Source organism: Schistocerca americana, chromosome 10 (assembly GCF_021461395.2).
Source record: "Schistocerca americana isolate TAMUIC-IGC-003095 chromosome 10, iqSchAmer2.1, whole genome shotgun sequence".
Lineage (NCBI taxonomy): Eukaryota > Metazoa > Arthropoda > Insecta > Orthoptera > Acrididae > Schistocerca > Schistocerca americana.
In genome coordinates, this window is record NC_060128.1 from 76,652,660 (window position 1) to 76,724,748 (window position 72,089).

Here is a 72,089-nt window from a genome sequence, read left to right on the forward strand (position 1 = left end):
CTTACTAATCGACTATGTACACCTGAGGTATGGGCACTATGGTGCAAAGAAGTGCATTGCAAAATTACAAGAGAAGGTTGTGTTTGACAACATGTACCGCCGTGTGGCCAAGCGTCTAGCATCGTGTGTAGTGTGCCAGAAAGTCCGTGCTGCCAACACCAGAATACAAGGGGATATGCATTCAGTAGAGCCAACTGAAACCCTAGAATTACTGGCTTGTGATTTGTTTGGCCCTCTTCCTGTTTCGAGAGGTGGTTGTACCCATGTTTTTGTTGTGGTGGATGGATTCAGTAAATATGTTAAGCTATACCCAATTAAAAGAGCAAATGCTAAAACAATGGTTGAAAAGTTGGAAAAAGATTTCTTCGTGAACGTGGGTGTTCCGAAGAATTTGCTGTCAGACAATGGGCCTCAATTTACTTCTGATAGATTTAAGGAATGTCTAGATAAGGCCGGCGTGAAACATCTGAAAATATCTGCGTATTTCCCCCAAGGAAATATGAGTGAACGTATTATGAGGGAATTGAATAGGCTTTGCAGAACTTATTGTGCTCGGAAACACTCAAGTTGGGCAGAGCACATTAAGTATTTTGAGAATGTAATTAACAACTTAAGACATGATGCAACTGGTTTTGCACCTTGCGAATTGATGTTTGGCCAAGAACCGCACAATGTGATTGCAGATATGGTAGAATTCCCTATTCTAACGCAAATATCCACAGACGAGAAGAAACTAAAGGCTAGGGCTAATATGAGAAAAAGAGCGTTGGAAAGGAAGAAGCGTCATGACGCAAAAGCTGTACCTACTAGCTTTGAAATAGGTCAATTAGTCCTTGTCAAAACCAAAGAAAAATCAAAGAAAGTAAATGCAGAAACAAAGAAATTCATGTTCGTATACCAAGGACCTTTCAGGATCATAGGAAAACCACATGCCAATGCATATAGGCTAGAATACCCTAAAAGTAAGAAGCTATTAGGTCTCAGGAACGTGATCGACCTAAAGAAATTCATAGGTAGTGAATGAATGCTGTAGGGAGGAGGTTGTTCTGTAACCTCTACACAGTGTGGCAGCTGTGCAGTCCCAGCTGTGTGAGATCTTCTTTCCCATTTCAGATGTCACTCATTCTTCCTCTTTCCTGTCCTCAAAAATTTCGACCTCTTCTTTCCAGACATGAAAATTTTCTGTCATGGCTATCAAGCCATGAGTTATGTAACCATTCTATCTACCGATTAGTGAAGAAAAATACCTAATGTGACAAACCTAATAGTGACAAACAATAGAAAAGTACGGCGTAATTAAGATATAAAATGTATTTGAGTAACAAGTATGTATAGAACCCAGGTAATATAGTAACTACAGAGTGTTGTTTTATTGGGAATGGTCCACCAACAGTAACTTAAAAAGATGTATGAATTCATGTACAAGCAGGATCTGAAGTGGTAGTGAAACCTAGTGTATGCTGTAAAGCTAACTAATTAATAATAAAAGAGATTGCTTAGTGTTATGAAAAATATGCAGATAAGTTGTAAGGATAAACTCACCTGGTGTAGCAAGGAAAGGCAGTGTAATAGAATTGAGCAGTGTTTGTGGTTGAGTCGTGAAGGACACGTCCCTGAAGTATTTATAAGGTTGGAGCTGGCCATTAATTTAGTGTAGTGTGTGACAGGATACACCTACACGTATTGAGGTTATGAGTTGGAGGCGTGAATGCGACCATAGGTACCCTTATGTTAGATGAGACAGAGCAGCTCATGGTGTCCTATAGGTTTAAGGAATTTAGCATTACGCTCGTCCATAATTACTTGATGCACTTTAGTGGTAGGTCTGAGAGAGACTACCTGAGGTTTCAGCGTCCGATCAAATGGAAATGGATTGCCACGTGAGCAAACTAATCAGCTGCAGTACACTATGAATATGAAATAAATGTGCTATCCTATGCTTTAAATATTAATAGAGTGAGTGTTAAATAAGTACATACACTAGCAAAATAAATAAATAACATACTGACAGACGTGAAACATTATTTTAGCTCAGCATAAATACACTTCAAAGTAAGTAAGTACCTAATTCCAGATGTGGAACTGACAACAGCAGAAGACCAATAAGTGGATTTATTAGTCAACTAAACGTAGTGTGTTTTGAACACTCACAACTGTACTATTACCAAAAGTTACTCACATGTACAAAGAAGCTGAGAAAACAACCACTAATCATACTCATACTATCTCTAAGAATAAGGTAATCAAAGATGAGTCAGTTAAGTGCTTAAAATACAAATGTATCAGGAATGTACCGAGCATTGGTTCAGTGTTCCGGCCCAGAAATAATAAATTCAGATTAAATATGATTTATGATTGTATGCCTTAGGAGCATACATTTTCTCTAGTACGTGACTAAAGGCGTTTTGAGCCATTTGTTTAACGATTTTATGACAGTTAAGTAACCGCGAGAGTAATACTGAAAAAGCTCTGTTAACTTTGTTCCAGCAAAATATTGAAGGCTAAAATGTATATATCCCCATTTCATTGTGACCCACCCTTAGATATTAAGTGAACAGAGTCTGAGGCACTCTTTTTGTTTGTTCTACAGGACAAACCAGATAATGGCAGCCTGGTAGCTGCGTGAAAGCGTGGAGTGACTTGGACACAACTCACAGTGACCCCTCCCCTTTCTCCCATGTAATTTAGAGAGAACGTGAAGGACGCACACGATAGCAACTTCCCCTCCTCTACCCTTGTGAATGGAAGTGTAGGACGCCAGCCAAAGCGGCTACAACCACGTGTGTAAAAATTATTTGTGAACTTTTCTTTCAGGTTTAGAAAAGACTGCTAAGAGATAATCATCTGTTTATGTATCATGTTATTTTCTTTGAATTTGTGTATGTAAAAATATATTTAATGTATTTAATGGATGTAAGATTTTCATAATTTTTCAATTTGTATGTGTTTGTTTGTCTAAGGCAATATGTATGCCAAAATATTTCATTGACTTTGCTTAAAATTTTGAGTAATGACATTGTTTAAAAAGGCAGTGAACATGCCTACAATTTAAATAATTGATGTAGGTAATCAGTTTTCGTTAATGTTTGTACAGGTTTATATTTCAATTTTGATTTTCATAGTGAGTTAAACTGTACTCTTGCTTCCCTTTTTGTAATTAAATTTTTTTTTCATTTATTAACATTCATAAACAAAAAAATTTAAGTAGAGGGTGATGTAGGGAAGCAGCCTACTCACGCTGTAGTAAATTCACATCAGTTTCCATTGTGTGCCAGCCAGTCTGCTGTAACTAGCTCTGACATCATAAATGTTGCACAATACCTTAAAAATCAAGCAAATGACCTCAAACTTCTCTAGCATGTCAAAAGTAATACTAAATTAATGTGTGTTAAATATCAGTTTGATAACTTCAGCCATTTTCTAAATTTGGACGTTTTTCTGAAAAAATCATTGGCGCAACAGAAAAGAGCTAGAGACTTCCAAATTTATATTTAGCTTCATCTTTCATAATGATTTAATAAAAACAGTACTTTGGATTTCACAAATTAAGATTTTAGTGGAAATTCATGATTTTGTGGTTTTCGTCTCAAAACTGAAGGAAGCAATATAGATTAAGTAGGCTAATAAATAAGGCTAGGATGTTTAGATTTAAATAGGTTGGAGGTCTGCTATGACTATGAAGATGTGTAAAGTTTCTTTTAATACCTTTAAAATTATAGCGATAGCGGATCTCAAAAGGGCCAGTTCAAAGCTCATCTACTGCGTGCAGTGTAATTTAATTAATTCTCTCGCCAAAATATTTAACTTAGCCACGTCAAAATTTTATTATCAATACTTACCTGCGTGCTGAATGCACATTTAAATTAAGAGCTTCTTCGACTATCAGCAAAAGAAGCTATAAATTATTATGTAACTTGAAGTGGTGCGTTACTAGCCCAGCGGCTAGTCGGGAGAGCCGAAAAGATCAGGCGTTCCCTTAGCCGTCCGCACCGCAGCTTTATATATAAGAACGCTGCGCGAGGAAGCAAGGCCCCAGTTCTCTCCAGACGCTGAATGACACGCCTTCTGAGTCGGGAGCCGCGTCGCATCAGTGTCACTGCTACAAACAGCCTCGGGTGCCGTATTAAGTAACTAGAGATACGCGGAACCATGAAAACATTTCATGTGAAGTGTTAATTCTGGAATGATTTTCATTAACTAGCTTCAGTTTGCGTATTGTCGCGTTTTCACGCGCCGTCGCGGGACAGACATTCTACCAAACATTTAGCGTGGCGTTTGATGAAATATTTTCATCAAATTATGGCGAGCATTCTTTTTAACATTTAATTCGGACATTTATAGTTGCATCAGCGCATTAGACTCTGAACTGCTCTGTTAGTTAGGTTGTAGGGATACTTGTGTTTTTTATCAGTGAACTTCAGAATATACTCAACTATTTTGGAAAACCGTTTTTGATTAGAAATCCCGGAAAATCTCCTAATTCCTCAGAGCTATAAGCTGCAACTATAATAACATTCTCAGATAAAGTGGGCACTAGGATCTCTAATAACTGGTTCCATGTTTTATTAAATCACTTTCTGGGTGCCAAAAAGTAAATAGAGAGCCAGTGTTAAGAACGCCGAAAGACAGCATTAACAACATTCTAAAAGCCAGAAACTGATTCAACATGCAAGCATTTATACAGCAATTTAATTTGATTTTTACAAACTTATCCGCCGCACCACACTTGGACCATCTTATTGACGATGAAACACAGAAATAGCATCGGAATTAAATACAAAAGGCACAATGCCGACTAAAGTACAAGAGGACTGACTCTTCTTACATTCTGTGATTAAAGCCTTTCCTGTGAGACCAGTTTTAGATTCCGATTCTTCACATCAAGTTAACTGTATCAGTTGGACCTTCTTATTGACGATGAAACACAGAAATTGCATCGGAATGAAATACAAAAGGCACAAAGCCGACTTATGTACAAGAGGACTGACTCTTCTTACTTTCTATGTTTTGAAACTTACCTGTGAGACCAGTTTTAGATTCCAATGCTTCACGTCAGGTTTACTGTATCCCTTTCGACCATCTTATTGACGACGAAACACAGAAATTGCATCGGAATTAAATACAAAAGGCACAATGCCGACGTAAGTACAAGAATACTGACTCTTGTTACTGTCTATGATTTGAGCCTTTCCTGTGAGACCAGTTTTAGATTCCGATGCTTCACTTCAGATTTGCTGTATCCCTTGGACCATCTTATTGACGAAAAAACCCAGAAATTGCATCGGAATTAACTACAAAAGGAACAATACCGACTTAAGTACAATAGGACTAACTCTTCTTACATTCTATGATGTGAACCTTTCCTGTGAGACCAGAATTAGATATCGATGCTTCACTTGAGGTTCACTATATATCTTGGACCATCTTATTAACGATGAAACACAGAAATTGCATCTGAATTAAATACAAAAGGCACAATGCCGACTTAAGTACAAGAACACGGAGTCTTCTTACTGTCTATGTTTTGAACCTTTCCTGTGAGACCAGTTTTAGATACCGATGCTTCACTTCAGGTTTACTGTATCCCTTGGACCTTCTTATTGACGATGAACACAGAAATTGCATCGGAATTAAATAAAAAAGGCACAATGGTGACTTAAGTACAAGAAGACTGACTCTCCTTACTGTCTATGTCTTGAACCTTTCCTGTGAGACCAGTTCAAGATTCCGATGCTTCACTTCAGGACTACTGCATCCCTTGGACCTTCTTATTGACGATGAAACACAAAAATTGCATCGGAATTAGATACAAAAGGCACAATGCCGACTTAAGTACAAGAGGACAGACTCATCTTACATTCTATGATTAAAGCCTTTCCTGTGAGAACAGTTCTACATTCCGACGCTTCACATCAGATTAACTGCATCCCTTGGACCTTCTTATTGATGATGAAACACAGTAATTGCATCGGAATTAAATACAAAAGGCACAAAGCCGACTTAAGTACAAGAAGACTGACTCTTCTCACATTCCATGATTTTAACGTTTCCTGTGAGACCAGTATCAGATTCCGATAATTTACTTTAGGTTTACTGTATCCCTTGGACCTTCTTATTGACGATGAAACATAGAAATTGCATCGGAAATAAATACAAAGGGCACAATGCCGACTTAAGTACAGGAAGACTGACTCTTCCTACATTCAATGATATGAGCCTTTCCTGTGAGGCCAGTTTTAGATTCCAATGCTTCACTTCAGGTTTACTGTATCCCTTGGACCTTCTTACTGACCACGAAACACAGAAATTGCATCGGAATTAAAAACAAAAGGCAGAATGCCGACTTAAGTACAAGAAGACTGATTCTTCTTACTGTCTACGATTTGAACCTTTCCTGTGAGACCAGTTTTACATTCCGATGTTTCACTTCAGGTTTACTGTATCCATTGGACCTTTATATTGTCGATGAAACACAGAAATTGCATCGGAAATAAACACAAAATGCACAATGCCGACGTAAGTACAAGAAGACTGAGTCTGCTTCCAGTATATGTTTTGAACCTCAATTGTGTCACCAGTTTTAGATTATGATGCTTCACTTCAGGTGTACTGTATCTTTCCGACCTTCTTATAGACGATGAAACACAGAAATGGCTTCGGAATTAAATACAGAACGCACAATGCCGACTTAAGTACAAGAAGACTGACTGTTCTTACTGTCTATGTTTTTGGGCTTTCCTATGAGACCAGTTTTAGATTCTGATGCTTCACTTCAGGTTTACTGTATTCCTTGGACTTTCTTATTGACGATTAAACACAGAAACTGCATCGGAATTAATTACGAAATGCACGTGGCCGACTTAAGTACAAGAGGACTGACTCTTCTTACTGTCTATGTTTTAAACCTTTCCTGTGTGAACAGTTTTAGATTCCGATGCTTGACTTCAGGGTTACTGAATCCCTTGGACCTTCTTATTGACGATGAATCACAGAAATTGCATCGGCATTAAATACAAAAGGCACAATGCCGACTTAGGTACAAGAGGACTGACTCATCTTACATTCTATGATTTGAGCCTCTCCTGTGAGACCAGTTTTAGATATCGATGCTACACTTCAGGTTTACTGTATCCCTAAAACCTTTATATTGACGACGAATCACATAAATTGCATCGGAATTAAAGAGAAAACGCACAAAGTCGACTTAAGTACAAGAAGACTGGCCCTTCTTACTGTATATGTTCTGAGCCATTCCTGTGAGACCAGTTTTAGATTCCGATGCTACACTTCAGGTTTACTGTATCCCTTGGACCTGCATATTTACGATGAAACACAGAAATTGCATCGGATTTAAATACAGAAGGCACAATCCCGATTTAAGTACAAGTCGACTTCTCCTCTTACTATCTATGATTTGAACCTTTCCTGTAAGACCAGTTTTAGATTCCGATGCTTAACGTCAGGTTTACTGTTTCCCTTGGGCTTTCTTATAGACGCTGAAACACAGAAATTGCATCGGAATTAAATATAAAAGGCACAATGCCGACTTCAGTACAAGAAGACTGACTGTTCTCACATTCCATGATTTTAACGTTTCCTGTGAGACCAGTATCAGATTCCGATAATTTACTTCAGGTTTACTGTATCACTTGGACCTTCTTATTGACGATGAAACATAGAAATTGCATCGGAAATAAATACAAAAAGCACAATGCCGACTTAAGTACAGGAAGACTGACTCTTCCTACATCCAATGATATGAGCCTTTGCTGTGAGGCCAGTTTTAGATTCCAATGCTTCACTTCAGGTTTACTGTATCCCTTGGACCTTCTTACTGACCACGAAACACAGAAATTGCATCGGAATTAAATACAAAAGGCAGAATGCCGACTTAAGTACAAGAAGACTGATTCTTCTTACTGTCTACGATTTGAACCTTTCCTGTGAGACCAGTTTTACATTCCGATGTTTCACTTCAGGTTTACTGTATCCCTTGGACCTTCTTGTTGACGATGAAACACAGAAATTGCATCGGAATTAAATACAAAAGGCACAATGCCGACTTAAGTACAAGAAGACTGAGTCTTCTTACTGTCTATGCCTTGATCCTTTCCTGTGAAAACAGTTTTAGATTCCGATGCTTCACTTCATGTTTACTGTATTCCTTGGACCTTCTTAGTGACGATGAAACACAGAAACTGCATCGGAATTAAATACAAAATGCACAATGCCGACTTAAGTACAAGAGGACTGACTCTTTTTACTGTCTATGTTTTAAACCATTCCTGTGTGAACAGTTTTAGATTCCGATGCTTGACTTCAGGTTTACTGTATCCCTTGGACCTTCTTATTGACGATGAATCACAGAAATTGCATCGGCATTAAATACAAAAGGCACAATGCCGACGTAGGTACCAGAGGGCTGACTCATCTTACATTCTATGATTTGAGCCTTTAATGTGAGACCAGTTTTAGATATCGATTCTACACTTCAGGTTTACTGTATCCCTAAGACCTTCATATTAACGACGAATCACATAAATTGCATCGGAATTAAATAGAAAACGCACAATGTCGACTTAAGTACAAGAAGACTGGCCCTTCTTACTGTATATGCTTTGAGCCATTCCTGTGAGACCAGTTTTAGATTCCGATTCTTCACTTCAGGTTTACTGTATCCCTTGGACCTTCATATTAACGATGAAACACAGAAATTGTATCGGATTTAAATACAGAAAGCACAATCCCGATTTAAGTACAAGAGGAGTGCTCTTCTTACTATCTATGATTTGAACCTTTCCTGTAAGACCAGTTTTAGATTCCGATGCTTAACGTCAGGTTTACTGTTTCCCTTGGACTTTCTTATTGACGCTGAAACACAGAATTTGCATCGGAATTAAATACAAAAGGCACAATGCCGACTTAAGTACAAGAAGACTGACTCTTCTCACAATCTATGATTTTAACGTTTCCTGTGAGACCAGTTTTAGATTCCGATAATTTACTTCGGGTTTACTGTATCCCTTGGACCTTCCTATTGACGATGAAACATAGAAATTGCATCGGAAATAAATACAAAATGCACAATGCCGACTTAAGTACAAGAAGACTGACTCATCCTACATTCTATTATTAAAGCCTTTCCTGTGAGAACAGTTTTAGATTCCGATGCTTCACTTCAGGTTTACTGTATCCGTTGGACCTTCTTATTGACCATGAAACACAGAAATTGCATCGGAATTAAATACAAAAAGGACAATGCCGACTTAACTACAAGAGGAATGATTCTTCTTACGTTTTATGATTTGAACCTTTCCTGTGAGACCAGTTTTAGAATCCGATGCGTCACTTCCGGTTTACTGTATCCCTTGGACCTTCATATTGACGATGAAACACAGAAATTGCATCGGAATAAAATACAAAAGGCAACATGCCGAGATAAGTGCGAGAAGACTGACTCTTCTTACTATCTATGTTCGAGCACTTACTGTGTTACCAGTTTTAGATTCCGATGCTTCACTTAAGGTTTACTGTATCCCTCAGACCTTCACATTGACGATGAAACACAGAAATTTCATGGGAATTAAATACAAACCGCACAATGACGATATAAGTACAAGAAGACTGGTTCTACTAACTGTCTATGTGTTTAACCTTTCCTGTGTGACCAGTTCTAGATTCCGATGCTTCACTTCAGGTTTACTGTATCCCTCCGACCTTCTTATTGACGATGAAACACAGAAATGGCTTCGGAATTAAATCCAAAACGTACAAAACCGACTTAAGTACAAGAAGACTGACTCTCCTTACTGTCTATGTTTTGAGGCTTTCCTGTGAGACCAGTTTTAGATTCCGATGCTTCACCTCAGGTTTACAGTATCCCTTGGACCTTCTTATTGACAAGGAAACACAGAAATTGCATCGGAATTAAATACAAAAGGCACAATGCCGACTTAGGTACAAGAAGACTAACTTTTCATACTGTCTATACTTTGAACCTTTCGTGTGAGACCAGTTTTAGATTCCGACGCTGCACTTTAGGTTTACTGTTGACCTTGGACCTTCTTATTGACGATGAAACACAGACATTGCATCGGAATTAAATACAAAAGGCACAATGCCGACGTAAGAACAAGAACACTGACTCTTCTTACTGTCTATGTTTTGAACCTTTCCTGTGAGATCAGTTTTAGATACCGATGCTTCATTTCAGGTTTACTGTATTCCTTGGACCTTCTTATTGACGATAAAACACAAAATTTGCATCGGAATTAAATAGAAAAGGCACAATGCCGACTTAAGTACAAGAGGACTGACTCATATTACATTGTATGATTAAAGCCTTTCCTGTGAGAACAGTTTTACATTCCGAGCTTCACATCAGATAAACTGTATCCCTTGGACCTTCTTATTGACGATGAAACACAGAAATTGCATTGGAATTAAATAGAAAAGGCACAATGCCGACTTAATTACAAGTAGACGGACTCTTCTTACTTTCTATGTTTTGAACCGTTCCTGTGAGACCAGTTTTAGATTACGATGCTTCACTTCAGGTGTACTGTATCCCTTGGACCTTCTTATTGACGATGAAACACAGAAATTGCATCGGAATTAAATACAAAAGGCACAATGCCGACTTAAGTACAAGATGATTGACTCTTCTTACTGTCTATGATTTGAACCCTTCCTGTGAGACCAGTTTTAGATTCCGACGCTTCACGTCAGGTTCACTGTATCCCTTTCCACCATCTTATTGACGACGAAACACGGAAATTGCATCGGAATTAAATACAAAAGGCACAATTCCGACTTAAGTACAAGAGGACCGACTCTTATTACATTCTATGATTTGAGCCATTCCTGTGAGACCAGTTTTAGATTCCGATGCTTCACTTCAGGTTTACTGTATCCCTTGGACCTTTTAATTGACAATGAAACACAAAAATTGCATCGGATTTAAATACAAAAGGCACAATGCCGACGTAAGAACAAGAACACTGACTCTCCTTACTGTCTATGTTTTGAACCGTTCCTGTGAGACCAGTTTTAGATACCGATGCTTCACTTCAGGTTTACTGTATTCCTTTCGACCATCTTATTGACGATGAAACATAGAAATTGCATCGGAATTAAATACAAAAGGCACAATGCCGACTTAAGTACAAGAACACTGACTCTTCTTACTGATTATTTTTGAACCTTTGCTGTGAGACCAGTTTTAGTTTCAGATGCTTCACTTCAGGTCTACCGGATCCCTTGGACCTTCTTATTGACGATGAAACATCGAAATTCCATTGGAATTAATACAAAAGGCACAATGCCGACTTAAGTACAAGAGGATTGACTCATCTTACATTCTAGTATTAAAGCCTTTCCTGTGAGAACAGTTTTACATTCCGATGCTTCACATCAGATTAACTGTATCCCTTGAACCTTCTTATTGATGATGAAACACAGTAATTAGATAGGAATTAAATACAAGAGGCACAAAGCCGACTTCAGTACAAGAAGACTGACTGTTCTTACCGTCTATGCTTTGAACCTTTCCTGTGAGACCAGTTTTAGATTCCGATGTTTCACTTCAGGTTTGCTGTATCCCTTGGACCTTCTTATTGACGATGAAACTCAGAAATTGCATCAGAATTAAATACAAAAGGCACAATGCCGACTTAAGCACAAGAAGACTGACTCTTCTTACTGTCTATGTTATGAACCTTTACTGTGAGACCAGTTTTAGATTCCGACGCTTCACTTCAGGGTTACTGTACCCCTTGGACCTTCTTATTGACGATGAAACACAGACATTGCATCGGAATTATATACAAAGGCACAATGCCGACTTAAGTACAAGAACACAGACTCTCCCTACTGTCTATTTTTGAACCTTTTCTGTGAGACCAGCTTTAGATTCCGATGCTTCAGGTTTACCGTATCCCATGGACCTTCTTATTGACGATGAAACATCGAAATTCCATCGGAACTAATTACAAAAGGCACAATGCCGACTTAAGTACAAGAAGACTGACTCTCCTTACTGTCTATGTTTTGAACCTTTCCTGTGAGGCCAGTTTTAGATTCCGATGCTTTACTTCAGGTTTACTGTATCCCTTGGACCATCTAATTGACGATGAAACACAAAAATTGCATCGGATTTAAATACAAAAGGCACAATGCCGACTTAAGTACAAGAGGACCCGACCCTTCTTACATTCTATGATCAAAGCCTTTCCAGTGAGAACAGTTTTAGATTCCGATCGTTCACTTCAGGTTTTCTGCATCCCTTGTACCTTCATATAGACGATGAAACACAGAAATTTCATCGGAATTAAACACAAAACGCAAAATGTAGACTTAAGTACAAAAAGACTGACTCTTCTTACTGTCTATGATTTGAGATTTTCCTGTGTGACCAGTTTTAGATTCTGATGCTTCACTTCAGGTTTCTGTATCCCTTAGACCTTCATATTGCCAATGAAACACATAAATAGCATCGGAGCTAAATACAAGACGCACAATGTCGACTACCGTACAAGAAGACTAGCTCTTCTTTCTGTCTGTGTTTTGAGCCTTTCCTGTGAGACTAGTTTTGGATTCCGATGCTTCACTTCAGGGTTACAGTATCACTTGGACCCTCATAATGACTATGAAACACAGAAATTGCATCGGAATAAAATATAAAATGCACAATGCCGATGTAAGTACAAGAAGACTGAGTCTTCTTCCTGTATATGTTTTGAGCCTTTCCTGTGTGACCAGTTTTAGATTCCAATGCTTCACTTCAGGTTTACTGTATCGCTTAGACCTTCATTTTGACGATGAATCACAGAAATTGCATCGGAATTAAATACAAAACGCTCAATGTCGACTTAAGTACAAGAAGACTGGCTCTTCTTACTGTATATGTTTTGAGCCTTTCCTGTGAGACCAGTTTTAGATTCCGATGCTTCACTTCAGGTTTAGTGTATCCCTTGGTCCTTCATTTTTACGATGAAACACAGAAATTGCATCGGATTTAAATACAGAAGGCACAATCCCGATTTAAGTACAGGAGGACTTCTCTCCTAACTATCTATGATTTGAACCTTTCCTGTAAGACCAGTTTTAGATTCCGATAATTTACTTCAGGTTTACTGTATCCCTTGGACCGTCTTATTGACGATGAAGCATAGAAATTGCATCGGAAATAAATACAAAAGGCACAATGCCCATTTAAGTACAGGAAGGCTGACTCTTCCTACATTCTATGAAATGAGCCTTTCCTGTGAGGCCAGTTTTAGATTCCGATGCTTCACTTCAGGTTTACTGTATCGCTTTGACCTTCTTATTGACGATGAATAGCAGAAATTTATCGGCATTAAATACAAAAGGCAAAATCCCGACTTAAGTAAAAGAGGACTGGCTCATCTTACATTCTATGATTAAAGCCTTTCCTGTGAGACCAGTTTTAGTTTCCGATTCTTCACATCAAGTTAACTGAATCAGTTGTACCTTCTTGTTGACGATGAAACACAGAAATTGCATCGGAATGAAATACTAAAGGCACAAAGCCGATTTTATGTACAAGAAGACTGACTCTTCTTACTTACTATGCTTTGAACCTTTCCTGTGAGACCAGTTTTAGATTCCGATGCTTCACTTCAGGTTTACTGTATCCCTTTCGACCACCTTATTGTCGACAAAACACAGAAATTGCATCGGAATTAAATACAAAAGGCACAATGCCGACTTAAGTACAAGAGGACTGACTCTTATTACATTCTATGATTTGAGCCTTTCCTGTGAGACCAGTTTTAGATATCGATGCTTCACTTCAGGTTTACTGTATCCATTGGACCCTCTTATTAGCGATGAAACACAGAAATTGCATCGGAATTACATACAAAAAGGACAATGCCGACTTAAGTACAAGAGGAGTGAATCTTCTTACATTTTATGATTTGAACCTTTCCTGTGAGACCAGTTTTAGAATCCGATGCGTCACTTCAGGATTACTGTATCCCTTGGACCTTCATATTGACGATGAAACACAGAAATTGCATCGGAATAAAATACAAAAGGCAACATGCCGACGTAAGTGCGAGAAGACTGACTCTTCTTACTATCTATGTTCGAGCACTTCCTGTGTGACCAGTTCTAGATTCCGATGCTTCACTTAAGGTTTACTCTATCCCTCAGACCTTCACATTGACGATGAAACACAGAAATTTCATCGGAATTAAATACAAAACAAAATAGACGAAATAAGTACAAGAAGACTGATTCTACTTACTGTCTATGTGTTTAACCTTTCCTGTGAGACCAGTTTTAGGTTCCGATGCTTCACTTCAGGTTTACTGTATCCGTTGGACCTTTATACTGTGGATGAAACACAGAAATTGCATAGGAATTTAATACAAAATGTACAATGCGGACGTAAGTACAAGAAGACTGAGTCCTCTTCCTGTATATGTTTTGAGCCTCAATTGTGTGACCAGTTTTAGATTCCGATGCTTCACTTCAGGTTTACTGTATCCCTCCGATCTTCTTATTGATGATGAAACACAGAAATGGCTTCGGAATTAAATACAAAACGTACAATGCCGACTTAAGTACAAGAAGACTGACTCTTCTTACTGTCTATGTCTTGAGGCTTTCCTGTGAGACCAGTTTTAGATTCCGATGCTTCACATCAGGTTTACTGTATCCCTTGCACCTTCATTTTTATGATGAAACACAGAAATTGCATCGGATTTAAATACAGAAGGCACAATCCCGGTTTAAGTACTAGAGGTCTTCTCTCCTTACTATCTATGATTTGAACCTTTCCTGTAAGACCAGTTTTAGATTCCGATGCTTAACATCAGGTTTTCTGTTTCCCTTGGACTTTCTTATTGACGCTGAAACACAGAAATTGCATCGGAATTATATACAAAAGGCATTATGCCGACTTAAGTACAAGAAGACTGACTCTTCTTACATTCTATGATTTTAATGTTTCCTGTGAGACCAGTTTTAGATTCCGATAATTTACTTCAGGTTTTCTGTATCCCTTGGACCTTCTTATTAACGATGAAACATAGCAATTGCATCGGAAATAAATACAAAAGGCACAATGTCGACTTAAGTACAGGAAGACTGACCCTTCCTACATTCTATGATATGAGCCTTTCCTGTGACGCCAGTTTTAGATTCCGATGCTTCACTTTAGGTTTACTGTTTCCCTTGGACCTTCTTATTGACCATGAAACACAGAAATTGCATCGGAATTACATACAAAAGTCAGAATGCCGACTTAAGTACAAGAAGACTGATTGTTCTTACTTTCTACGGTTTGAACCTTTCCTGTGAGACCAGTTTTACATTCCGATATTTTACTTCAGGTTTACTGTAGCCCTTGGACCTTCTTGTTGACGATGAAACACAGAAATTGCATCGGAATGAAATACAAAATGCACAATAGCGACTTAAGTACAAGAAGACTGAGTCTTCTTCCTGTATATGTTTTGAGGTTTTCCTGTGTGACCAGTTTTTGATTCCGATGCTTCACTTCAGGTTTACTGTATCGCTTAGACCTTCATTTTGACGATGAATCACAGAAATTGCATCGGAATTAAATACAAAACGCCCAATGTCGACTTAAGTACAAGAAGACTCGCTCTTCTTACTGTATATGTTTTGAGCCTTTCCTGTGAGACCAGTTTTAGATTTCGATGCTTCACTTCAGTTTTACTGTATCCCTTGGAAGTTTTTATTGACGATGAAACACAGAAATTGCATCAGAATTAAAAACAAAAGGTACAATGCCGACTTAAGTACAAGAAGACTGACTCTTCTTACTGTCAATGCTTTGAACCATTCCTGTGAGATCAGTTTTAGATTCCGATGCTTCACTTCAGGTTTACTGTGTCCCTCGGATCTTCTTATTGACAATCAAACACGGAAATTGCATCGGATTTAAATACAAAAGGCACAATTCCGACATAAGTACAAGAGGACTGCCCGCATCTCGTGGTCGTGCGGTAGCGTTCTCGCTTCCCACGCCCGGGTTCCCGGGTTCGATTCCCGGCGGGGTCAGGGCTTTTCTCTGCCTCGTGATGGCTGAGTGTTGTGTGATGTCCTTAGGTTAGTTAGGTTTAAGTAGTTCTAAGTTCTAGGGGACTTATGACCACAGCAGTTGAGTCCCATAGTGCTCAGAGCCATTTGACCATTTTTACAAGAGGACTGACCCTTCTTACATTCTATGATCGAAGCCTTTCCCATGAGAACAGTTTTAGATTCCGATGCTTCACTTCAGGTTTACTGTACACCTTGGACCTTCTTATTGAAGATGAAACACAGAAATTGCATCGGAATCAAATACAAAATGCACAATGCCGACTTAAGTACAAGAGGACAGACTCTTATTACATTCTATGATTTGAGCCTTTCCTGTGAGACCAGTTTTAGTTATCGATGCTTCACTTCAGGTTTACTGTATCCCTTGGACCTTCTTATTGACGATGAAACTCAGAAATTGCATCGGAATTAAATACAAAAGGCACAATGCCGACTTAAGTGCAAGAAGAATGACTCATCTTACTGTCTATGTTTTGAACCTTTCCTGTGAGACCAGTTTTAGATTCCGATGTTTCACTTCAGGTTCGCTGTATCCCTTGGACCTTCTTATTGACGATGAAACACAGAAATTGCATCGGAATTAAATACAAAATGCACAATGCCGATGTAAGTACAAGAAGACTGAGCCTTCTTCCTGTATATGTTTTGAGCCTTTCCTGTGTGACCAGTTTTTGATTCCGATGCTTCACTTCAGGTTTACTGTATCGCTTAGACCTTCATTTTGACGATGAATCACAGAAATTGCATCGGAATTAAATACAAAACGCCCAATGTCGACTTAAGTACAAGAAGACTGGCTCTTCTTACTGTATATGTTTTGAGCCTTTCCTGTGAGACCAGTTTTAGATTCCGATGCTTAACTTCAGGTTTACTGTATCCCTTGGACGTCCATATTGACAGTGAAACACAGGAATTGCATCGGCATTAAATACAAAAGGCACAATGCCGATATAAGTACAAGGGGACTGCCTCATCTTACTGTCTATGTTTAGAACCTTCCATATGAGACCAGTTTTAGATTTTGATGCTTCACTTCAGGTTTACTGTACACCTTGGACCTTCTTATTGAAGATGAAACACAGAAATTGCATCGGAATCAAATACAAAATGCACAATGCCGACTTAAGTACAAGAGGACAGACTCTTATTACATTCTATGATTTGAGCCTTTCCTGTGAGACCAGTTTTAGTTATCGATGCTTCACTTCAGGTTTACTGTATCCCTTGGACCTTCTTACTGACGATGAAACTCAGAAATTGCATCGGAATTAAATACAAAAGGCACAATGCCGACTTAAGTGCAAGAAGAATGACTCATCTTACTGTCTATGTTTTGAACCTTTCCTGTGAGACCAGTTTTAGATTCCGATGTTTCACTTCAGGTTTGCTGTATCCCTTGGACCTTCTTATTGACGATGAAACACAGAAATTGCATCAGAATTAAATACAAAAGGTACAATGTCGACTATCGTACAAGAAGACTGACTCTCCTTACTGTCTATGTTTTGAACCTTTCCTGTGAGGCCAGTTTTAGATTCCGATGCTTCACTTCAGGTTTACTGTATTCTTTGGACCTTCTAATTGACGATGAAACACAAAAATTGCATCGGATTTAAATACAAAAGGCACAATGCCGACTTAAGTACAAGAGGACTGACCCTTCTTACATTCTATGATCGACGCCTTTCCTGTGAGAACAGTTTTAGATTCCGATCGTTCACTTCAGGTTTTCTGTATCCCTTGGACCTTCATATAGACGATGAAACACAGAAATTGCATCGGAATTAAACACAAAACGCAAAATGCCGACTTAAGTACAAAAAGACCGACTCTTCTTACTGTCTATGATTTGACCATTTCCTGTGTGAGAAGTTTTAGATTCCGATGCTTCACTTCAGTTTTACTGTATCCCTTGGAAGTTTTTATTGACGATGAAACACAGAAATTGCTTCAGAATTAAATACAAAAGGTACAATGCCGACTTAAGTACAAGAAGACTGACTCTTCTTACTGTCAATGCTTTGAACCATTCCTGTGAGATCAGTTTTAGATTCCGATGCTTCACTTCAGGTTTACTGTATCCCTCGGATCTTCTTATTGACGATCAAACACGGAAATTGCATCGGATTTAAATACAAAAGGCACAATTCCGACATAAGTACAAGAGGACTGCCCACATCTCGTGGTCGTGCGGTAGCGTTCTCGCTTCCCACGCCCGGGTTCCCGGGTTCGATTCCCGGCGGGGTCAGGGCTTTTCTCTGCCTCGTGATGGCTGGGTGTTGTGTGATGTCCTTAGGTTAGTTAGGATTCAGTAGTTCTAAGTTCTAGGGGACTTATGACCACAGCAGTTGAGTCCCATAGTGCTCAGAGCCATTTGACCATTTTTACAAGAGGACTGACCCTTCTTACATTCTATGATCGAAGCCTTTCCCATGAGAACAGTTTTAGATTCCGATGCTTCACTTCAGGTTTACAGTACCCCTTGGACCTTCTTATTGACGATGAAACACAGAAATTGCATCGGAATCAAATACAAAATGCACAATGCCGACTTAAGTACAAGAGGACAGACTCTTATTACATTCTATGATTTGAGCCTTTCCTGTGAGACCAGTTTTAGGTATCGATGCTTCACTTCAGGTTTACTGTATCCCTTGGTCCTTCTTATTGACGCTGAAACACAGAAATTGCATCGGAATTAGATACAAATGGCACAATGCCGACTTAAGTACAAGAAAACTGACTCTTCTTACTGTCAATGCTTTGAACCATTCCTGTGAGATCAGTTTTAGATTCCGATGCTTCACTTCAGGTTTACTGTATCCCTTGGATCTTCTTATTGACGATCTAACACGGAAATTGCATCGGATTTAAATACAAAATGCACATTGCCGACTTAAGTACAAGAGGACTTACCCTTCTTACACTCTATCATCGACGCATTTCCTGTGAGAACAGTTTTAGATTCCGATGCATCACTTCAGGTTTACTGTACCCCTTGGACCTTCTTATTGACGATGAAACACAGAAATTGCATCGGAATTAAATACAAAATACACAATGCCGACTTAAGTACAAGAAGACTGACTCTTCTTAGTGTCTATGTTTTGAACCTTTCCTGTGAGACCAGTTTAAGATTCCGATCCTTCACTTCAGGTTTTCTGTATCCCTTGGACCTTCATATTGACGATTAAATACAGAAATTGCATTGGAATTAAACAGAAAAGGTATAATGCCGACTTAAGTACAAAAAGACTGACACTTCTTACTGTCTATGATTTGAGCATTTCCTGTGTGACCAGCTTTAGATTCCGATGCTACACTTCAGGTTTACTGTATCCCTTAGACCTTCATATTGCCGATGAAACACATAAATAGCATCGGAATTAAATACAAAACGCACAATGTCGACTATCGTACAAAAAGACTGGTTCTTCTTTCTGCCTGTGTTTTGAGCCATTCCTGTGAGACTAGTTTTGGATTCCGATGCTTCACTACAGGGTTACTGTATCCCTTGGACCCTCATATTGACTATGAAACGCAGAAATTGCATCGGAATTAAATACAAAATGCACAATGCCGATGTAAGTACAAGAAGACTGAGTCTTCTTCCTGTATATGTTTTGAGCCTTTCCTGTGTGACCAGTTTTTGATTCCGATGCTTCACTTCAGGTTTACTGTATCGCTTAGACCTTCATTTTGACGATGAATCACAGAAATTGCATCGGAATTAAATACAAAACGCCCAATGTCGACTTAAGTACAAGAAGACTGGCTCTTCTTACTGTATATGTTTTGAGCCTTTCCTGTGAGACCAGTTTTGGATTCCGATGCTCACTTCAGGTTTACTATATCCCTTGGACCTTCTTCTTGACGATGAAACACAGAAATTGCATCGGAATTAAATACAAAAGGCACAATGCCGACTTAAGTACAAGAAGACTGACTCTCCTTACTGTCTATGTTTTGAACCTTTCCTGTGAGACCAGTCATAGTTTCCGATGCTTCACTTCAGGTTTACTGTATGCCTTGGACCTTCTTATTGACGATGAAACACAGAAATCGCATCGGAATTAAATACAAAACGCACCATGCCTACTTAAGTACAAGAAGACTGACTCTTTTTACTGTCTATGCGTTGAACCTTTCCTGTGAGACCAGCTTTAGGTTCCGATGCTTCACATATGGTTTACTGTATCTTTGGACCTTCTTATTGACGATGAGACACAGAAATTGCATCGGAATAAAATACAAGAGGCACAATGCCGACTTAAGTACAAGAAGACTTACTCTTCTTACTGTCTATGCTTTGAGCCTTTCCTGTGAGACAAGTTTTGGATTCCGATGCTTCACCTCAGGTATACTGTATCCCTTGGACCTTCGTATGGACGATGAAACACAGAAATTGCATCGGAATTAAATACAAATACAAGTATAGGAATCCTGGTCTCACAGGAAAGGTTCAAAACATGGACAGTAAGAAGAGTCAGTTTTCCTGTCGTTAAGTCAGCATTGTGCCTTTTGTATTTAATTTCGATGCAATAACTGTGTTTCATTGTCAATGAAAAGGTCCAAGGGGAACAGTAAACCTGAAGTGAAGTATCTGAATCTACAACAGGTCGCACTCGAGAGGTTCAGCACATAAACAGTAAGAAGAGTCAGTCCTCTTGTACTTAAGACGACATTGTGCGTTCTGTAATGAATTCCGATGCAATTTCTGTTTCATCGTCAATAAGAACGTCCGAGGGATATAGTAAACCTGAAGTGAAACATCGGAATCTAAAACTGGTCTCACAGGAGAGGTTCAAAACATAGACTGTAAGAGGAGTTAGTCTTCTTGTACTTAAGTAGGCATTGTGCCTTTTGTATTTAATTCTGTTGCCATTTCTGTGTTTCATCGTCGATTAGAATGTCCAAGGAATACCGTAAACCTGAAGTGAAGCATCGGAATCGAAACTGGTCTCACAGGAAAGGCTAAAATCAGAGAATGTAAGAAGAGTTAGTCCTCTTGTACTTAAGTCGGCATTGTGCCTTTTTATTTAATTCCGATGCAATTTCTGTGTTTCATAGTCAATAGGAAGGTCCAAGGGACACAGTAAACCTGAAGTGAAGCATCGGAATTAAAACTGGTCTCACAGGAAAGGCTCAAAACATAGACAGTAGGAAGAGTCAGTCTTCTTGTACTTAAGTCGGCATTAACCCTTTTGTATTTAATTCCGATGTAATTTCTGTGTTTCATCGTCAATAAAAAGGTCCTAGGGATACAGTAAAACCGACGTGAAGCACCACAATCCAAAACTTGTCTCACAGGACGGTTCAAATCATAGACAGTAAGAAGAGATAGTCTTCTTTTACTTAAGTCGGCAATGTGCCTTTTGTATTTAATTCCGATGCAATTTCTGTGTTTCATCGTCAATAAGAAGGTCAAGGGATACAGTAAACCTGAAGTGAAGCATCAGAACCTAAAGCTGTTCTCACAGGAAAGGTTTCTAGCATAGACAGTAAGAAGAGTCAGTCTTCTTGTACTTAAGTCGGCATTGAGGGTTTTGTAATTAATTCTGATGCAATTTTTGTGTTTCATCGTCAATCAGAAGGTCCGAGGGATACAGTAAACCTAAAGTGAAGCATCGGAATCTAAAACTGGTCTCACAGGGAAGGTTCAAAACACAGACACTATGAAGGGTCATTCCTCTTGAACTTAGGTCCGCATTGTGCCTTTTGTATATAATTCCGATGCAATTTCTGTGTTTCATCGTCAACTAGAGGGTCAGAGGGATACATTAAAACTGACCAGTTTTAGATTCCGATGCTTCACTTCAGGTTTACTGTATCCCTTGAACCATCTTATTGAAGATGAAACACAGTAATTGCATCGGAACTAAATACAAAAGGCACAATGCCGACTTAAGTACAGGAAGACTGTATCCCTTGGACCCTCATATTGACTATGAAACGCAGAAATTGCATCGGAATTAAATACAAAATGCACAATGCCGATGTAAGTACAAGAAGACTGACTCTTCTTACTGTCTATGTTTTGAACCTTTCCTGTAAGACCAGTTATAGATTCCGATACTTCACTTCAGTTCACTGTACCCCTTGGACCTTCTTATTGAGGACGAAACACACTAATTGCATCGAAATAAATACAAAAGGCAAAATGCCGACTTAAGTATAAGATTACTGACTCTTCTTACATTCTATGATTTGAGCCGTTCCTGTGAGAGCAGTTTAAGACATCGATGCTTCACGTCAGGTTTACTGTATCCCTTTGACCTTCTAGTTGACGATGAAACACAGAATTTGCGTCGGAATTAAATACAATAGGCACAATGCCGACTTACGTACAAGAGGACTAACTCCTCTTACATTCTCTTATTTTGGCCCTTCCTGTGAGACCAGTTTCGATTCCGATGCTTCACTTCAGGTTTACTGTATTCCTTGGACATTCTAATTGACGATGAAACACAGAAATTGCAACAGAATTAAATACAAAAGGCACAATGCCGACTTAAGTACAAGAAGACTGACTCTTCTTACTGTCTATGTTTTGAACCTCTCCTGTGAAACCAGTTTTAGATTCCGATGCTTCACTTCAGGTTTACTGTGCCCCTCGCATCGTCTTATTGACGATGAAAGAGAAATTGCATCGGAATAAATTACAAAACGCACAATGGCGACTTAAGTACAAGAAGACTGACTCTTCTTACTGTCTATGTTTTGAACCTTTCCTGTGAGACACGTATTAGATTTCGATGCTTCACTTCAGGTTTACTGTATCCCTTGGACCTTCATATTCACGATGAAACACAGAAATTGCATCGTAATTAAATACAAATGGCAGGATGGAGACTTAAGTACAAGAAGACTGACTCTTCTTACTGTCTATGTTTTGAACCTTTCCTGTGAGACAAGTTTTGCATTCCGATGCTTCACTTCTGGTATACTGTATCCCTTGGACCTTCTTATTGACGATGAAACACACTAATTGCATCGAATAAATACAAAAGGCAAAATGCCGATTTAAGTAGAAGAGAACTGACTCTTCTTACATCCAATGATTTGAGCCTTTCCCGTGAGACCAGTTTTAGATATCGATGCTTCACGACAGAATTACTGTATCCTTTTGACCTTCTAATTGACGACGAAACACAGATATTGGATGGGAATTAAATACAAAAGGCACAATGCCGACTTTAGTACAAGAAGACTGACTCTTCTTACTGTCTATGTTTGAACCTTTACTGTGAGACCAATTTTAGATTCTGAAGTTTCACTTCAGGTTTACTGTGTCCCTTTGGACCTTCTTATTGACGATGAAACACAGAAATTGCATCGGAATTAAATACAAAAGGCACAATGCCGACTTAATTACAGGAAGATTAACTCTTCTTACTGTCTATCTTTTGATAATTTTCTGTGAGACCAGTTTCAGATTCTGATACTTCAATTCAGGTTCACTGTACCGCTTGGACCATCTCACTGACGATGAAACACAATAATTGCATCGAAATAGATACAAAAGGCAAAATGTCGACTTAAGTACAAGAGGATTGACACTTCTTACATTCTATGACTTGAGCCTTTCCTGTGAGAGCAGTTTAAGACATCGATGCTTCACGTCAGTTTTACTGTTTCCCTTTGACCTTCTAGTTGACGATGAAACACAGAAATTGCAACAGAATTAAATACAAAAGGCACAATGCCGACTTAAGTACAAGAAGACTGACTCATATTACTGTCTATGTTATGAACCTCTCCTGTGGGACCAGTTTTAGATTCCGATGCTTCACTTCAGGTTTACTGTGCCCCTCGCATCGTCTTATTGACGATGAAAGAGAAATTGCATCGGAATAAATTACAAAACGCACAATGGCGACTTAAGTACAAGAAGACTAACTCTTCTTACTGTCAATGTTTTGAACCTTTCCTGTGAGACAGATTTTAGATTTCGATGCTTCACTTCAGGTTTTCTGTATCCCTTGGACCTTCATATTGACGATGAAACACAGAAATTGCATCGTAATTAAATACAAAAGGCAGGATGCCGACTTAAGTACAAGAAGACTGACTCTTGTTACTGTCTATGTTTTGAACCTTTCCTGTGAGACAAGTGTTGCATTCCGATGCTTCACTTCTGGTATACTGTATCCCTTGGACCTTCTTATTGACGATGAACCACACTAATTGCATCGAATAAATACAAAAGGCAAAATGCTGACTAAGTACAAGAGGACTGTCTCTTCTTACATCCAATGATTTGAGCCTTTCCTGTGAGACCAGTTTTGGATATCGATGCTTCACGTCAGATTTACTGTATCCCTTTGACCTTCTAGTTAACGATGAAACACAGAAATTGCATTGGAATTAAATACAAAAGGCACAATGCCGACCTAAGTTCAAGAGGACTGACTCTTCATATTGTCCATGTTTTGTACCTTTCCTGTGAGACCAGTTTTAGATTCCGATGCTTCACTTCAGGTTTACTCTATCCCTTGAACCTTCATATTGACGATGAAACACACTAATTGCATCGAATAAATACAAAAGGCAAAATGCCGACTGAAGTACAAGAGGACTGACTCTTCTTACATCCAATGATTGGAGCCTTTCCTGTGAGACCAGTTTTAGATATCGATTCTTCACGTCAGATTCACTGTATCACTTTGACCTTCTAATTGACGATGAAACACAGAAATTGCATCGGAGTTAAATACAAAAGGCACAATGCCGACCTAAGTTCAAGAGGACTGACTCTTCATATTGTCCATGTTTTGAACCTTTCCTGTGAGACCAGTTTTAGATTCCGATGCTTCACTTCAGGTTTACTCTATCCCTTGGACCTTCTGATTGACGATGAAACACAGAATTTGCGTCGGAATTAAATACAAAAGGCACAATGCCGACTTAAGTACAAGAAGACTTACTCTTGTTACTGTCTATGTTTTGAACCTTTCCTGTGAGACCAGTTTTAGATTCCGATGCTTCACCTCAGGTTTACTGTATACCTCGGACCATCGTATTGACGATGAAACACAGAAATTTCATCGGAATTAAATACAAAAGGCACAATGCCGACTTAAGTACAGGAAGACTGACTCTTCTTACGGTCTATGTTTTGAACCTTTCCTTTGAGACCAGTTTTAGATTCCGATACTTCACTTCAGGTTTACTGTACCCCGTGGACCTTCTTATTGACGATGAAACACAGTAACTGCATCGAAATTAAATACAAAAGGCAAATAACCCGACTTAAGTACAAGAGGACTGACTCTTCTTACATCCTATGATTTGAGCCATTCCTGTGAGAGCAGTTTCGATTCCGATGCTTCACTTCAGGTTTACTGTTTTTCTTGGACCTTCTTATTGACGATAAAACACAGAAATTGCAACAGAATTAAATACAAAAGGCACAATGCCGAATTAAGTACAAGAGGACTGACTCTTCATATTGTCTAGGTTTCGAACCTTTCCTGCGAAACCAGTTTTAGATTCCGATGCTTCACTTCAGGTTTACTCTATCCCTTGGACCTTCTGATTGACGATGAAACACAGAATTTGCGTCGGAATTAAATACAAAAGGCACAATGCCGACTTAAGTACAAGAAGACTTACTCTTGTTACTGTCTATGTTTTGAACCTTTCCTGTGAGACCAGTTTTAGATTCCGATGCTTCACCTCAGGTTTACTGTATACCTTGGACCATCGTATTGACGATGACACAGAAATTGCATCGGAATTAATTACAAAACGCACAATGCCGACTTAAATACAAGAAGACTGGCTCTTCTTACTGTCTAAGATTTGAACCTTTCCTGTGAGACAAGTTTTAGATTCCGATGCTTCACCTCAGGTTTAGTGTATCCCTTGGACCATCTTATTGACGATGAAACACAGAAATTGCATCGGAATTAAAAACAATATGCACAATGCCGACTTAAGTACATGAAGAGTGACTCTTCTTACTGTCTATGGTTTGAACCGCTCCTGTGAGACCAGTTTTAGACTCCGATGCTTCACTTCATGTTTACTGTATCCCATGGACCTTCTTATTGACGATTAAACACAGAAATTGCATCGGAATTAAATACAAAAGGCACAATGCCGACTTAAGTACAAGAAGACTGACTCTTCTTACTGTCTATGTTTTGAACCTTTCCTGTGAGACCAGTTTTACATACCGATGCTTCACTTCTGGTTTACCTGATCACTTGGACCTTCTTATTGACGATGAAACACAGAAATTGCATCGGAATTAAATACAAAGGGCACAATGCCAACTTTAATACAGGAAGACTGTCTCTTCTTACTGTCTATGTTTTGAACCTTTCCTGTGAGACAAGTTTTGCATTCCGATGCTTCACTTCTGGTTTACTGTATCCCTTGGACCTTCTTACTGACGATGAAACACAGAAATCGCATCGGAATTAAATACAAAAGGCAGAATGCTGACTTAAGTACAGGAAAACTGACTCTTCTTACTATCCTAGTTTTGAACATTTCCTGTGAGACCAGTTTTAGATTCCGATACTTCACCTCAGGTTCACTGTACCCTTTGGTCCTTCTTATTGACGATAAAACACACTAATTGCATCGAAATAAATACAAAAGGCAAGATGCCGACTTAAGTACAAAAGGATTGACTCTTCTTACATCCTATGATTTGAGCCTTTCCTGTGAGACCAGTTTTAACTATCGATGCTTCACGTCAGGTGTACTGTGTCCCTTTGACCTTCTAATTGACGATGAAACACAGAAATTGCATCGGAATTACCTACAAAACGTACAATACAGACTTAAGTACAGGGAGACTGACTCTTCTTACTGTATATGTTTGAACCTTTCCTGTGAGACCAGTTTTAGATTCCGATGCTTCACTTCAGGTTTACTAAATGCCATGGACCTTCTAATTGACGATGAAACACAGAAAATGCATCGGAATTAAATACAAATGGCACAATGCCGGCTTAATACAAGAAGACTAACTCTTCTTACTGTCTATGATTTGAACCTTTCCTGTGAGACCAGTTTTCGATTCCGATGCTTCACTTCAGGTTTACTGTATCCATTGGACCTTCTTATTGACGATGAAACACAAAAATTGCATCGGAATTAAATAAAATAGGCACAATGCCGACTAAAGTACAAGAAGACTGAGTCTTCTTACTGTCTATAATTTGAACGTTTCCTGCGATACCAGTTTTAGATTCTGATGCTTCACGTCAGGTTTACTGTATCACTTGGACCTTCTTATTGATGATTAAACACAGATATTGCATCGGAATTAATTACAAAATGCACAATGGCGACTTAAGTTCAAGAGGACTGACTCTTCATACTGTCTATGTTTTGAACCTTTCCTGTGAGACCAGATTTAGATTCCGATGCTTCACTTCAGGTTTACTGTATCCCTTGGACCTTCTTATTGACGATGAAACAATGAAATTTGCATAGGAATTAAATACAAAAATCACAATGCCGACTTAAGTACAAGAAGACTGACTCGTCTTACTGTCTATGTTTTGAACCTATCCTGTGAGACCAGATTTAGATTCCGATGCTTCACTACTGGTTTACTGTATCCTTTGGACCTTCTTATTGACGATGAAACACAGAAATTGCATCGGAATTAAATGCAAAAGGCACAATGCCGACTTAGGTACAAGAAGACTTCTCACTGTCTATGTTTTGAACCTTTCCTGTGAGACCAGTTTTAGATTCCGATGCTTCACTTCAGGTTTACTGTATCCGGTGGACCTTCTGTTTGACGATGAAACACAGAAATTGCATCGGAATTACCTACAAAACGCACAATACCGACTTAAGTACGGGGAGACTGACTCTTCTTACTGTATATGTTTGAACCTTTCCTGTGAGACCAGTTTTAGATTCCGATGCTTCACTTCAGGTTTACTAAATGCCTTGGACCTTCTTATTGACGATGAAACACAGAAAATGCATCGGAATTAAATACAAACGGCACAATGCCGGCTTAATACAAGATGACTAACTCTTCTTACTGTCTATCATTTGAACCTTTCCTGTGAGACCAGTTTGAGATTCTGATGCCTCACTTCTGGTTTACTGTATCCCTTGGACCTTCTTACTGCCGATGAATCACAGAAATTGCATCGGAATTACATACATAAGGCACAATGCCGACTAAAGTGCAAGAAAGCTGACTCTTCGTACTGTCTATGTTTTGAACCTTTCCTGTGAGACAAGTTTTGCATTCCGATGCTTCATTTCTGGTTTACTGTATCCCTTGGACCTTCTCACTGACGATGAAACACATAAATTGCATCGGAATTAAATACAAAGGGCAGAATGCTGACTTAAGTACAGGAAAACTGACTCTTCTTACTGTCCTTGTTTTGAACATTTCCTGTGAGACCAGTTTTAGATTCCGATACTTCACCTTAGGTTCACTGTACCCTTTGGTACTTCTTATTGACGATAAAACACACTAATTGCATCGAAATAAATACAAAAGGCAAGATGCCGACTTAAGTACAAAAGGATTGACTCTTCTTACATCCTATGATTTGAGCCTTTCCTGTGAGACCAGTTTTAGATATCGATGCTTCACGTCAGGTTTACTGTATCCCTTTGACCTTCTAATTGACGATGAAACACAGAAATTGCGTCGGAATTAAATACAAAAGGCACAATGCCGACTTTGGTACAAGAGGACTGACTCTTCTTACTGTCTCCGTTCGAACCTTTCCTGTGAGACCACTTTTAGATTCCGATGTTTCACTTCAGGTTTACTGTATCCCTTGGACCTTCTTATTGAAAATGAAACACAGAAATTGCATCGGAATTAGATACAAAAGGCACAATGCCGACTTACGTACAAGTAGAGCGACTCTTCTTTCTGTCCATGTTTTGAACCTTTCCTGTGAGACCAGTTTTAGATTCCGATGCTTTACTTCAGGTACTGTATTCCTTGGACCTGCTTATTGACGATGAAACACAGAAATTGCATCGGAATTAAATACAAACGGCACAATGCCGACTTATGTACAAGAGGACTGACCCTTCTTACATTCTATGATTTAAGCCTTTCCTGTGAGACCAGAGTTCGATATCGATGCTTCACTTCAGGTTTACTGTATCCCTTCGACCTTCTTATTGACGATGAAACACAGAAATTGCTTCGGAATTAAATACAAAAGGCACATTGCCGACTTAAGTACAAGAAGACTGAGTCTTTTTGAAGTCCATGTTCTGAACCTTGCCTGTGAGACCAATTTTAGATTCCGATACTTCACTTCAGGTTCACTGTACCCCTTGGACCTTCTTATTGACAATGAAACACAGTAATTGCATCGAATTTAAATACAAAATGCAAAATGCCGACATAAGTACAAGAGGACTGACTCTTCTTACATCCTATGATTTGAGCCTTTCCTGTGAGACCAGTTTTAACTATCGATGCTTCACGTCAGGTGTACTGTATCCCTTTGACCTTCTAATTGACGATGAAACACAGAAATTGCATCGGAATTACCTACAAAACGTACAATACAGACTTAAGTACAGGGAGACTGACTCTTCTTACTGTATATGTTTGAACCTTTCCTGTGAGACCAGTTTTAGATTCCGATGCTTCACGTCAGGTTTACTAAATGCCTTGGACCTTCTTATTGACGATGAAACACAGAAAATACATCGGAATTAAATACAGATAGCACAATGCCGGCTTATTACAAGAAGACTAACTCTTCTTACTGTCTATGATTTGAACCTTTCCTGTGAGACCAGTTTGAGATTCTGATGCCTCACTTCTGGTTTACTGTATCCCTTGGACCTTCATATTGACTATGAAACAAAGAAATTGCATCGGAATTAAATACAATAGGCACAATGCCGACTTAGGTACAACAAGACTGACTCTTCTTTCAGGCTATGTTTTTAACCTTTCCTGTGAGACCAGTTTTCGATTCCGATGCTTCACTTCAGGTTTACTGTATCCCTTGGACCTTCTTATTGACGATGAAACACAAAAATTGCATCGGATTTATATAAAATACGCACAATGCCGACTAAAGTACAAGAAGACTGAGTCTTCTTACTGTCTATAATTTGAACGTTTCCTGCGATACCAGTTTTAGATTCCGATGCTTCACGTCAGGTTTACTGTATCACTTGGACCTTCTTATTGATGATTAAACACAGATATTGCATCGGAATTAATTACAAAATGCACAATGCCGACTTAAGTTCAAGAGGACTGACTCATCATACTGTCAATGTTTTGAACCTTTCCTGTGAGACCAGTTTTAGATTCCGATACTTCACTACAGGTTTACTGTACCCCTTGGACCTTCTTGTTGACAATGAAACACATTAATTGCATCGAAATTAAATACTAAAGGCACAATGCCGACTTAAGTACAAGAAGACTGACTCTTCTACAGTCTATGTTTTGAACCTTTCCTGTGAGACCAGTTTCGATTGCGATGCTTCTTTTCAGGTTTACTTTATTCATTGGATCTTCTTATTGACGATGAAACACAGAAATTGCAACGGAATTAAATACAAAAGGCACAATGCATTCTTAAGTACAAGAAGACTGACTCCTCTTACTATCTATGTTTTGAACTTTTCCTTTGAGACCAGTTTCAGATTCCGATGCTTCACTTCAGGTTTACTGTATCCCTTGGACCTTCTTATTGACGATGAAACAATGAAATTTGCATAGGAATTAAATACAAAAATCACAATGCCGACTTAAGTACAAGAAGACTGACTCGTCTTACTGTCTATGTTTTGAACCTTTCCTGTGAGACCAGATTTAGATTCCGATGCTTCACTTCAGGTTTACTGTATCCTTTGGACCTTCTTATTGACGATGAAACACAGAAATTGCATCGGAATTAAATGCAAAAGGCACAATGCCGACTTAGGTACAAGAAGACTTCTCACTGTCTATGTTTTGAACCTTTCCTGTGAGACCAGTTTTAGATTCCGATGCTTCACTTCAGGTTTACTGTATCCGGTGGACCTTCTGTTTGACGATGAAACACAGAAATTGCATCGGAATTACCTACAAAACGCACAATACCGACTTAAGTACGGGGAGACTGACTCTTCTTACTGTATATGTTTGAACCTTTCCTGTGAGACCAGTTTTAGATTACGATGCTTTACTTCAGGTTTACTAAATGCCTTGGACCTTCTTATTGACGACGAAACACAGAAAATGCATCGGAATTAAATACAAGAGGCACAATGCCGACTTAAGTACAAAATGACTGACTCTTCTTGAAGTCCATGTTCTGAACCTTGCCTGTGGGACCAATTTTAGATTCCGATACTTCACTTCAGGTTCACTGTACCCCTTGGACCTTCTTATTGACAATGAAACACAGTAATTGCATCGAATTTAAATACAAAATGCAAAATGCCGACATAAGTACAAGAGGACTGACTCTTCTTACATCCTATGATTTGAGCCTTTCCTGTGAGACCAGTTTTAACTATCGATGCTTCACGTCAGGTGTACTGTATCCCTTTGACCTTCTAATTGACGATGAAGCACAGAAATTGCATCGGAATTACCTACAAAACGTACAATACAGACTTAAGTACAGGGAGACTGACTCTTCTTACTGTATATGTTTGAACCTTTCCTGTGAGACCAGTTTTAGATTCCGATGCTTCACGTCAGGTTTACTAAATGCCTTGGACCTTCATATTGACTATGAAACAAAGAAATTGCATCGGAATTAAATACAAGAGGCACAATGCATTCTTAAGTACAAGGAGACTGACTCCTCTTACTGTCTATGTTTTGAACTTTTCCTTTGAGACCAGTTTCAGATTCCGATGCTTCACTTCAGGTTTACTGTATCCCTTGGACCTTCTTATTGACGATGAAACAATGAAATTTGCATAGGAATTAAATACAAATATCACAATGCCGACTTAAGTACAAGAAGACTGACTCGTCTTACTGTCTATGTTTTGAACCTTTCCTGTGAGACCAGATTTAGATTCCGATGCTTCACTTCAGGTTTACTGTATCCCTTGGACCTTCTTATTGACGATGAAACACAGAAATTGCATCGGAATTAAATGCAAAAGGCACAATGCCGACTTAGGTACAAGAAGACTTCTCACTGTCTATGTTTTGAACCTTTCCTGTGAGACCAGTTTTAGATTCCGATGCTTCACTTCAGGTTTACTGTATCCGGTGGACCTTCTGTTTGACGATGAAACACAGAAATTGCATCGGAATTACCTACAAAACGCACAATACCGACTTAAGTACGGGGAGACTGACTCTTCTTACTGTATATGTTTGAACCTTTCCTGTGAGACCAGTTTTAGATTCCGATGCTTCACTTCAGGTTTACTAAATGCCTTGGACCTTCTTATTGACGATGAAACACAGAAAATGCATCGGAATTAAATACAAGAGGCACAATGCCGACTTAAGTACAAAATGACTGACTCTTGTTACTGTCTATGCTTTGAACCCTTCCTGTATGACCAGTGTTAGATGCCGATGCTTCACTTCAGGTTTACTGTATCCGGTGGACCTTCTGTTTGACGATGAATACAGAAATTGCATCGAAATTAAATACAAAACGCTCAATGCCAACTTAAGTACAAGAAGGCTGACTCTTCTAACTGTCTATGTTCGAACCTTTCCTGTGAGACCAGTTTTAGATTCCGATGTTTCACTCCAGGTTTACTGTATCCGGTGGACATTCTTATTGATGATAAAACACAGAAATTGCATCGGAATTACCTACAAAACGCACAATACCGACTTAAGTACGGGGAGACTGACTCTTCTTACTGTATATGTTTGAACCTTTCCTGTGAGACCAGTTTTAGATTCCGATGCTTCACTTCAGGTTTACTAGATGCCTTGGACTTTCTTATTGACGATGAAATACAGAAAATGCATCGGAATTAAATACAAGAGGCACAATGTCGACTTAAGTACAAGAAGACTGAGTCTTCTTACTGTCTATGATTTGAACGTTTCGTGTGAGACCAGTTTTAGATTCCGATGCTTCACGTCAGATTTACTGTATCACTTGGACCTTCTTATTGACGGTTAAACACAGATATTGCATCCGAATTAATTACAAAATGCACAATGCCGACTTAAGTTCAAGAGGACTGACTCATCATACTGTCAATGTTTTGAACCTTTCCTGTGAGACCAGTTTTAGATTCCGATACTTCACTACAGGTTTACTGTACCCCTTGGACCTTCTTGTTGACAATGAAACACATTAATTGCATCGAAATTAAATACTAAAGGCACAATGCCGACTTAAGTACAAGAAGACTGACTCTTCTACAGTCTATGTTTTGAACCTTTCCTGTGAGACCAGTTTCGATTCCGATGCTTCTTTTCAGGTTTACTTTATTCATTGGATCTTCTTATTGACGATGAAACACAGAAATTGCAACGGAATTAAATACAAAAGGCACAATGCATTCTTAAGTACAAGGAGACTGACTCCTCTTACTGTCTATGTTTTGAACCTTTCCTGTGAGACCAGTTTTAGATTCCGATGCTTCACTTCAGGTTTACTGTATCCGGTGGACCCTCTTATTGACGATGAACACAGAAATTGCGTCGTAATTAAACACAAAACGCTCAATGCCAATTTAAGTAAAAGAAGGCTGACTCTTCTAACTGTCTATGTTCGAACCTTTCCTGTGAGACCAGTTTTAGATTCCGATGTTTCACTTCAGGTTTACTGTATAAGGTGGACCTTCTTATTGACGATAAAACACAGAAATTGCATCGGAATTAAATACAAAAGGCACAATGCCGACTTAAGTACAAGAAGACTGACTCTTGTTACTGTCTATGTTTTAAACCTTTCCTGTGAGACCAGTTTTAGATTCCGATGCTTCACTTCAGGTTTACTGTATCCGTCGGACCTTCTTATTGAAAGTAAAACACAGAAATTGCATCGGAATTAGATGCAAAGGGCACAATGCCGACTTAAGTACAAGAGGACTGACCCTTCTTACATTCTATGATTTTAGCCTTTACTGTGAGACCAGAGTTCGATATCGATGCTTCACTTCAGGTTTACTGTATCCCTTCGACCTTCGTATTGACGATGAAACACAGAAATTGCTTCGGAATTAAATACAAAAGGCACATTGCCGACTTAGGTACAAGAAGATTGACTCTTCTTGAAGTCCATGTTTTGAACCTTTCCTGTGAGACCAGTTTTAGATTCCGATACTTCACTACAGGTTTACTGTACCCCTTGGACCTTCTTGTTGACAATGAAACACATTAATTGCATCGAAATTAAATACAAAAGGCAAAATGCCGACATAATTACAAGAGGACTGGCCCTTCTTACATCCTATGATTTGAGCCTTTCCTGTGAGACCAGTTTTAAATATCGATGTTTCACGTCATGTGTTGTATCCCTTTGACCTTCTAATTGACGATGAAACACAGAAATTGCATCGGAATTAAATACAAAAGGCACAATGCTGACTTAAGTACAAGAAGACTGACTCTTCGTACTGTCTATGCTTTGAATCTTTCCTGTGTCACCAGTTTTAGATTCGGATGATTCACTTCAGGTTTTCTGTATCCTTTGGACCTTCATATTGACTATGAAACACAGAAATTGCATAGAAATTAAATACAAAATGACAATGGCGATGTGAGTACAAAAAGTCTGACTCTTCTCCCTGTATATGTTTTAAGCCTTTCCTGTGTGACCAGTTTTAGATTTCGATGTTTCAATTCAAGTTTACTGTATCCCTTAGACCATCATATTGACGATGAAACACAGAAATTGCATCGGAATTAAATACAATAGGCACAATGCCGACTTAAGTACAAGAGTACTGACTCTTCTTACATTCTATGATTTGAGCCTTTCCTGTGAGGCCAGTTTTCGATTGCGGTGCTTCACTTCAGGTTTACTGTATCCCTTGGATCTTCTTATTGACGATGAAACACAGAAATTGCATCGGAATTAAGTAAAAAGGAACAATGCCGGTCTAAGTGCAGGAAGACTGACTCTTCTTACAGAATATGTTTTGAACCTTTCCTGTTAGACCAGTTTTTGATTCCGATGCTTCATTTCAGGTTTACTGCATCCCTTGGGCCTACCTATTGACGATGAAACACAGAAATGGCGTCGGAATTAAATACAAAAGGCGCAAAGCCGTCTTAAGTACAAGAAGACTGACTCTTCTTACCGTCTATGTTTTGAACCTTTATTGTGAGACCAGTTTTATATTCCTATGTCTCACTTCAGGTTTACTGTATCCCTTGGACCTTCTTATTGACGATGAAACACAGAAATTGCATCGGAATTAAATACAAAATGCACAATGCCGACTTAAGTACAAGATGACTGACTCTTCTTACAGTCTATGTTTTGAACTTTTTCTGTGAGACCAGTTTTAGATTCCGATGCTTCACTTCAGGTTTACTGTGTCCCTTGGTCCTTCTTATTGTCGATGAAATACAGAAATAGCATCGGAATTATATACAAAGGGCACAATGCCGACTTAAGTACAAGAGTACTGACTCTTCTTACATTCTACGATTTGAGCCCTTCCAATGAGGCCAGTTTTAGATTCCGGTGCTTCACTTCAGGTTTGCTGCATCCCTTGGACCTTCTTATTGACGATGAAACACAGAAATTGCATCGCAATTAAATACTAAAGGCACAATGCCGGTCTAAGTACAGGAAGACTGACTCTTCTTACAGAATATGCTTTGAACCTTTCCTATTAGACCAGTTTTACATTCCGATGCTTCACTTCAGGTTTACTGTATCCCTTGGATCTCCTTATTGTCGATGAAATACAGAAATTGCATAGGAATTAAATACAAAAGGCACCATGCCGACTTAAGTACAAGAAGACTGCCTCTTCTAACTGTCTATGGTTTGAACCTTTATTGTGAGACCAGTTGTAGAATCCGATGCATCGCTTCAGGTTTAATGTATCCCTGGGACCTTCTTATTGACGATGAAACACAGAAATTGCATCGGAATTAAAAACAAAAGGCACAAAGCAGGTCTAAGTACAGGAAGACTGACTCTTCCTACAGAATATGTTTTGAACCATTCCTGTGTGACCGGTTTTTGATTCCCATGCTTCATTTCAGGTTTACTGTATCCCTTGGACTTACTTATTGACGATGAGGCTCAGAAATGGCGTCGGAATTAGATACAAAAGGCGCAATGCCGACTTCAGTACAAGAAGACTGACTCTTCTTACTGTCTATGTTTGAACGTTTATTGTGAGACCAGTTTTAGATTCCGATGCATCGATTCAGGTTTAATGTATGCCTGGGACCTTCTTATTGACGATGAAACACAGAAATTGCATCGGAATTAAATACAAAATGCACAATGCCGACTTACGTACAAGATGACTGACTCTTCTTACGGTCTATGCTTTGAACCTCTCCAGTGAGACCAGTTTTAGATTCCGATGCTTCCCTTCAGGTTTACTGTATCCCTTGGATCTTGTTATTGTCGATGAAATACAGAAATTGCGTCGGAAATAAATACAAAAGGCACCATGCCAACTTAAGTACAAGAACACTGACTCTTCTTACTGTCTATGATTCGAACCTTTCCTGTGAAACCAATTTTAGATTCCGATGCTTCATTTCAGGTATACTGTATCCCTTGGACCTTCTTATTGACGATGAAACACAGACACTGCATCGAATTAAATACAAAAGACGCAATGCCGACTTAAGTACAAGAAGACTGACTCTTCTAACTGTCTATGTTTCGAACCTTTCCTGTGAAACCAGTTTCAGATTCCGATGCTTCATTTCAGGTTTACTGTATCCCTTGGACAAACTTATTGACGATGAAACACAGAAATGGCGTCGGAATTAAATACGAAAGGCGCAATGCCGACTTGAGTACAAGAAGACTGACTCTTCTTACTGTCTATGTTTAGAACCTTCATTGTGAGCCAAGTTTTAGATTCCGATGCCTCACTTCAGGTTTACTTTATCCCTTGGACCTACTTATTGACGATGATATACAGAAATGGCGTCGGAATTAAATACAAAAGGCGCAATGCCAACTTAAGTACAAGAGTACTGACTCTTCTTACATTCTATGATTTGAGCCTTTCCTGTGAGGCCAGTTTTAGATTCCGGTGCATCACTCCAAGTTTACAGTATCCCTTGGACCTTCTTATTGGCGATGAAACACAGAAATTGCATCGGATTCAAATACAAAAGGCACAATGCCAACTTAGGTACAAGAAGACTGACTCTTCTTGCTGTCTATGCTTTTACCCTTTCCTGTGAGACCAGTTTTAGGTTCCGATGCATCGATTCAGGTTTACTGTGTCAGTGGGACCTTCTTATTGACGATGAAACACAGAAATTGCATCGGAATTAAATACAAAATGCACAATGCCGACTTAAGTACAAGATGACTGATTCTTCTAACAGTCTATGTTTTGAACCTCTCCAGTGAGACCAGTTTTAGATTCCGATGCTTCCCTTCAGGTTTACTGTATCCCTTGGACCTACTTATTGACGATGAAACACAGAAATTGCATCGGAATTAAATACAAATGGCACAATGCCGGTCTAAGTACAGGAAGACTGACTCTTCTTGCAGAATATGTTTTGAACCTTTCCTGTGAGACCGGTTTTTCATTCCGATGCTTAATTTCAGGTTTACTGTATCCATTGGACATACTTATTGACGATGAGACTCAGAAATGGCGTCGGAATTAAATACAAAAAGCGCAATGCCGACCTCAGTACAAGAGTACTGACTCTTCTTACATTCTATGATTTGAGCATATCCTGTGAGACCAGTTTTAGATTCTGGTGCTTCACTTCAGATTTACTGTAACTCTTGGTCCTTCTTATTGACGATGAAACACAGAAATAGCGTCGGAATTAAATACAAAGGGCACAATGCCGACTTAAGTACAAGAGTACTGACTCTTCTTATTTTCTATGATTTGAGCCTTTCCTGTTAGGCCAGTTTTAGATACCGGTGCATCATTTCAGGTTTACTGTATCCCTTGGACCTTGTTATTGACGATGAAACACAGAAATTGCATCGGAATTAAATACAAAAGGCACAATGCCGACTTAGGTACAAGAAGACTGACTCTTCTTACTGCCTATGTTTTTGAACCTTCCCTGTGAGACCAGTTTTAGATTCCGATGCCTTACTTCAGGTTTACTGTATCCCTTGGACCTTCTTATTGACGATGAAGCACAGAAATTGCATCGGAATTAAATAAAAATGGCACAATGCCGACTTAAGTACAAGAGTACTGACTCTTCTTATATTCTATGATTTGAGCATATCCTGTGAGACCAGTTTTAGATTCTGGTGCTTCACTTCAGATTTACTGTAACTCTGTGTCCTTCTTATTGACGATGAAACACAGAAATAGCGTCGGAATTAAATACAAAGGGCACAATGCCGACTTAACTACAAGAGTACTGACTCTTCTTATTTTCTATGATTTGAGCCTTTCCTGTTAGGCCAGTTTTAGATTCCGGTACATCATTTCAGGTTTATTGTATCCCTTGGACCTTCTTATTGTCGATGAAACGCAGAAATTACATCAGAATTAAATACAAAACGCATAATGCTTACTTAAGTACAAGAAGACTGACTCTTCTTACATTATATGATTTGAGCCTTCCCTGTGAGAACAGTTTTAGATTCCGATGCCTTACTTCAGGTTTACTGTATCCCTTGGACCTTCTTATTGACGATGAAACACAGAAATTGCATCGGAATTAAATAAAAATGGCACAATGCCGACTTAAGTACAAGAAGACTGACTCTTCTAACTGTCTATGTTTCGAACCTTTCCTGTGAAACCAGTTTCAGATTCCTATGCTTCATTTCAGGTTTTCTGTATCACTTGGACCCACTTATTGACGATGAAACAGAAATTGCTTCGGAATTAAATACAAAAGGTGCAGTGCCGACTTAAGTACAAAAGTACTGACTCTTCTTACATTCTATGATTTGAGTCTTTCCTGCGAGACCAATTTTAGATTCTGGTGCTTCACTTTAGGTTTACTGTATCCCTTGGACCTTCCTATTGACGATAAAACACAGAAATTCCATCGCAATTAAATACAAAAGGCACAATTCCGGCTTAAGTACAAGAAGACTGACTCTTATTACTGTATATGTTTTGATCCTTTCCTGTGAGACTAGTTTTAGATTCCGATGCGTCACATCACGTTTACTGTATCCCTTGGATCTTCTAATTGACGATAAAACACAGAAAATGCATTGGAATTAATTACAAAATGCAAAATGCCGACTTAAGTGCAAGAAGACTGACTCTTCTTACTGTCTATGCCTTAACCCTTCCTGTGAGACCAGTTTTAGGTTCCGATGCATCGCTTCAGGTTTACTGTATCCTTTGGGCCTTCTTATTGACGATGAAACACAGAAATTGCATCGGAATTAAATACAAAATGCACAATGCTGAATTAAGTACAAGATGACTGACTCTTCTTACAGTCTATGTTTTGAACCTTTCCTGTGAGACCAGTTATAGATTCCGACGCTTCACTTCAGGTTTACTGTATCCCTTGGACCTTCTTATTGTCGATGAAATACAAAAATTGCATCGAAATTAAATACAAAAGGCACAATGCCGACTTAAGTACGAGATCACTGACTCTTCTTACTGTCTATGTTTCGAACCTTTCCTGTGAAACCAGTTTTTGATTCCGATGCTTCACTTCAGGCTTACTGTATCCCTTAGACGTTCTTATTTGCGATGAAACAGAGAAATTGCATCGGAATTAAATAAAAACCGCTTAATGCCGACTTAAGTACAAGAAGACTGACTTTTCTTATTGTCTATGACATAAACCTATGCTGTGAGACCAGTTTTGGGTTCCGATGCATCACTTCAGGTTTACTGTACCCCTTGGACCTTCTTATTGGCGATAAAACACAGAAATTGCATCGGAATTAAATAGAAAAGGCACAATGCCGACATAAGTACAAGAAGACTGTCTCTTCTTACATTCTGTGATTTGAGCCTTTCCTGTGAGACCACTTTTAGATTCCGATGCCTCACTTCAGGTTTACTGTATCCCCTGGACCTTCTTATTGACGATGAAACACAGAAATTGCATCGGAATTAAATAAAAAACGCACAATGCCGGCTTAAGTACAAGAAGTCCGACTCTTCTTATTGTCTATGTTTTGAACCTTCCCTGTCAGACCAATTTTAGATTCCGATGCTTCACTTCAGGTTTACTGTACCCCTTGGACCTTCTTATTGTCGATGAAACACAGAAATTGCATCGGAATTAAATAGAAAAGGCACAATGCCGACATAAGTACAAGAAGACTGTCTCTTCTTACATTCTATGATTTGAGCCTTTCCTGTGAGACCACTTTTAGATTCCGATGCCTCACTTCAGGTTTACTGTATCCCCTGGACCTTCTTATTGACGATGAAACACAGAAATTGCATCGGAATTAAATGCTAAAGGCACAATGCCGACTTAACTATAAGAAGACTGACTATTCTTATTGCCTATGTTTTGAACCTTCCCTGTCAGACCAATTTTAGATTCCGATGCTTCACTTCAGGTTTACTGTACCCCTTGGACCTTCTTATTGGCGATAAAACACAGAAATTGCATCGGAATTAAATACAAAAGGCACAATGCCGGTCTAAGTACAGGAAGACTGACACCTCTTACATCCTATGTTTTGAACCTTTCCTGTGAGACCAGTTTTAGATTCCGATGCTTCATTTCAGGGTTACTGAATCCCTTGGACCTACTTATTGACGATGATACACAGAAATTGCATCGCAATTAAATACAAAAGGCGCAATGCCGACTTATGTACAAGAAGACTGAGTCTTCTTACTGTCTATGTTTTGAACCTTTCCTGTGAGACCAGTTTTAGATTCCCATGCTTCACTTCAGGTTTACCGTATCCCTTGGACCTTCTTATTGACGGTGAAAGACAGAAATTGCATCGAAATTAAATACAAAAGGCACAATGCCGACATAAGTACAAGAGTACTGACTCTTCTCACATTCTATGATTTGGGCCATTCCTATGAGACCAGTTACATATTCTGGTGCTTCACTTCAGGTTTACTGCATACCATGGACCTTCCTATTGACGACAAAACAGAAAAATTCAATCGGATTTAAAAACAATAGTCACAATGCCGAGTTATGTACAAGAAGACTGACTCCTCTTACTGCCTATGCTTTGAACCTTTCCTGTGAGACCAGTTTTAGATTCCGATGCTTCACTTCAGGTTTACTGTATCCGATTGGACCATCTTATTGACGATGAAACACAAAAATTGCATCGGAATTAAATACAAAAAACACAATGCCCACTTACGTACAAGAGTACTGACTCTTCTTACATTCTATGATTTGAGCCTTTCCTGTGAGGCACGTTTTAGATTCCGTTGCTTCACTTCAGGTTCACTGTATCCCTTGGACCTTCGTATTGACGATGAAACACAGAAATTGCATCGGCATTAAATACAAAAGGAACAATGCCGACTTAAGTACAAGAAGACTCACTCCTCTTACTGCCTATGTTTAGAACCTTTCCTGTGAGACCAGTTTTAGAATCCGATGCTTCACTTCAGGTTTACTGTATCCCTCGGACCTTCTTATTGACGATAAAACACAGAAATTCCATCGGAATTAAATAGAAACGCACAATTCCGACTTAGGTACAAGAAGACTGACTCATCTTATTGTCTATGCCTTAAACCTTTCCTTTGAGACCAGTTTTAGGTTCCGATGCATCACTTCAGGTTTACTGTATCCCTCGGACTTTTTATTGACGATGATACACAGAAATTGCATCGGAATTAAATACAACAGGCACAAAGCCGACTTAAGTACAAGAAGACTGACTTTTCTTACTGCCTATGCTTTGAACATATCCTGTGAGACCAGTTTTAGATTCCGGTGCTTCACTTCAGGTTTGCTGTATCCCTTGGACCTTCTTATTGACGATGAAACACAGAAATGGCATCGGAATTAAATTCAAAATGTACATTGCCGATGTAAGTACAAAAAGACTGACTATTCTTCCTGTATATGTGTTGAGCCTTTCCTGTGTGACCAGTTTTAGATTCCGATGTTTCAATTCAAGTTTACTGCATCCCTTGGACTTTCATATTGACGATGAAACATAGACATTGCATCGGAATTAAATATAATAGGCACGATGCCGACTTAAGTACAAGAAGACTGACTCTTCTTACTGTCTATGTTTTGAACCTTTCCTGTGAGACCAGTTTTAGATTCCGAAGCTTCACTTCAGGTTTACTGTATCCCTTGGACCTTCTCATTGACGATGTAACACAGAAATTGCATCGCAATTAAATACAAAAGGCACAATGCCCACTTACGTACAAGTGTACTGACTCTTCTACATTCTATGATTTGAGCCTTTCCTGTGAGACCAGTTTTAGATTCCGATGCATCACTTCAGGTTTACTGTATCTTTTGGACCATCTTATTGACGATGAAACACAGAAATTGCATCGGAATTAAATACAAAAGTCACAATGGTGACTTAAGGACAAGAAGACTGACTCTTCTTGCTGTCTATGTTTCGAACCTTTCCTGTGAGACCAATTTCAGATTCCGATGCTTCACTACATGTTTGCTGTATCCCTTGGACCATCTAATTGACGATGAAACACAGATATCGGATCGGAATTCAATACAAAAGGCACAATGCCACTTAAGTACAAGAAGACTGACTCTTCTTACTTCCTATGTTTTGAACTTTTCCTATAAGACCAGTTTCAGATTCCGTTGTTTCACTTTAGGTTTAGTGAGTCCCTTGGACCTTCTTATTGACGATGAAACACAGAAATTGCATCGGAATCAAATCCAAAAGGCACAATGGCGACTTAAGTATAAGAAGACTGACTCTTCTTACTGCCTATGTCATGAACCCTTCCTGTGAGACCAGTTTTAGATTCCGATGCGTCACTTCAGGTTTACTGTAGCCCTTGGACCCTCTCATTGACGATGAAACACAGAAAATGCATCTGAATTAAATACAAAAGGCACAATGCCGACTTAAGTACAAGAAGACTGACTCTTCTTACTAGTTATGTTTTAAACTTTTGCTATAAGACCAGTTTCAGATTCCGATGCTTCACTTCAGGTTTACTGTATCCCTTGGACCTTCTTATTGACGATGAAACACAGAAATTGCAGCGGAATTAGATACAAAATGCACAATGCCGACTTAAGGTCCTGAGGACTGACTCTTCTTACTGTCCATGCTTTGAACCTTTCATGTGAGACCAGTTTTAGAGTCCGATGCTTTACTTCAGGTGTACTGTAACCCTTGGACCTTCTTATTGACGATGAAACACAGAAATTGCATCGGAATTAAATGCAAAAGGCACAATGCCTACGTAAGGACAATAAGACTGACTCTTCTTGCTGTCTATGTTTCGAACCTTTCCTGTGAGACCAGTTTTTGATTCTGATGCTTCACTACAGGTTTGCTGTATCCCTTGGACCTTCTTATTGACGACGAAACACAGAAATCGCATCGGAATTAAATACAAAAGGCACAATGCCGACTTAAGTACAAGAAGACTGACTCTTCTTACTTCCTATGTTTTGAACTTTTCCCATAAGACCAGTCACAAATTCCGATGCTTCACTTCAGGTTTACTGTATCCCTTGGACCTTCCTATTGACGATGAAACACAGAAATTGCATCAGAATTAAATACAAAATGCACAATGCCGACTTAAGGTCAAGAGGACTGACTCTTCTTACTTTCTATGCTTTGAACCTTTCCTGTGAGACCAGTTTTACTTTGCGATGCTTCACTTCAGGTTTACTGTATCCCTTGGACCTTCTTATTGACGATGAAACACAGAAATTGCATCGGAATTACATTCAAAATGGACATTGCCGATGTAAGTACAAAAAGACTGACTCTTCTTCCTGTATATGTGTTGAGCCTTTCCTGTGTGACCAGTTTTAGATTCTGATGCTTCAATTCAAGTTTACTGTATCCCTTCGACCTTCGTATTGATGATGAAACACAGAAATTGCATCGGAATTAAATACAAAACGCACAATGTCAACATAAGTAGAAGAAGACTGGCTCTTCTTACTGTCTATGTGTTGAACCTTTCCTGTGAGACCAGTTTTAGATTCCATTGTTTCACATTAGGTTGAGTGAGTCCCTTGGACCTTCATATTGACGATGAAACACAGAAATTGCATCGGAATTAAATACAAAAGCCACAATGCCGACTTAATTACAATAGTACTGACTCTTCTTAGATTCTATGATTTTAGCCTATCCCGTGAGACCAGTTTTAGATTCAGGTGCTTCACTTCAGGGTTACCGTATCCCATGGACCTTCTTATTGACGATGAAACACAGATATTGCATCGGAATTTAATGCAAATGGCACAATGCCGACTTAAGTATAAGAGGACTGACACTTCTTACTGTCTATGATTTGAACGTTTCCTGTGAGACCAGTTTTAGATTCCGATGCTTCACTTTAGGTTTACTGTATCCCTTGAACCTTTTTATTGACGATGAACCACAGAAATTGAATCGGAATTAAATACAAAAGGCACAATGCCGATGTAAGTACAAAACGACTGAGTTTTCTTCCGGTATATGTTTTGAACCTTTCCTGTGAGACCAGTTGTAGTTTCCGATGCTTCACCTCAGGTTTACTGTATCCCATGACCTACATATTGACTATGAAACACAGAAAATGCATCGGAATGAAATACAAAATGCACAATGCCGATGTAAGTACAAAAAGACAGTCTTCTTCCGGTATATGTTTTGAACCTTTCCTGTGAGACCAGTTTTAGATTCCGATGCTTCACTTCAGGTTTACTGTATCCCTTGGACCATCTTATTGACGATGAAACACAGAAATTAGGTCGGAATTAAATACAAAAGGAACAATGCCGTCTTAAGTGCAAGTAGACAGATTCTTGTTATTGTCTATGTTTTGAACCTCTCCTGTGAGACCAGTTTTAGATTCCGATGCTTCGCTTCAGGTTTGCTGTATCCCTTGGACCTTCTTATTTACGATGAAACACAGAAATTGCATCGGAATTAATTACAAAAGGCACAATGCCGACTTAAGTACAAGAAGACTGACTCTTCTTACTGTCTATGCTTTGAACTTTTCCTGTGAGACCAGTTTTAGATTCCGATGCTTCGCTTTAGGTTTACTGGATCCCTTGGACCTTCTAATTGACGATGATACACAGAAATTGAATGGGAATTAAATACAAAAGGCACAATGCCGATTTAAGTAAGAGAAGACTGACTCTTCTTACTGTCTATGATTCGAATTTTTTCCTGTGAGACCAGTTATAGATTCCGATGCTTTAGTTCAGGTTTACCGTATCCCATGGACCTTCATATTGACTATGAATTACAGAAATTGCATCGGAATTAACTACAAAATGCACAATGCCGATGTAAGTACAAAAAGACTGAGTCTTCTTCCTGTATATGCTTTTAAGCCTTTCCTGTGTGACCAGTTTTAGATTCCGATGCTTCACTTCAGGTTTACTGTATCCCATGACCTACATATTGACTATGAAACACAGAAAATGTATCGGAATGAAATACAAAATGCACAATGCCGATGTAAGTACAAAAAGACAGTCTTCTTCCGGTATATGTTTTGAACCTTTCCTGTGAGACCAGTTTTAGATTCCGATGCTTCACTTCAGGTTTACTGTATCCCTTGGACCATCTTATTGACGATGAAACACAGAAATTACGTCGGAATTAAATACAAAAGGAACAATGCCGTCTTAAGGGCAAGAAGACTGATTCTTCTTATTGTCTATGTTTTGAACCTCTCCTGTAGGACCAGTTTTAGATTCCGATGCTTCACTTCAGGTTTGCTGTATCCCTTGGACCTTCTTATTTACGATGAAACACAGAAATTGCATCGGAATTAATTACAAAAGGCACAATGCCGACTTAAGTACAAGAGGACTGACTCTTCTTACTGTCTATGCTTGGAACTTTTCCTGTGAGACCAGTTTTAGATTCCGATGTTTCGCTTCAGGTTTACTGTATCCCTTGGACCTTCTAATTGACGATGATACACAGAAATTGAATGGGAATTAAATACAAAAGGCACAATGCCGATTTATGTAAGAGAAGACTGACTCTTCTTACTGTCTATGATTTGAACTTTTTCCTGTGAGACCAGTTATAGATTCCGATGCTTTAGTTCAGGTTTACCGTATCCCATGGACCTTCATATTGACTATGAATTACAGAAATTGCATCGGAATTAACTACAAAATGCACAATGCCGATGTAAGTACAAAAAGACTGAGTCTTCTTCCTGTATTTGCTTTTAAGGCTTTCCTGTGTGACCTGTTTTAGATTCTGATGCTTCACTTCAGGTTTACTGTATCCCTTAGAGCTTCTTATTGACGATGATATACAGAAACTGCATCGGAATAAATACAAAAGGCACAATGCCGATGTAAGTACAATAAGACTGACTCTTCTTACTGTCTATGTTTTGAACCTTTCCTGTGAGACCAGTTTTAGATTCCGATGCTTCTCTTCAGGTTTACTGTATCCCTTGGACCTTCTTACTTTCGATGAAACACAGAGATTGCATCGGAATTACATTCAAAAGGCGGAATGAAGACTTAAGTACAAGAAGACTGACTCTTCTTACTGTCTATGTTTCGAACCTTTCCTGTGAGACCAGTTTTAGATTCCCTATGCTTCACATCAGGTTTACTGTATCCCTTGGACCTTCTTATTGACGATGAAACACAGAAATTATATCGGAATTAAATTCAAAAGGCCCAATGCCGACTTAAGTACAAGAATACTGACTCTTGTTACTGTCTATGATTTGAACCTTTCCTGTGAGACCAGTTTTAAATTCCAATGCTCCACTTCAGGTCTTTGTGTCCCTTGGACCTTCTTATTGACGATGAAACACTGAAATTCCATCGGAATTAAATACAATTGGCACAATGCTGACATAAGTACTAGACAACTGACTCCTCTTTCTATCTATATTTATACCTTTCCTGTGAGACCAGTTTTAGATTCCGATGCTTCACTTCAGGTTAACTGTCTCCCTTGGACCATCTTATTGACGATGAAACACAGAAATTGCATCGGAATTAAATACAAAATGTACAATGCCGACTTAAGTACAAGAAGACTGACTCTTCTTACACTCTATGATTTGAACCTCTCCTGTGAGACCAGTTTTAGAATCCGATACTTCACTTCAGACTTACTGTGTCCCTTGGACCTTCTTATTGACTATGAAACACAGAAACAGCATCGCAATTAAATACAAAATGCACAATGCCGATGTAAGTACAAGAAGACTGACTCTTCTTACTGTCTATGTTTCGAACCTTTCCTGTGAGACCAGTTTTAGATTCCCTATGCTTCACATCAGGTTTACTGTATCCCTTGGATCTTCTTATTGACTATGAAACACAGAAATTGCATCGGAATTAAATACAAAAGGCACAATGCCGACTTAAGTACAGGAAGACTGACTCTTCTTACTGTCTATGTTTTGAACCTTTCCTGTGAGACCAGTTTTAGATTCCAATGACTCACTTTAGGTTTACTGTGTCCCTTGGCCATTACTTATTGACGATGAAACACAGAAATTATGTCGGAAATAAATACAAAGGGCACAATGTCGACTTAGACAGTAAGAAGAGTCAGTCTTCTTGTACTTAAGTTTTGAACCCATCCTGTGAGACCAGTTTTAGTTTCCAATGCTTCACTTCAGGTTTACTGTATCCCTTGGTCCTTTTTATTGACGATGAATCTCAGAAATTGCATCGGAATTAAATACAAAAGGCACAATGCCGGCTTAAGTACAAGAGGACTGACTCTTCTTACTGTCTATGTTTTGAACCTTTCCAGTGAGACCAGTTTTAGGTTCCGATGCTTAACTTTAGGTTTACTGTGTCCCTTGGACCTTCTTATTGACGATGAAACACAGAAATTATATCGGAATTAAATTCAAAAGGCCCAATGCCGACTTAAGTACAAGAATACTGACTCTTGTTACTGTCTATGATTTGAACCTATCCTGTGAGACCAGTTTTAGATTCCAATGCTTCACTTCAGGTCTTTGTGTCCATTGGACCTTCTTATTGATGATGAAACACAGAAATTCCATCGGAATTAAATACAAAAGGCACAATGCCGACTTAAGTACAAGACAACTGACTCCTCTCTCTATGTATTTTTGAACCTATCCTGTGAGACCAGTTTTAGATTTCGATGCTTCACTTCAGGTTTACTGTCTCCCTTGGACCATCTTATTGACGATGAAACACAGAAATTGCATCGGAATTAAATACAAAAATCACAATGCCGACTTAAGTACAAGAGTACTGACTCTTCTAACATCCTATGATTTGAGCCTTTCCAGTGGGACCAGTTTTAGACTCCGATGCATCACTTGTGGGTTTACTGTATCCCTTGGACGTTCTTATTGACGATGAAACACAGAAATTGAATCGGAATTAAACACTAATGGCACAATGCCTACATAAGTACAAGAAGACTGACTCATCTTACTGTCTATGTTTTGAATCTTTCCTGTGAGACCAGTTTTAGATTCCGATGCTACACTTTAGGTTTACTGTGTCCCTTGGCCGCTACTTATTGACGATGAAACACAGAAATTGCATCGGAATTAAATTCAAAAGGCACAATGCCGACTTAAGTACAAGAATACTGACACTTCTTACATTCTATGCTTTGAACCTTTCCTGTGAGACCAGTTTTAGTTAGCGATGCATCACTTCAGTTTTACTGTATCAATTGGACCTTCTAATTGACGATGGAACACAGACATTGCATCGGAATTAAATACAAAAGTCACAATGCCGACTTAAGTACAAGAGTAGTGACTCTTCTAACTTTCTATGATTTGAGCCTTTCCTGTGGGACCAGTTTTAGATTCCGATGCATCTCTTGTGGGTTTACTGTATCCCTTGGACGTTCTTATTGACGATGAAACACAGAAATTAAATCGGAATTAAACACTAGAGGCACAATGCCGACATAAGTACAAGAAGACTAACTCATCTTACTGTCTATGTTTTGAACCTTTCCTGTGAGACCAGTTTTAGATTCGAATGCCTCACTTTAGGTTTACTGTGTCCCTTGGCCCCTACTTATTGACGATGAAACACAGAAATTCCGTCGGAATTAAATACAAAGGGCACAATGACGACTTAAGTACAAGAAGACTGACTCTTCTTACTGTCTATGATTTGAAGTTTTCCTGTGAGACCAGTTTTAGTTTCCGATGCTTCATTTCAGGTTTACTGTATCAATTGGACCTTCTAATTGACGATGGAACACAGACATTGCATCGGAATTAAATACGAAAGTCACAATGCCGACTTAAGTACAAGAGTAGTGACTCTTCTAACATTCTATGATTTGAACCTTTCCTGTGCGACCAGTTTTAGATTCCGATGCTTCACTACAGACTTACTGTGTCCCTTGGACCTTCTTTTTGTCGATGAGACACAGAAATTGCATCGGAATGAAATACAAAACGCACAATGCCGACTTAAGTACAAGAAGGCTGACTCTTCTTACCCTCTATGATTTGAACCATTCCTGTAAGACCAGTTTTAGTTTCCGATGCCTCACTTCAGATTTACTGTGTCCCTTGGACCTTCTTATTGACGATGAAACACAGAAATTCCATCGGAATTTAATACAAAAGGCACAATGCCGACTTATGTACAAGAGGACTGACTCTTCTTACATTTATGATTTGAGCCTTTCCTGTGAGACCAGTTTTAGATATCGATGCTTCACCACAGGTTTCCTGTATCCCTTAGACTTACTCATAGACGATGAAACACAGAAATTTCATTGGAATGAAATACAAAATTCACAATGACGACTTAAATACAAGAAGACTGACTCTACTTACTGTCTATGTGTTGAACCTTTCCTGTGAGACCAGTATTAGATTCCGATGCTTCACTTCAGGTTTACTGTATCCCTTGGACCTTCTTATTGACGATGAAACACAGAAATTGCATCGGAATTAAATACAAAAGGCACAGTGCTGACTTAAGTACAAGAAGACTGACTATTCCTACTGTCTATGTTTTGAAACTTTCCTGTGAGACCGGTTTTAAAATCCGATGCTTCACTTCAGTTATACTGTATCCCTTGGACCTTTTTATGGACGATGAAACTCAGAAATTGCATCGGAATTAAATACAAAAGGCACAATGCCGACTTAACTACAAGAGGACTGACTCTTTTTACATTCTCTGATTTGATCCCTTCCTGTGAGACTAGTTTTAGATTCCGATGCTTCACTTCAGGTTTTAGTGTCCCTTGGTCCTTCTTATTGACGATGAAACACAGAAATTTCATCGTTATTAAATACAAAAGGCACAATGCCGAATTAAGTACAAGACAACTGACTCCTCTTTCTATCTATTTTTGAACCTATCCTGTGAGACTAGTTTTAGATTTCGATGCTTCACTTCAGGTTTACTGTCTCCCTTGGGCCATCTTATTGACGATGAAACACAGAAATTGCATCGGAATTAAATACAAAACGCACAATGCCGACGTAAGTACAAGACGACTGACTCTTATTACTGTCTATGATTTGAACCTCTCCTGTGAGACCAGTTTTAGATTCCGATGCTTCACTTCAGGTTTACGGTATCCCTTGGACCTCCTTAATGACGATGAAACACAGTCCTCTAGTTCTTAAGTCGGCATTGTGCTTTTTGTACTAAATTCCGATGCAATTTCTGACTCTTCTTACATTCTATGATTTGAGCCTTTCCTGTGGGACCAGTTTTAGATTCCGATGCATCTCTTGTGGGTTTACTGTATCCCTTGGACGTTCTCATTGACGATGAAACACAGAAATTAAATCGGAATTAAATACTAAAGGCACAATGCCGACATAAGTACAAGAAGTCTGAATCATCTTACTGTCTATGTTTTGAACCTTTCCTGTGAGAGCAGTTTTAGATTCCAATGCCTCACTTTAGGTTTACTGTGTCCCTTGGCCCCTACTTATTGACGATGAAACACAGAAATTGCGTCGGAATTAAATACAAAGGGCACAATGACGACTTAAGTACAAGAAGACTGACTCTTCTTACTGTCTAAGTTTTGAACTTATCCTGTGAGACCAGTATTAGTTTCCGATGCTTCACTTCAGGTTTACTGTATCCCTTGGATCTTCTTATTGACGATGAAACACAGAAATTGCATCGGAATTTAATAGAAATTGCACAATGCCGACTAAGTACAAGAAGACTAACTCACCTTACTGTCTATGTTTTGAACTTTTCCTGTGAGACCAGTTTTAGATTCCGATGCTTCACTACAGACTTACTGTGTCCCTTGGACCTTCTTTTTGTCGATGAGACACAGAAATTGCATCGGAATTAAATACAAAACGCACAATGCCGACTTAAGTACAAGAAGACTGACTCTTCTTACCCTCTATGATTTGAACCATTAATGTAAGACCAGTTTTAGTTTCCGATGCCTCACTTCAGATTTACTGTGTCCTTTGGACTTTCTTATTGACGATGAAACACAGAAATGGCATCGGAATTTAATACAAAAGGCACAATGCCGACTTATGTACAAGAGGACTGACTTTTCTTACATTTATGATTTGAGCCTTTCCTGTGAGACCAGTTTTAGATATCGATGCTTCACCACAGGTTTCCTGTATCCCTTAGACTTACTCATAGACGATGAAACACAGAAATTTCATTGGAATGAAATACAAAATTCACAATGACGACTTAAATACAAGAAGACTGACTCTACTTACTGTCTATGTGTTGAACCTTTCCTGTGAGACCAGTATTAGATTCCGATGCTTCACCTCAGGTTTACTGTATCCCTTGGACCTTCTTATTGTCGATGAAACACAGAAATTGCATCGGAATTAAATACAAAAGGCACAGTGCTGACTTAAGTACAAGAAGACTGACTATTCCTACTGTCTATGTTTTGAACCTTTCCCGTGAGACCGGTTTTAAAATCCGATGCTTCACTTCAGTTATACTGTATCCCTTGGACCTTTTTATGGACGATGAAACTCAGAAATTGCATCGGAATTAAATACAAAAGGCACAATGCCGACTTAACTACAAGAGGACTGACTCTTTTTACGTTCTCTGATTTGATCCCTTCCTGTGAGACTAGTTTTAGATTCCGATGCTTCACTTCAGGTTTACTGTATCCCTTGGTCCTTTTTATTGACTATGAATCTCAGAAATTGCATCGGAATTAAATACAAAAGGCACAATGTCGACTTAAGTACAAGAATACTGACTCTTGTTACTGTCTATGATTTGAACCTTTCCTGTGAGACCAGTTTTAGATTCCGATGCTTCACTTCAGGTTTTAGTGTCCCTTGGACCTTCTTATTGACGCTAAAACACAGAAATTACATCGGAATTAAATACAAAAGGAACAATGCCGACTTAAGTACAAGAGGACTGACTTTTCTTACTGTCTATGTTTTGAACCTTTCCTGTGAGACCAGTTTTAGATTCCGATGCTTAACTTTAGGTTTACTGTGTCCCTTGGACCTTCTTATTGGCGATGAAACACAGAAATTGCATCGGAATTAAATTCAAAAGGCCCAATGCCGACTTAAGTACAAGAATACTGACTCTTGTTACTGTCTATGATTTGAACTTTTCCTGTGAGACCAGTTTTAGATTCCGATGCTTCACTTCAGGTTTTAGTGTCCCTTGGACCTTCTTATTGACGATGAAACACAGAAAGTTCATCGTTACTAAATACAAAAGGCACAATGCCGAATTAAGTACAAGACAACTGACTCCTCTTTCTATCTATTTTTGAACCTATCCTGTGAGACCAGTTTTAGATTTCGATGCTTCACTTCAGGTTTACTGTCTCCCTTGGACCATCTTATTGACGATGAAACACAGAAATTGCATCGGAATTAAATACAAAACGCACAATGCCGACGTAAGTACAAGAAGACTGACTCTATTACTGTCTATGATTTGAACCTCTCCTGTGAGACCAGTTTTAGATTCCGATGCTTCACTTCAGGTTTACTGTATCCCTTGGACCTCCTTAATGACGATGAAACACAGTCCTCTTGTCCTTAAGTCGGCATTGTGCCTTTTGTATTAAATTCCGATGCAATTTCTGACTCTTCTTACATTCTATGATTTGAGCCTTTCCTGTGGGACCAGTTTTAGATTCCGATGCATCTCTTGTGGGTTTACTGTATCCCTTGGACGTTCTCATTGACGATGAAACACAGAAATTAAATCGGAATTAAATACTAAAGGCACTATGCCGACATAAGTACAAGAAGTCTGACTCATCTTACTGTCTATGTTTTGAACCTTTCCTGTGAGAGCAGTTTTAGATTCCAATGCCTCACTTTAGGTTTACTGTGTCCCTTGGCCCCTACTTATTGACGATGAAACACAGAAATTGCGTCGGAATTAAATACAAAGGGCACAATGACGACTTAAGTACAAGAAGACTGACTCTTCTTACTGTCTAAGATTTGAACTTTTCCTGTGAGACCAGTATTAGTTTCCGATGCTTCACTTCAGGTTTACTGTATCCCTTGCATCTTCTTATTGACGATGAAACACAGAAATTGCATCGGAATTTAATAGAAAGGGCACAATGCCGACTAGGTACAAGAAGACTAACTCACCTTACTGTCTATGTTTTGAACCTTTCCTGTGAGACCAGTTTTAGATTCCGATGCTTCACTACAGATTTACTGTGTCCCTTGGACCTTCTTTTTGTCGATGAGACACAGAAATTGCATCGGAATTAAATACAAAACGCACAATGCCGACTTAAGTACAAGAAGACTGACTCTTCTTACTGTCTATGATTTGAACCATTCCTGTAAGACCAGTTTTAGATTCCGATGCTTCACTTCAGGATTACTGTATCCCTTCGTCCTTTTTATTGACGATGAATCTCAGAAATTGCATCGGAATTAAATACAAAAGGCACAATGCCGACTTAAGTACAAGAAGACTGACTCTTCTTACCGTCTATGTTTTTAATCTTTCCTGTGAGACCAGTTTTAGGTTCCGATGCTCAATTCAGGTTTACTGTATCCCTTGGACCGTCTTATTGACGCTATAACACAGAAATTAAATCGGAATTAAATACAAAACGCACAATGCCGACTTAAGTACAAGAAGACTGACTATTCTTACTGACTATGTTTTGAACCTTTCCTGTGAGACCAGTTTTAGAATCCGATGCTTCACTTCAGTTTTACTGTATCCCTTGGAAGTTTTTATTGACGATGAAACTCAGAAATTGCATCGGAATTAAATACAAAAGGCACAATGCCGACTTAAGTACAAGAGGACTGACCCTTTTTACATTCTGTGATTTGAGCCTTTCCTGTGTGACCAGTTTTAGATTCCGATGCTTCACTTCAGGTTTATTGTATCCCTTGGACCTTTTTATTGACGATGAAACTCAGAAATTGCATCGGAATTAAATACAAAAGGCACAATGCCGACTTAAGTACAAGAGGACTGACTCTTCTTACTGTCTAAGTTTGAACTTTTCCTGTGAGACCAGTTTTAGTTCCCGATGCTTCACTTCAGGTTTACTGTATCCCTTGCACCTTCTTAATGACGATGAAACACAGAAATTGCATCGGAATTAAATACAAAAGGCACATTGCCGACTTAAGTACAAGAGGACTGACTCTTCTTACATTCCATGACTTGAGCCTTTGCTGTGGGACCAGTTTTAGATTCCGATGCTTCACTTCAGGTTTACTGTATCCCCTGGACCTTCTTATTGACGATGAAACACAGAAATTGCATCGTAATTAAATGCAAAAGGCACAATGCCGACTAAGTACAAGAAGACTAACTCATCTTACTGTCTATGTTTCGAACCTTTCCTGTGAGACCAGTTTTAAAATCCGATGCTTCACTTCAGACTTACTGTGCCCCTTGGACCTTGTGTTTGTCGATGAAACACAGAAATTGCACCGGAATTAAATACAAAACGCACATTGCCGACTAGAGTACAAGAAGACTGACTCTTCTTATTGTCTATGATTTAAACCATTCCTGTAAGACCAATTTTAGATTCCCATGCCTTACGTCAGGTTTACTGTGTCCCTTGGACCTTCTGATTGACGATGAAACACAGAAATTGCATAGGAATTAAATACAATAGGCACAATGCCGACTTAAGTACAAGAAGACTGACTCTTCTTACTGTCTATGTTTTGAACCTTTCCTGTGAGACCAGTTTCATATTACGATGCTTCACTTCAGGTTTACTGTATCAGTTGGACCTCCTTATTGACGATGAAACACAGAAATTGCATCGGAACGTAATACAAAAGGCACAATGCCGACTTAAGTACAAGAGGACTGACTCTTCTTACAATCTATGATTTGAGCCTATCCTGTGAGACCAGTTGTAGATGTCGATGCTTCACCTCAGGTTTCCTGTATCCCTTGGACCTTCTTATTGACGATGAAACACAGAAATTTCATCGCAAGTAAATACGAAAGGCACAATGCCGACTTAAATGCGAGAAGACTGACTCTACTTACTGTCTATGTGTTGAACCTTTCCTGTGAGACCAGTTTTAGATTCCGATGCTTCACTTCAGGTTTACTGTATCCCTAGGACCTACTTATGGACGATGAAACACAGAAATTGCATCGGAATTAAATTCAAAAAGCACAATGCCGATTTAAGTACAAGAAGACTGACTATTCTTACTGTCTATGTTTTGAACCTTTCCTGTGATCCCAGTTTTAGAATCCGATGCTTCACTTCAGTTTTACTGTATCCCTGGGACCTTTTGTTGACGATGAAACACAGAAATTGCATCGGAATTAAATACAAAAGGCACAATGCCGACTTAAGTGCAAGACGACTGACTCTTCTTACATTCTATGATTTGAGCCCTTCCTGTGAGACCAGTTTTAGATTCCGATGCTTCACATCAGGTTTACTGTATCGCTTGGACCGTCTTATTTACGATGAAACTCAGAAATTGCATCGGATATAATACAAATGGCACAATGCCGACTTAAGTACAAGAGTAGTGACTCTTCTAACATTCTATGATTTGAGCTTTTCCTGTGGGACCAGTTTTAGAATCCGATGCATCACTTGTGGGTTTACTGGATCCCTTGTACGTTCTTATTGACGATGAAACACAGAAATTAAATCGGAATTAAACACTAAAGGCATAATGCCGACATAAGTACAAGAAGAGTGACTCATCTTACTGTCTATGTTTTGAACCTTTCCTGTGAGACCAGTTTTAGATTCCGATGCCTCACTTTAGGTTTACTGTGTCCCTTGGCCCCTACTTATTGGCGATGAAACAAAGAAGCTGCGTCGGAATTAAATACAAAGGGCACAATGACGACTTAAGTACAAGAAGACTGACTCTTCTTACTGTCGATGTGTTGAACCTTTCCTGTGAGACCAGTGTTAGATTCCGATGCTTCACTTCGGGTTTACTGTATCCCTTGGACCTTCTTATTGACGATGAAACACAGAAATTGCATCGGAATTAAATACAAAAGGCACAGTGCCGACTTAAGTACAAGAAGACTGACTATTCTTACTGTCTATGTTTTGAACCTTTCCTGTGAAACCAGTTTTTAAATCCGATGCTTCACTTCAGTTTTACTGTATCCCTTGGAAGTTTTTATTGACGATGAAACTCAGAAATTGCATCGGAATTAAATACAAAAGGCTTAATGCCGACTTAAGTACAAGAGGACTGACCCTTTTTACATTCTGTGATTTGAGCCCTTCCTGTGTGACCAGTTTTAGATTCCGATGCTTCACTTCAGGTTTACTGTATCCCTTGGACCTTCTGATTGACGATGAAACACAGAAATTGCATAGGAATTAAATACAATAGGCACAATGCCGACTTAAGTACAAGAAGACTGACTCTTCTTACTGTCTATGTTTTGAACCTTTCCTTTGAGACCAGTTTCATATTACGATGCTTCACTTCAGGTTTACTGTATCAGTTGGACCTCCTTATTGACAATGAAACACAGAAATTGCATCGGAACGTAATACAAAAGGCACAATGCCGACTTAAGTACAAGAGGACTGACTCTTCTTACAATCTATGATTTGAGCCTATCCTGTGAGACCAGTTGTAGATGTCGATGCTTCACCTCAGGTTTCCTGTATCCCTTGGACCTTCTTATTGACGATGAAACACAGAAATTTCATCGCAAGTAAATATGAAAGGCACAATGCCGACTTAAATGCGAGAAGACTGACTCTACTTACTGTCTATGTGTTGAACCTTTCCTGTGAGACCAGTTTTAGATTCCGATGCTTCACTTCAGGTTTACTGTATCCCTAGGACCTACTTATGGACGATGAAACACAGAAATTGCATCGGAATTAAATTCAAAAAGCACAATGCCGACTTAAGTACATGAAGACTGACTATTCTTACTGTCTATGTTTTGAACCTTTCCTGTGAGACCACTTTTAGATTCCGATGCCTCACTTTAGGTTTACTGTGTCCCTTGGCCCCTACTTATTGACGATGAAACATAGAAAATGCGTCGGAATTAAATACAAAAGTCACAATGCCGACTTAAGTACAAGAGTAGTGACTCTTCTAACATTCTATGATTTGAGCCTTTCCTGTGGGACCAGTTATACATTCCGATGCATCTCTTGTGGGTTTACTGTATCCCTTGGACGTTCATATTGACGATCAAACACAGAAATTAAATCGGACTTAAACACTAAAGGCACAATGCCGACATAAGTACAAGAAGACTGACTCATCTTACTGTCTATGTTTTGAACCTTTCCTGTGAGACCAGTTTTAGATTCCAATGTCTCACTTTAGGTTTACTGTGTCCCTTGGCCCCTACTTATTGGCGATGAAACAAAGAAGCTGCGTCGGAATTAAATACAAAGGGCACAATGACGACTTAAGTACAAGAAGACTGACTCTTCTTACTGTCTAAGTTTTGAACTTTTCCTGTGAGACCAGTTTTAGTTTCCGATGCTTCACTTCAAGTTTACTGTATCCCTTGGACCTGCTAATTTACGATGAAACACCGAAATTGGATCGGAATTTAATACAAAGGGCACAATGCCGACGTAAGTACAAGAAGACTGACTGTTATTACTGTCTATGATTTGAACCTTTCCTGTGAGACCAGTTTTAGATTCCGATGCTTCACTTCAGGTTTACTGTATCGCTTGGACCTCCTTATTGACGATAAAACACAGAAATTGCATCGGAATTTAATACAAAAGGCACAATGCCGACTTAAGTACAAGGGGACTGACTCTTCTTACAATCTATGATTTGAGCCTCTCCTGTGAGACCAGTTTTAGATATCGATGCTTCACCTGAGTTTTCCTGTATCCCTTGGACCTTCTTATTGACGATGAAAGACAGAAATTGCATCGGAATTAAATACAAAGGGCACAATACCGACTTAAGTACGAGAAGACTGATTCTTCTTACTGTCTATCATTAGAGTCATTCCTGTGAGACCAGTTTTAGGTATTGTGGCTTCATTTCAGGTATACTGTATCCCTAGGAGCTTCTTATTGCCGATCAAACACAGAAATTGCATCGGAATTAAATGCAAAGGGCACAATATCGACTTAAGTACAAGAGGACTGATTCTTCTTACTGCCTATGATTTGAGCCTTTCCTGTGAGAACAGTTTTAGTATCAAGGCTTCACTTCAGGTTTACTGTATGCCTTGGACTTTCTTATTGACGATGAAACACAGAAATTGCATCTGAATTAAATACTAAGGGCACAATACCGACTTTTGTACGAGAGGACTGATTCTTCTGACTGTCTATGATTAGTGTCATTCCTGTGAGACCAGTTTTAGGTATCAAGGCTTCCTTTCCGGTTTACTGTATCCCTTGGACCTTTTTATTGACGATGAAACACAGATATTGCATCGGAATTAAATACAAAGGGCACAATACCGACTTAAGTACAAAAGGACTGATTCTTCTTACTGTCCATGATTTGAGCCATTCCTGTGAGACCAGTTTTAGGTATCGAGGCTTCGCTTCAGGTTAACTGTATCATTTGGACCTTCTTATTGACGATGAAACACAGAAATTGCATCGGAATTAAATACAAAGGGCACAATACCAACTTAAGTACAAGAGGACTGATTCTTCTTACTGTTTATGATTTGAGCCTTTCCTGTGAGACCAGTATTAGGTACCGAGGCTTCACTTCAGATTTACTGTATCCTTTGGACCTTCTTATTGCGATGAAACACAGAAATTGCACCGGAATTAAATACAAAGGGCACAATACCAACTTAAGTACAAGAGGACTGTTTCTTCTTACTGTCTATGATTTGAGCCATTCCTGTGAGACCTGTTTTAGGTATTGTGGCTTCATTTCAGGTATACTCTATCCCATGTACCTTCTTATTGACGATGAAACAAAGAAATTGCATTGGAATTAATTACAAAGGTCACAATACCGACATAGATACAAGAGGACTGATTCTTATTACTGCCTATGATTTGAGCCTTTCCTGTGAGAACAGTTTTAGTATCAAGGCTTCACTTCAGGTTTACTGTATGCCTTGGACTTTCTTATTGACGATGAAACACCGAAATTGCATCTGAATTAAATACTAAGGGCACAATACCGACTTTTGTACGAGAGGACTGATTCTTCTGACTGTCTATGATTAGTGTCATTCCTGTGAGACCAGTTTTAGGTATCAAGGCTTCCTTTCCGGTTTACTGTATCCCTTGGACCTTTTTATTGACGATGAAACACAGAAATTGCATCGGAAATAAATACCAAGGGCACAATACCGACTTAAGTACAAGACGACTGATTCTTCTTACTGTCTATGTTTTGAGATTTTTCTGTGACACCAGTTTTAGGTATCAAGGCTTGACTTCAGGTTTACTGTATCCTTTGGACATTCTTATTGACGATAAAACATAGAATTTGGATCGGAATTAAATACGAAGGGCACAATACCGTCTAAAGTACAAGAGGACTGATTCTTCTTACTGTCTATGATTTGAGCCTTTCCTGTGAGACCAGTTTTAGGTATCGATGCTTCACTTCAGGTTCACTGTATCCCTTGGACCTTCTTCTTGACGATCAAACACAGAAATTGCATCGGAATTTAATACAAAGGGCACAATACCGACGTAAGTACAAGACGACTGATTCTTCTTACTGTCTCTGATTTGAGCCTTTCCTGTGAGACCAGTTTTAGGTATCGAGGCTTCACTTCAGATTTACTGTATCACTTGGACCTTCTTATTGACGATGAAACACAGAAATTGCATCGGAATTAAATACAAAGGGCACAATACCGACTTAAGTACAAGAGGACTGATTCTTCTTACTGTCTCTGATTTGAGCCTTTCCTGTGAGACCAGTTTTAGGTATCGAGGCTTCACTTCAGATTTACTGTATCACTTGGACCTTCTTATTGACGATGAAACACAGAAATTGCATCGGAATTAAATACAAAGGGCACAATACCGACTTAAGTACAAGAGGACTGATTCTTCTTACTGTCTATGATTTGAGCCTTTCCTGTGAGACCAGTTTTGGGTATCAAGGCTTCTCTCCAGGTTTACTGTATCCCTAGGACCATCTTATTGACGATGAAACACAGAAATTGCATCGGAATTAAATACTAAGGGCACAATACCGACTTAAGTACAAGAGGACTGATTCTTCTTACTGTCTATGATTTGAGCCATTCCTGTGAGACCTGTTTTAGGTATTGTGGCTTCATTCCAGGTATACTGTAGCCCTAGGACCTTCTTAATGCCGATCGAACGCAGAAATTGCATCGGAATTAAATACAAAGGGCACAATGTCGACATAAGTACAAGGGGACTGATTCTTCTTACTGTCTATGATTTGAGCCTTTCCTGTGAGACCAGTATTAGGTATCGAGGCTTCACTTCAGATTTACTGTATCCCTTGGACCTTCTTATTGACGATGAAACACAGAAATTGCACCGGAATTAAATACAAAGGGCACAATAACAACTTAAGTACAAGAGGACTGATTCTTCTTACTGTCTATGATTTGAGCCATTCCTGTGAGACCTGTTTTAGGTATTGTGGCTTCACTTCAGGTATACTGTATCCCATGGACCTTCTTATTGACGATGAAACATAGAAATTGCATTGGAATTAATTACAAAGGTCACAATACCGACACAGATACAAGAGGACTGATTCTTCTTACTGTCAATGATTTGAGCCATTCCTGTGGGACCTATTTTAGGTATTGTGGCTTCATTTCAGGTATACTGTATCCCTTGGACCTTCTTATTGACGATGACACACAGAAATTGCATCGGAAATAAATACAAAGGGCACAATACCGACTTAAGTACAAGACGACTGATTCTTCTTACTGTCTATGATTTGAGATTTTCCTGTGTCACCAGTTTTAGGTATCGAGGCTTGACTTCAGGTTTACTGTATCCTTTGGACATTCTTATTGACGATGAAACACAGAAATTGCATCAGAATTAAATACAAAGGGCACAATACCGTCTTAAGTACAAGAGGACTGATTCTTCTTACTGTCTCTGAATTGAGCCTTTCCTGTGAGACCAGTTTTAGGTATCGTGCCTTCACTTCAGGTTCACTGTATCCCTAGGACCATCTTATTGACGATGAAACACAGAAATTGCATCGGCATTAAATACTAAGGGCACAATACCGACTTAAGTACAAGAGGGCTGATTCTTCTTACTGTCTATGATTTGAGCCTTTCCTGTGAGACCAGTTTTAGGTATCGAGGCTTCTCTTCAGGTTTACTGTATCCCTTGGACCTTCTTATTGACGACGAAACACAGAAATTGCATCGGAATCAAATACAAAGTGCACAATACCAACATAAGTACAAGAGGACTGATTCTTCTTACTGTCTATGATTTAAGCAATTCCTGTGTTACCTGTTTTAGGAATCGAAGCTTCACTTCAGGTTTACTGTATCCCTTGGACCTTCTTATTGACGATGAAACACAGAATAGGCATCGGAATTAAATACGAAGGGCACAATACAGTATTAAGTACAAGAGGACTGATTCTTCTTACTGTCTATGACTTGACCCTTCCCTGTGAGACCAGTTTCAGGTATCGAGGCTTCACGTCAGGTTTACTGTATCCCTTGGACCTTCTTATTGACGATGAAACACAGAAATTGCATCGGAATTAAATACAAAGGGATCAATACCGTCTTAAGGACAAGAGGAGTGATTTTTCTTACTGTCTATGATTTAAGCCTTTCCTGTGAGACCAGTTTTAGGTATCGAGGCTTGACTTCAGGTTTACTGTATCCCATGGACCTTCTTATTGACGATGAAACGCAGAAATTGCATCGGAATTAAATACAAAGGCCACAATACCGACTTAAGTACAAGAGGACTGATTCTTCTTACTGTCTAACAGTTGAGCCTTTCCTGTGAGACCAGTTTTAGGTATCGATGCTTCACTCCAGATTTACTGTATCCCATGGACCTTCTTATTGACGATCAAACACAGAAATTGCATCGGAATTATATACAAAGGGCACAATACCGACTTAAGTACAAGAGGACTGATTCTTCTTACTGTCTATGATTTGAGCCATTCCTGTGAGACCAGTTTTAGGTATCGAGGCTTCACTTCAGGTTTACTGTATCCCTTGGACCTTCTTATTGACGATGAAGCACAGAAATTCCACCGGAATTAAATACAAAGGACACAATACCGACTTAAGTACAAGAGAACTTCTTCCTCTTACTGTCTATGATTTGAGCGATTCCTGTGAGACCAGTTTTAGGTATCGAGGCTCCACTTCAGGTTTACTGTATCCCTTGGACCTTCTTATTGACGATGAAACACAGAAAGTGCATCGGAATTAAATACAAAGGGCACAATTCCGACTTAAGTACAAGAGGACTGATTCTTCTTACTGTCTATGATTTGAGCCACTCCTGTGAGACCAGTATTAGGTATCGAGGATTCACTTCAGCTTTACTGTATACCTTGGACTTTCTTATTGACGATGAAACACAGAAATGGCATCGGAGTTAAATACAAAGGGCACAATACTGACTTAAGTACAAGAGGACTGATTGTTCTTACTGTCTATGATTTTAGCCTTTCCTGTGAGACCAGTTTTAGGTATCCAGGCTTCACTTCAGGTTTACTGTATCCCTTGGACCTTCTTATTGACGACGGAACACAGATATTGCATCGGAATTAAATACAAAGGGCTCAATACCGACTTAAGTACAAGAGGACTTATTCTTCTTACTGTCTATGTTTTGAGCCATTCCTGTGAGACCAGTTTTAGGTATCGAGGCATCACTTCAGGTTTCCTGTATCCCTTGGACCTTCTTGTTGACGATGAAACACAGAAATTGCATCGGAATTATGTACAGAGGGAACCATACCGACTTAAGTACATGAGGACTGATTCTTCTTACTGTCTATGATTTGAGCCTTTCCTGTGAGGCCAGGTTTAGGTATCGAGGCTTCACTTCAGGTTTACTGTATCCCTTGGACCTTCTTATTGACGATGAAACACAGAAATTGCATCGGAATTAAATACAAAAAGCACAATGCCGAATTAAGTACAAGAGGACTGATTCTTCTTACATTCTATGATTTGAGCCATTCCTGTGAGACCAGTTAAAGGTATCGAGGCTTTACTTCCGGCCTACTGTATCCCTTGGACCTTCTTATTCACGATGAAACACAGAAACTGCATCGGAATTAAATACAAAGGGCCAATACCGACGTAAGTACAAGAGGACTGATTCTTCTTACTGTCTATGATTTGAGCCATTCCTGTGAGACCAGTTTTAGGTATCGAGGCTTCACTTCAGGTTTACTATATCCGTTGGACATTCATAATGACGATGAAACTAAGAAATTGCATCGGAATTAAATACAAAGGGCAAAATACCGACATAAGTACAAGAGGACTGATTCTTCTTACTGTCTATGATTTGAGCCTTTCCTGTGAGACCATTTTTAGGTATCGAGGCTTCTCTTCAGGTTTACTGTATCCCTTGGACCTTCTTCTTAACGATGAAACACAGAAATGGCATCGGAATTAAATACAAAGGGCACAATACCGACATAAGTACAAGAGGACTGATTCTTGTTACTGCCTATGATTTGAGCCTTTCCTGTGAGACCAGATTTAGGTATCGAGGCTTCACTTAAGGTTTACTGTATCCCTTGGACCTCCTTATTAACGATGAAACACAGAAATTGCATCGGAATTAAATACAAAGGGCACAATACTGACTTATGTACAAGAGGACTGATTCTTCTTACTGTCTATGATTTGAGCCTTTCCTGTGAGACCAGTTTTAGATATCGAGGCTTCACTTCAGGTTTACTGTATACCTTGGACCTTCTTATTGACGATGAAACACAGAAATTGATCGGAATTAAATACGAAGGGCACAATACCGAATTAAGTACAAGAGGACTGATTCTTCTTACTGTCTATGATTTGGGCCTTTCCTGTGAGACCAGTTTTAGGTATTGAGGCTCCACTTCAGGTTTACTGTATCCCTTGGACTTTCCTATTGCTGATCAAACACAGAAATTGCATCGGAATTAAATACAAAGGGCACAATACCGACTTAAGTACAAGAGGACTGATTCGTCTTACTGTCTATGATTTGACCCTTTCCTGTGAGACCAGTTTTAGGTATCGAGGCTTCACGTCAGGTTTACTGTATCCCTTGGACCTTCTTATTGACGATGAAACACAGAAATTGCATCGGAATTAAATACAAAGGGATCAATACCGTCTTAAGGACAAGAGGAGTGATTTTTCTTACTGTCTATGATTTAAGCCATTCCTGTGAGACCAGTTTTAGGTATCGAGGCTTCACTTCAGGTTTACTGTATCCCTTGGACTTTCTTATTGACGACGAAACACATAAATTGCATCGGAATTAAATACAAAGGGCACAGTACCGACTTAAGTACGACAGGACAGATTCTTCTTACTGTATATGATTTGAGCCATTCCTGTGAGACCAGTTTTAGGTATCGAGGCTTCACTTCAGTATTACTGTATCCCTTGGACCTTCTTATTGACGATGAAACACAGAAATTGCATCGGAAATTAATACATAGGGCACAATACCGACTTAAGTACAAGAGGACAGATTCTTCTTACTGTATATGATTTGAGCCTTTCCTGAGAGACCAGTTTTAGGTATCGAGGCTTCACTTCAGGTTTACTGTAAACCTTGGACCTTCTTATTGACGATGAAACACAGAAATTTCATCGGAATTAGATACAAAGGGCACAATACCGACTTAAGTACAAGAGGACTGATTCTTCTTACTGTCTATTATTTGAGCCTTTCCAGTGAGAGCAGTTTTAGGTATCGATGCTTCACTTCAGGTTTATTGTATCCCTTGGACCTTCTTATTGACTATGAAACACAGAAATTGCATCGGAATTAAATACAAAAAGCACAATGCCGGCTTAAGTACAAGAGGACTGATTCTTCTTACATTCTATGATTTGAGCCATTCCTGTGAGACCGGTTTTAGGGATCGAGGCTTTACTTCAGGTCTACTGTATCCCTTGGACCTTCTTATTGACGATGAAACACAGAAATTGCATCGGAATTAAATACAAAGGGCCAATACCGACTTAAGTACAAGAGGACTGATTCTTCTTACTGTCAATGATTTGAGAAATTCCTGTGAGACCAGTTTTAGGTATCGAGGCTTCACTTCAGGTTTACTGTAACCCTTGGACCTTCTTATCGACGATGAAACACAGAAATTGAATCGGAATTAAATTCAAAGGGCACAAAAACGACTTAAGTACAAGAGGACAGATTCTTCTTACTGTCTATGATTTGAGCCATACCTGTGAGACCAGTTATAGGTGCGAGGCTTAACTTCAGGTTTACTGTATCCCTTGGACCTTCTTATTGACGATGAAACACAGAAATTGCATCGGATGCAAATGCAAAGGGCACAATACCGACTTAAGTACAAGAGAACTGAATCTTCTTACTGTCTATGATTTGAGCCTTTCCTGTGAGACCAGTTTTAGGTATCGAGGCTTCACTTCAGGTATACTGTATCCCTTGGACCTTCTTACTGACGATGAAACACAGAAATCGCATCGGAATTAATTACAAAGGGCACAATACCGACTTAAGTACAAGAGGACTGATTCATCTTACTGTCTATGATTTGAGCCATTTCTCTGAGACCAGTTTTAGGTATCGAGGCTTCACTTCAGGTTTACTGTATCCCTTGGACCTTCTTATTGATGATGAAACACAGAAATTGCATCGGAATTAAATACAAAGGGCACAATACCAACTTAAGTACAAGAGAACTGATTCTTCGTACTGTCTATGATTTGAGCCTTTCCTGTGAGACCAGATTTAGGTATCGAGGCTTCACTTCAGGTTTACTGTATCCCTTGGACCTTCTTATTGACGATGAAACACAGAAATTGTATCGAAATTAAATACAAAGGCCACAATACCGACGTAAGTACAAGAGGACTGATTCTTCTTACTGTCTATGATTTAAGCCTTTCCTGTGAGACCAGTTTTAGGTACCGTGCTTCACTTCAGGTTCACTGTATCCCTTGGACCCTCTTATTGACGATGAAACACAGAAATTGCATCGGATTTAAATGCAAAGGGCACAATACCGACTTAAGTACAAGAGGACTGAATCTTCTTACTGTCTATGATTTGAGCCAATGCTGTGAGACCAGTTTTAGGTATCGAGGCTTCACTTCAGGTTTACTGTATTCCTTGGACATTCTTATTGACGATGAAACACAGAAATTGCATCGGAATTAAATTCAAAGGGCACAATACCTACTTCAGTACAATAGGACTGATTCTTCTTATATTCTATGATTTGAGCCATTCCTGTGAGACCAGTTTTAGGTATCGATGCTTCACTTCAATTTTACTGTATCCCTTGGACCTTCTTATTGACGATGAAGGACAAAAATTGCATCGGAATTTAGTACAAAGGGCACAATACCGACTTAAGTACAAAGGGACTGATTCTTCTTACTGTCTTTGATTTGAGCCATTCCTGTAAGACCAGTTTTAGGTATCTAGCCTTCACTTCAGGTTTACTGTATCCCTTGGACATTCGTATTGACGATGAAACACAGAAATTGCATCGGAATTAAATACAATGGCCACAATACTGACTTAAGTACAAGAGGACTGATTCTTCTTACTGTCTATGATTTGAGCCAATGCTGTGAGACCAGTTTTAGGTATCGAGGCTTCACTTCAGGTTTACTGAATCCCTTGGACCTTCTTATTGACGATGAAACACAGAAATTGCATCGGATTTAAATGCAAAGGGCACAATACCGACTTAAGTACAAGAGGACTGAATCTTCTTACTGTCTATGATTTGAGCCTTTCCTGTGAGACCAGTTTTAAGTATCGAGGCTTCACTTCAGGTATATTGTATCCCTTGGACTCTCTTACTGACGATGAAACACAGAAATCGCATCGGAATTAAATATAAAGGGCACAATACCGACTTAAGTACAAGAGGACTGATTCATCTTACTGTCTATGATTTGAGCCATTCCTGTGAGACCAGTTTTAGGTATCGAGGCTTCGCTTCAGGTTTACTGTATCCCTTGGACCTTCTTATTGATGATGAAACACAGAAATTGCATCGGAATTAAATACAAAGGGCACAATACCAACTTAAGTACAACAGAACTGATTCTTCTTACTGTCTATGATTTGAGCCTTTCCTGTGAGACCAGATTTAGGTATCGAGGCTTCACTTCAGGTTTACTATATCCCTTGGACCTTCTTATTGACGATGAAACACAGAAATTGCATCGGAAGTAAATACAAAGGGCACAATACCGACTTAAGGACAAGAGAACCGATTCTTCTTACTGTCTATGATTTGAGCCTTTCCTTTGAAACCAGTTTTAGATATCGAGGCTTCACTTCAGGTTTACTGTATCCCTTGGACCTTCTTATTCACGATGAAAGACAGAAATTGTATCGAAATTAAATACAAAGGCCACAATACCGACTTAAGTACAAGAGGACTGATTCTTCTTACTGTCTATGATTTAAGCCTTTCCAGTGAGACCAATTTTAGGTATCGAGGCTTCACTTCAGGTTTACTGTATCCCTTGGACCTTCTTATTGACTATGAAACCCAGAAATTGCATCGGAATTAAATACAAAGGGCACAATATCGACTTAAGTACCAGAGGACTGATTCTTCTTACTGTCTGTGATTTGAACCATTCCTGTGAGACCAGTTTTAGGTATCGAGGCTTCACTTCAGGTTTACTGCATCCCTTGGACCTTCTTATTGTCGATGAAACACAGAAATTGCATCGGAATTAAATACGAAGGGCACAATACCGACTTAAGTACAAGAGGACTGATTCCTCTTACTGTCTATGATTTGTGCCATTCCTGTGAGAGGAGTTTTAGGTATCCAGGCTTCACTTCAGGTTTACTGTATTCCTTGGACATTCTTATTGACGATGAAACACAGAAATTGCGTCGGAATTAAATTCAAAGGGCACAATACCGACTTCAGTACAATAGGACTGATTCCTCTTATATTCTATGATTTGAGCCATTCCTGTGAGACCAGTATTTTGGTATCGAGGCTTCACTTCAGGTTTACTGTATCCCTTGGACTTTCTTATTGATGATGAAACACAGAAATTGCATCGGAATTAAATACAAAGGGCACAATACTGACTTAAGTACATGAGGAATGTTTCTTCTTACTGACTATGATTTGAGCCTTTCCTGTGAGACCAGTTTAAGGTATCGAGGCTACACTTCAGGTTTACTGTATCCCTTGGACCTTCTTATTGACGATGAAACACAGAAATTGCATCGGAATTAAACACAAAGGCCACAATACCGACATAAGTACAAGAGGACTGAATCTTCTTACTGGCTATGATTTGAGCCATTCCTGTGAGACCAGTTTTAGGTATCGACGGTTCACTTCAGGTTTACTGTATCCCTTGGACTTTCTTATTGACGATGAAACACAGAAATTGCATCGGAATTAAATTCAAAGGGCACAATACCGACTTAAGTACAAGAGGACTGATTCTTCTTACAATCTATGATTTGAGCCTTTCCTGTGAGACCAGTTTTAGGTATCGAGGCTTGCCTTCAGGTTTACTGTTTCCCTTGGACCTTCTTATTGACGATGAAACACAGAAATTGCATCAGAATTAAATACAAAGGGCACAATACCGACTTAAGTACAAGTGGACTAATTCTTCTTACTGTCTATGATTTGAGCCTTTCCTGTGAGACCAGTTTTAGGTATCCAGGCTTCACTTCAATTTTACTGAATCCCTTGGACCTTCTTATTGACGATGAAGCACAAAAATTGCATCGGAATTAAGTACAAAGGGCACAATACCGACTTAAGTACAAAGGGACTGATTCTTCTTACTGTCTTTGATTTGAGCCATTCCTGTAAGACCAGTTTTAGGTATCGAGCCTTCACTTTAGGTTTACTGTATCCCTTGGACATTCGTATTGACGACGAAACACAGAAATTGCATCGGAATTAAATACAATGGCCACAATACTGACTTAAGTACAAGAGGACTGAATCTTCTTACTGTCTATGATTTGAGCCATTGCTGTGAGACCAGTTTTAGGTATCGAGGCTTCACTTCAGGTTTACTGAATCCCTTGGACCTTCTTATTGACGATGAAACACAGAAATTGCATCGGATTTAAATGCAAAGGGCACAATACCGACGTAAGTACCAGAGGACTGATTCTTCTTACTGTCTGTGATTTGAAACATTCCTGTGAGACCAGTTTTAGGTATCGAGGCTTCACTTCAGGTTTACTGTATCCCTTGGACCTTCTTATTGATGATGAAACACAGAAATTGCATCGGAATTAAATTCAAAGGGCACAATACCGACTTCAGTACAATGGGACTGATTCTTCTTATATTCTATGACTTGAGCCATTCCTGTGAGACCAGTTATAGGTATCGATGCTTCACTTCAATTTTACTGTATCCCTTGGACCTTCTTATTGACGATGAAGCACAAAAATTGCATCGGAATTAAGTACAAAGGGCACAATACCGACTTAAGTACAAAGGGACTGATTCTTCTTACTGTCTTTGATTTGAGCCATTCCTGTAAGACCAGTTTTAGGTATCGAGCCTTCACTTCAGGTTTACTGTATCCCTTGGACATTCGTATTGACGATGAAACACAGAAATTGCATCGGAATTAAATATAATGGCCACAATACTGACTTAAGTACAAGAGGACTGATTCTTCTTACTGTCTATGATTTGAGCCAATGCTGTGAGACCAGTTTTAGGTATCGAGGCTTCACTTCAGGTTTACTGAATCCCTTGGACCTTCTTATTGACGATGAAACACAGAAATTGCATCGGATTTAAATGCAAAGGGCACAATACCGACTTAAGTACAAGAGGACTGAATCTTCTTACTGTCTATGATTTGAGCCTTTCCTGTGAGACCAGTTTTAGGTATCGAGGCTTCACTTCAGGTATATTGTATCCCTTGGACCCTCTTACTGACGATGAAACACAGAAATCGCATCGGAATTAAATACAAAGGGCACAATACCGACTTAAGTACAAGAGGACTGATTCATCTTACTGTCTATGATTTGAGCCATTCCTGTGAGACCAGTTTTAGGTATCGAGGCTTCACTTCAGGTTTACTGTATCCCTTGGACCATCTTATTGATGATGAAACACAGAAATTGCATCGGAATTAAATACGAAGGGCACAATACCGACTTAAGGACAAGAGAACCGATTCTTCTTACTGTCTATGATTTGAGCCTTTCCTGTGAAACCAGTTTTAGGTATCGAGGCTTCACTTCAGGTTTACTGTATCCCTTGGACCTTCTTATTCACGATGAAAAACAGAAATTGTATCGAAATTAAATACAAAGGCCACAATACCGACTTAAGTACAAGAGGACTGATTCTTCTTACTGTCTATGATTTAAGCCTTTCCAGTGAGACCAATTTTAGGTATCGAGGCTTCACTTCAGGTTTACTGTATCCCTTGGACCTTCTTATTGACGATGAAACCCAGAAATTGCATCGGAATTAAATACAAAGGGCACAATACCGACTTAAGTACCAGAGGACTGATTCTTTTTACTGTCTGTGATTTGAACCATTCCTGTGAGACCAGTTTTAGGTATCGAGGCTTCACTTCAGGTTTACTACATCCCTTGGACCTTCTTATTGACGATGAAACACAGAAATTGCATCGGAATTAAATACGAAGGGCACAATACCGACTTAAGTACAAGAGGACTGATTCCTCTTACTGTCTATGATTTGTGCCATTCCTGTGAGAGGAGTTTTAGGTATCCAGGCTTCACTTCAGGTTTACTGTATTCCTTGGACATTCTTATTGACGATGAAACACAGAAATTGCGTCGGAATTAAATTCAAAGGGCACAATACCGACTTCAGTACAATAGGACTGATTCTTCTTATATTCTATGATTTGAGCCATTCCTGTGAGACTAGTTTTAGGTATCGAGGCTTCACTTCAGGTTTACTGTATCCCTTGGACTTTCTTATTGATGATGAAACACAGAAATTGCATCGGAATTAAATACAAAGGGCACAATCCCGACTTAAGTACATGAGGAATGTTTCTTCTTACTGACTATGATTTGAGCCTTTCCTGTGAGACCAGTTTAAGGTATCGAGGCTACACTTCAGGTTTACTGTATCCCTTGGACCTTCTTATTGACGATGAAACACAGAAATTGCATCGGAATTAAACACAAAGGCCACAATACCGACATAAGTACAAGAGGACTGAA